The sequence below is a fragment of the Taurulus bubalis genome (assembly GCF_910589615.1).
Source record: "Taurulus bubalis genome assembly, chromosome: 14".
Taxonomy (NCBI): Eukaryota; Metazoa; Chordata; class Actinopteri; order Perciformes; family Cottidae; genus Taurulus; species Taurulus bubalis.
The window spans coordinates 19,172,960-19,245,048 of record NC_136602.1 but is presented as its reverse complement, the minus strand read 5'-3'; the positions used below and the strand labels follow the sequence as shown (position 1 = coordinate 19,245,048).

Below are 72,089 nucleotides of genomic sequence, written 5' to 3'. Positions count from 1 at the left end.
CTGCTCATAAAGCGTGTCAGATCCACACGAAGCCCTTTGAATGCCTCCAGAATGTGTTAACACCTCTCCTCCATATTTCAAACAGTCTCGCATGACAGTTACAGCACTAGATGTCAGAATGAGTTATGATGTCAGACTTTGAGGCGAGAGATCCCCACGAGATGTCCCTGATTTACTTTTATCGTCCAGGCAATTGAACATCTGCCACATGGATATTAAAGCCTGAATGAGTAGTATAGTGAAGGCATTGTGCGTAATTGGCAGCACTGTTTCTGATACTTCTGCTGGCAGGAAATTGATTATAAATTGCTGGCTTGTAACACCAAAGTGAGTCATCATTTTATGCTCAGGCTGCATAATTCCTTCACACTGGGAAAATGATACATAATTGACACTTTCTATGTGTCATGAAGACAGTATACTCTGGAGTGAAACTGAGTTTACATGATATCAACATAAGGGCTATAATACACATCATCACCCTGTGTCCATGGGAGAGGAGGGAATTGATAACCTTATGAAATAATCCCCTCATTGCATGTGCATACTCAACATTCATTTCTCCCTCTCTACGGAGAGACAGGCTTTCGGCTGCCAATATACTATGAATGTATAATGAGCTTCATCATGTCATTAAAGCGCAAAGAGAGGATACTGCCCCTGTATTGCAGGCATATATATATATATATATATATATATATATATATATATATATATATATATATATATATATATATTCAACATTCAGAATTAATCAAAATTACCCAAAGGACAGTGATTTGCATCAATTGAGTGCCAATGAGGACCATGTATTGTAATGTATTTGTACAAAATCTTTGCAGAGCAATAAAAGTGTCGGTGTGCAAAGTTGGAGGTGAAGATGAGATGATGAGCTTGTGGAGGAGAGTGCCAATGGATTAACATCATTGTGGGTTTTTTTGCACAGAAAAAAATATCTTACATACGTTTGAATTACACTTTTGAACGTTGAGTTCAAAAGTTCCACTTGTAGACTAACATGGAGCAGAAGTGTGAGAGTGTTTTGAAACAATGGATATTCAAACAGTTTCATTCCCATCACAACTGAGCAGACGATGCTCCTGAAGATCAAATGATATTATTAAAAGGTCAGATGCTAAATGGAACTTGAGGTCAGATTGTTCTGTTAACAGTTGGATGTTTGTATACAGAAAGGTGACAGATGACAGCAACAACTGAATCAACAAGAGGAGGAAGATTAAACATGCAGATTCTTGCACAGTGGTTTGATATAAACCGTCATGCTGTGGCGGCGGTCTTTGCCATCACCAGACCTCAACCCAATTTGAGAGATTTGGGGGCAAACGTGTTCGACAGCGCTCTTTAAAATAAAAAATACCAAATGAGAGAATATATTTTGAAAGAATGGTTTATCTTCATTAAATAATTCTCCCATGTGCAGTGGCCCAACACCCTATTATAGGTAATTGGTCATTTTCCACCCATCTGTATCTATTACTCTTACATAAGTGTTTGTGAATAAGGCACTGAGGATGATCATTAATAGACATTTGATTTGTCTGTATGCAGAGACATTCTCGTTCCTATTAGTGGAGATGTGAGTGCTAAGTTAAACTATGCATTAGACTGGCCATTACGCCCTTTCAGAACCATAAAGACTCAAACCATTTAAATATTAGAGGGAATGAGTCAATGAACCACTTTAACCTTGCTCATGGTAAATATGCAAATCTCTCGCTTTACTGCATTTTTAAAAACAAAACAAGACTGCAACACACTTATCTAATGTATATAGTGTGTTATCCTATGTTTATATGTCATGTTTTAGTTGTAGTAATTTGGTATGTCTATCTTTCCGTCCATCCATCCATCTGGCCAAGGCACCAAGAAAAACAAACAAATAATGAAAACAATGTTGCACTTATAATTACCTTAAAACAGCATTTTCCAGCCACATTTTGGGTTTGTAGAAGGAATATTTAATGGAGCGGTAACACAGTGTCAAATAAACCTGACCCAGAGAGAACCATAAGTGGTGCTTTCCGTCGCCTCGCTCGACGCCTCATCAACACAAACCTCTTTATGCTGATGTGGGTGTCAGCATAAGGCATTACCATTCTTGCTGTGGCCGCTCTCTGGATGTTTTATTGGGGTCTAATAAATGACAAGGTGACTGAACGGTCAGACATAGAACGCTGCTAAAGAAGACGAGCCTCCCCCAAGAGGAGTATAAACAAAATGAATTAATCTTCGGTCGCGTGATGTGTCAATAAAACTGTACTACATTCAACGTTCAGGGCAGACGAGGCTTCACAGCCGATTAATTACACCGAGGAAGAGCAGAGTGGGGATCGTACATTAAGGCCCTGAGAGCAGTTTTTGATGTATTTCACCGGCTTAATGTGATGATGAAGCCTACAAATCTCCAACAACACGATACGCTTTAGACGTCTCACATTCATGCAAATCATTTTTGTTAACATTTGTTTATGATTCAAATCTTGCATACTTGGTTCCCAAAGGCAGCGAGGACAGCCTTGGGCACACACACACACACACACACACACACACACACACACACACACACACACACACACACACACACACACATTCTCGATTAATGCACTCATACTAATATGAGTTTTTCTGACCTTCTAACAATGTTCATTGGCTCTGTGGTGCAAACTCTAGAGATAGTTTCTCTCTTACGGAGAAAGTGTATAAGTACATCCCTGGCAGCCTGGTTGGTAATGGCAACTAACCCAGTTGCCAAGGATACACTTTAATCGTTAAGATACGGTGACAAGACAAAAAGATCGAAGGGATGTGAGAGAGTCAAAGAAAGATCGAGATGTTTCTCTCGATCTCAGGGACACGGCATTCCGACGCTTTGGCAGCTTTGATCGTGCGGGCTGTGTAAGAATAAAGAATATTGATTCGGTGCCAGATTGAATCACAACTAAATACAATAAAGGGAATAAAAGTGAGATGGAAGGCAAACCGTCAAGGAGAAGCAGACAGAGAATGAAGGAAGCTTACGGTTGATACCTGCAAAGAAATTCCAAGAATCCACAGTAAGCTCAGACGCTCATTATCACACTTCAGCTGCACAGCGACACACTGTTGCCTTCCACTCTCTTTCACCTCCAAAGTAAATGTACCCAACCTATAGACTATAAAGAACAATTACTCACCTGTGGGCCTCTTGATTGTGTGTATATCTGTGGCCATGTGCAAACAGCAGACACACATTACGTGCACGTGTTCACTGGTGCATGTGCAGGCTTGAATTAGAGGCACTCCATCTTGGAGTTATTTACTAACCGTCCCAATTTCAATTAAGCCAGATTACTTTCTAAAAGCAAGCATGCATGACAGCTCAATATTAATTGACTAATCAATACCTGGGTGCACGTGTGATTGTGTGTGTGTCTCTGCCAGTGAGTGAGTGAGAATACATAATATTATGTGTGGCAAGGACAAGCAAAGGCCACCAGAAATAAATGGAGATGCACGGTTTACTCTAACTCGTGTTTGTGTAACTCCCCTGTCTTGGGCTCTCCCCTGCCAAAGAGCAGACCTTTTGTTTTTGCCAGGCTGAATGCATTACAGGATGGAGGATGTTTTTGAAGCAGACTATTGCACTTTTGATCTGCGACCAGACAGCACCTTAATTCTCCTGAGACACAGTGATCTTTTTTCTCTGACTCAAATGTTGATGTTATTGATATGAGACCTCTACTATACTCAACATGACTGGCAGCAACAGATCGATCTTAGCATTTCTGTGAACAATATTGTATATTGTTTTGCTCGATTGAACAATTAAACTTACAACGGTACATATATCTTGACTTTCCTCTACGTGTTTAACCCCCCCCACACACACATACACACACACACACACACACACACACACACACACACACACACACACACACACACACACACACACACACACACACACACTCAATTCAGCTTTTTGTTACCATGTAAATCCTTGACCCAGTGAGCTTGTACAATATAAATCCAAGATGAATGTCAAACATCCTCCCTGTGCCCACTATTGTGTTACACTATCACAACATAATTCTTTGATCCTCCTTAGTTAATAATTCGGTCATCAAACTGCATTCATCCATTTCAATGAGATCTGTATCATATGATAGCTAATGTCTCGCTCCCACACATCATTATCGCATATAAATAGTTACAGCTTCAAGAACTGTAAGCGTTTGTTTTGAAACTCTTAAATCTATCATGATGAAGCACACCACTTGATAGCTATTTTTAAAGAGAGCCAGAAAAGTCAGAACAGAGGTGCAATTTCAATAGCATAAGACAACGTGGTGCAGTCATGACTAAGTGATGACTTCACTGCCTGTCATGAAGGAAGAGAAGTAACTTTTTTCACTGAAGTGGGAAGGTCACTCAGCTCTTTGAGAGACTTAAAGTGACGACCGAGATTAGAGCACTTTTATAATACTGGTATGAAATCAAAGACTTTCAAACTTTAGTTTTTTACTGTGGCGACCTGCTCAGACCAACGGTGGTCCTGAACAATGAGAGTAGACGAGTCTGGGTGCTGATGGGTAATCAATCATCCTCACTGCTGAGATGAGGGCAGGTTCCACTGCAGTGATCGCGAGGCAGTGACGAGGAGGGAGAAGAGGGGAAGAGACACCGGGGTGGCAGGAGAGAGGAGGTTAGTGAGATAAAGTGCAACAGAGTGGAAAAGACAAAGGCCAAGCTTGATCACGCCCCTGCCGGGCAGAGAACCGAGACCCGACCCACGCAGACGGGTCACGCTGAGGGGGCGAGGAGATTAGTAGTGCGGAAGATCCTGGTTTCAACTTCAACCTCAACCTCAAACTTTAAACCTCAACACTGTCTCAAATGTTGTGCAAGGTTTGAGAGTTGTGTAGAACCCGAAAATATGTTGCAGGAGACCCTAGACCATTGTGAAGGGCATGCTTAACAAAGCTGCGTTTTCATCAGATGTGAAGGAAATGCCACTTTGTGTTATTCTCTATTGATAATATAAATCGTTATATTCTGCATTTCATTATTCTTATGTCTATTAGAGTTCAGGTTGTGCGAGGTCAGTTTAACAAATACTTTCTGTGAGAAGTTTCTGTGAGAACAGTGCGGTTGTCTGTTCCTCAAGGTTCCACGCTTTGCACTACAACACTCACACCTGTTTATCAGTATGTTGACATTAGGGAAGCAGACTGGTCGTTGCACGTTCCAGCCTCGTGAGGAAAGATGAGGACACGATTCTCCTCCTCTTAGAATTGTTAGAGCCAATAGAAATGTTAGATGTTCGTGACGGAAAACCATGTATTAAAGAGCCGAACTTCCGGCTGTTCGGGGTGTTTTGGACGGTCAACCTGCGCGCTGACTGGACGACTCCCTGCTATCGCGATTGCAGCGCTTGTTACTTTACTTAAAAAAAAAAAAATAGTTTTAATAATTCAGAGAACGAGAGACGTTGTTTGACTAAGTTCTTCCGAACGCTACACCAGGCATCCAATAATTAGTACGCATTAACACTGTTAACAAGTGATGGATTTATTTTCCTTTGAAAACAGCTTTTAATACAGCTTATCTGTGTTTTGGCCATTCAGGAAGCGATTTGCTATTCATCACCTGTCAGTCACCTGTTCCGGGGCCGAATTACTTTGTGATCGGGTTGGAGTCTCTCCCCCGACCGACATGTTTTTACTCCAAGGTCTTTTCTTTTCAGGAGTGTTGAATAAAACATGACACCCAACTCAAATGCGTTGCTGATGTACTTTCCATTCAGTTGTTGCTGAAGCACATTCAAATGTGATCTGGTGTGCACCTCAAAAGGTCACGATCATCTCTCTTTTCAAAACTTGACTGTGGGGAAAATATTACGAGAGTAAATAATGAGTCCCTCATGGAAAACATGTTGGCTGTGTAGACTGCCAATACATTTAGAACACAGATCAGCCTTAGTGCATGAATTGCTTAGCCATTATATACTGAATTTGTATAGTTTTCTTATTAAGAATCAAAGGTGAAAAGCCTTCCAAAAGATATTGATTGTATGAGAGCACATAAAGACAGGGTGCTGGCTGACACTGTCAGTAGAAATGAACACAAACAAGCCTCTTCTTTCCTCTAAATGCTGTGTTGCTGTAAGTAACCATTACCATGCCCTAAAATATGGCAAAATAGCATTTCAATAATGAATATTTTATTGCACAACCGCTGTCAAATAGCTGTCACGGTGAGATGATTAAATTGAACATTTAGACGGACATACGTAGAGAGAGCTCACTGTGAGCCGGGGTGGAAAAGAAACATGTTTTCCCTTTTGCTGCCTGTACTGTGTACACCAGTAAATACGTGTTTGTCTTGCTTCTCAACAGAGTGCTTATTAAAGCGAACGTGGGAACGTTAAGAGGCAGGTTGCAGCAGCAATAACTGGTGTCGATGGGAGAAGCAGCGCTGACCTTTTAGCCACTCAGTGGGTTAGGTGGGAGTCGTTAAAAGCTCAGACAAGACGACACATTATCAATTGATCATATGGTGAAGAAACAAAGTGCTGCGACAACCAACATTTGTGTGTGTTTTAGCGCCAAGAATGGATGTGAATGTCGTTCAGTCGGTGCATCAGATGGGTTGCCATGATATGTATTTGTACAGACAACTGTGATCCTCAAAGGATGAATCCATTCAGCTCTATTGAATCCCTGACTTTTCCTCTCGGGTCCCCAGCAGGGGAAAGTCCTTATTTCTTTGCTTTATTTGAACCAAATCAAAACCACTGAGCGACTGAGCGATTGTTATATAAAACTGTAAATCATAGGTTGTTTTATGATCTTTTTTTAAATAAAAGCCCCAAACTGCTGTATTTGGATGTATTGAACACCATAAGTAATATACAAGTGAAATATATGGTTTGGTACATGAGAAAATTCAAATAGCATTCAAATAGCCCAAATGGGCCCCTTGGGCACCAATGAGACCTTGCCTGAATTTTTTGTACTTAAACCCTCTCTAACTTTATTCTGCTTCACTTTATCAAAGTCAACCTTTGCAGAGAGAATGTCCACACATTATGCTATGATTCGGGAGAGCTTTAGACTTTACTGCTGCATCATCTCAAAGAAATAATCATCCTGAAAGTGCTTTTTTTCTAGACGAACCTGAAACCTTTTCATTTTTGCTTTGTGTCATCTTCATTTACTCTTAACCAGTAACATATAGAGTTGATATTTAAATATCCGAACAAAATCTCACATGTGTAGGCTTTTATTATAACACCAGATGCATAAAAATAAAAGGCAGAAAACTCTTTTCCGGGCGCGAATCAAGTCACCTCTCTGTATCGCGTCATACATACCTAAGCCACACCCTTAGCTGCCAGTAGCTCCTCACGCCCGCTGAGTGGTCCTTGCACTGGCTTGCCAGACCCACGTAGCGAGGATCCAGCTGCTGGGCTCTAATGGTGAGCTACCAGGCCAAGTTGTAACTTACCCTGTGAAAAATGTCAACATCTACTGAACAGATTGCTACAACATTTGGTCCAGACATTCGGGGTTCCCAGAGGATGGATACAGCTCACTTTTCCTCTAGCCACTGACACAATTGTGTTTTTGAGTGAAATGCCCTATCTTTGCTACATACTTTAGACCCCCTCATGGGGAATTGTAATCACTTTGGTGATCCTCTGACTTTTTATCTAGCTAAAATATCAAGTTGTCCACTCCACTGGTTTAGGACCACATAACTGCAAAAGTAATGACATTACGATCAACCTCACCTGTACTTTTTTAGTGTCAGACCAAAAGCGTTCATCTATGCACACCATCACTTTACAGTAGTCCAATATGCTATGTGTCAATGGGATGTCATAAGGAAAGTTGCCAGCTCAAGTATCAATTGGGAGAAGCACCTCAAATTGAATATCATGCCAGTTCTAATTGCAGCTAAAAAACGAAGTCAGGTTTCTGTCATCACTGCCAAAGTCCTTATTTTTGAGTAGCGGTGCCAGAACCTTGATTGTGATAAAGCTGGTGTCCCTGAGTGGAAAAGAACATGCAATACTGAACCTCTCTCTGCCAGAAAAGTGTGGTGCTATGTAGCTTTTTATGTGTCTCCATTGTACGCTCACTAATGGCGGCTCTTAAAGTTTTTCCTCATCATAGTGGAGTCGTTTCCCATGCATGGGGTGGGGGGGGGGGGGGGGGGGGGGGGGGCAGGATGGACCGAGGACGCTGTGAGTGGACGCTGTATGTGGACGCATCTCTTCTAATGACGAGCAATTTAGCTCTTTCATCAACTGGAGCAGAACAAATGAAATGAACAAAAAAACATTTTCAGGGCTGATGCTGGATGCAGAGGGAGAGAAAAGAAGGATGCCAGCATGTGTTTTTGTGTAAATGGATGCATGCATACTTGAGCAGGGATGCTGATGAAGGGCTGTGTCTTTGCCAGATTCCAACGCACTCTGAGGCCGTTGTCCAATCAGCTTCTCACAACGTTGCTCACCGAGCACACACAAAGACAAGTAATACAGAGCAGCTGTAAGAAGCCATTTGGAATCCTCTATAAAGCTTTTCAATAATCAACACTCCAAGTTTAAAGTCAGCAGAAATATCCCATTCTACATTATGCATGCATGCTTAATCTAAAGAACAAACAATCTAGGAGGTTATCCAACCTCGCTTGATGTCATTGCTATGCATTGTCAGTTTTTGCAGGAATGTGTCATCAACAGTTAAGCAAACAAAGCGCCTCAAGTGTGTGTGGATGATGTCTTCAGAAAGTATTCACAGCGGGTGTGGTATATTGGACACGAGTAGCATAAAGCCACAACAGCGAATTTCTGGATATGCCGCATTTCTGCTGTGCTTCAAGATGCGACTAAATAATTACTGGCTGCATCTTCTGCCCGGACACACTGACAAGATAGAGAGGGCTCGAGGGAGGAAGGAGAGGGAAAACACACAGAGGTTTATTCAACATATCAGCAGTCAAGTAATCCGACTGGCAGTGGAATAAGAAGATTAGCAATGCATGCTGATGAGTGGGAACTGACAAGAAATATGGCTGAGGTGTCTGTGCTGAGTTGAGCTGTGGACCTGGTCAGGCAGAAAAATGTGAGTGGCTGTATCTTGATTATTGCAAAGGCTGGAGAGATAATGAAACTGGGGAGTTGGAGGACCTTTAGTTGGATCTTTAATTGCAAAATGCATGCAGATGAAATATTTATACATCTATCGCTTCAAAGTAAGAATGATGACAGACAAAACAAGACAAGGCTAACCTTAATTTGATATCCGAGCTTGCAGAAATATCTCTAGCACATTCTCAAAAAAAAGAATTGAGGATGCATTTCTGTGTGAGATGATACAAGTATGACAATGAGGCTCCAAGGTGCTAAAAGAAAAAACATGTTTTATATACTGATTAGCAGAAGAGTTGTTTGCCAGATGGAATAGCACAAAGCATTGAAGATTCATAGACAGGAAATCATTTGTAAATCACAGTTATGATTCATGCACATTTAATGAAGCTCCAGTAAAAATCCCGGGCCAATACGTCTGCTGCTCTGTATGATAATATACATATCGGGGCTCTGAGCAGCCAGCGCCGCATCGACCAGCCTGAAGGTATCATCATTCAGTCGCTCCTTCACAAAGCCCCTCAGATGAATGAGAGGCATGCCGGCCTAAGTGGAAATGACTGGATAAACAAGCCTATCTCTTCCTGCTTGCTGGGCAAAAGGAAGGGATGTTCTACAACAAAGCCCCTCCATTAGGATTGCGCCGAGGCAACAGATTCATTTAGCAGGTTGGATGTCTCATAGCCTATTACTCCACAGTAACCTCCTCAAAGGTTAAGCACAGTGGAAACGGTGTAGTGAGGAATACCATTATACCGGAGGCTGATGGAGTGGATCCGCAGCTCATTAACGCTGATACAGTCGTAACCAAGGCAACAAGTAGACATGCTCCCCGAACAATTAAACACAGTTACTCTGTAATAACGCATTTCCTCCATGAGGATATGAGGAATTTAAACTGGGGTGTAAAAAGCTGAGGAAACTCTTTCATTAGAATTAAATCCGGTCTTGGAAAACCCTAGAGCGAGTACAGCTTGTTAAGAGCGCCGGCTTTCATGTCAATCGACCTCGCCGAGTGGGAGAGTTATTGTATTCACTTATTGTGTGATTGATGCTGCGGAAGTCCTGTAACTGGATGGAGAGAATTGTTTTCTAACTTTGTCACCTTTCCCTTCCAGGAGAACATATTGAACAGGAACTGCCAACCTTACTGCAGCGCTTTCTCAGCTTCATAGCTCAAGTCTGAAAGCTGCCAGTATGAGCCCAGTTCCTCCCTTAATGGCACTTATAGGTGATGAATTATCAGCCAAGTGCACACGACGGTCACAGGCTTTGTTTTTATGCTTCATACTCACACTAAGGGATAACTTTGCTGGTTAACACAATTTCTGCCACCGAGAGGAGTCAGTGTTATCGGCTGTGTTCATTTAGCTATAAATAATATTTTCCATATCACAGTAAGAGTGGATTGTTTCACTGCTTGTATGTGTTGTCGCCTGTAGCGATAATCATTACCCAACTCTGCAGTTACTCTCGGGCTCTGTAGAGCGTTTTAGTGCATTTCACCTCATTGTTTGGGTTTTTACAGGCCGCAACTTTACTGTCTGGGTATCACTCAATTGTGAAAAGAAAAAAAAGAAGCTGAGCAGGCATTCTGCTGACTATTGTCATTTTCATGAGCTCTTGGAAGCAGGCAGGCAAGTGAGTCTAAAAAGGGGACGTGCATTGTCTCAGCCGTCTCTATTAGCATCGGTCTGGAAGAGCAACAGCTCTACAAGTACCTCACGTCAGTGACAAACAGGACGGGAATGAGAATCGCTATAGATGCATCGTGGTGTTCATATTGCTTTAACAGAGAGTATGCAGGCAGTACACAGAGTTGGCAAAACGTCCCGGAGTACACGTCCCAAATTAAACATCTGGAATGTTGGGGCAGATGACGTGAGATTCACAATTCTATCTGACTTGAAAAAAAGCAAACACATCAGTCAAAGGAGCCCTGCTAAAGGAGTAAGCAGGGTGACCTTTTATGATATAATAATATTTAAAATAAATCCTCCTGGGTTCTTAAACATTTATATTCTTTAACCATTTGCACAGTATAGCCATAGACATCTGAGTATGACAAAAAGCTGAGACGGATTCAGTCCACTATGAACTGCGAACCACATGAGTTGTTCTGAGATGTTGAATTATCATCACAGTATCCGATTGGCTCAGATGTCTGCAAATGTATTGTTCACAAAGTGAAAGTATTTTTTTCTCAGTGTTTCTCAGAGTAGGAGACAACAGCATCATCAGCATCCTCAAAGTGTCCCTGGGTGGCCCAAGTGTTCCGATTCCCATTGAAGCCAGGTTGCTGTTGGTCTCGATTGGGAATCGTATCCAGGCCAGCTGTAGTCCCTCTCCTCATGCGGGCGCCTCGTGGGTTGCCTAGAGTAGCGGTGCCAATGCCCATCAGCGCTGAACATCAGTCAGTTCATGCCCCAGATTCACACATCATCTCCACTTCAGAGGGCTGGCCGACTGCTTGTGCGTCTGTCTGCGCGCGCGTTTGTGTGTGTGTGTGTGTGTGTGTGTGTGTGTGTGTGTGTGTGTGTGTGTGTGTGTGTGTGTGTGTGTGTGTGTGTGTGTGTCAGAGACAAGGCAATTAGAGATTTCATGAATATCATTTTCCTTATGGGGAAGGCCCAACACAAACAAAGCCGAAACAATTTTCACCTCCTTAATGATGCAGAGGAGACGCAGTTATCTGTGTTGAAGTATGACGGCTATCACACCGTTATTGTGAAAGAACAACATTATTTAAACGTTAATAAGGGGAATCACAGACGGATGTCTACAACAGTTGCTTCCAAAATGACATGAAAAGTTTTTGAACATACTCAGTAACAATTGGAAAGAAGTATTGCTTTCTTCATGGGAGGAAATCCTGTAACTTCTTTTACAAACTCACCTTCACAAGTTCTTCAGGGGAAGAAAAAAAAGGCTCGAGTTCATCTGTGATCCATCAACTGGAACCAGGCAAAATGACAGAAAGCCAATTAAACAGATGAAATGAATAAGGAAAGAAGGTAGACAGTTTAAATATTCATGGGGTCTGTTGAGTCCCTTTGCTCAACACTTCTCTGTTTACAGCTAATGTGGTGCTTTCATCGGTGATCTTAAAATATATTTCCTCAATGTCGTCTTTGCTTTTTTGTCTTTTGCTGCTTTGTTTTGAAAGGTATCACCAGCAACATCGACTGACAAAAACAACACCATCTATCTATAATTCATCATTCAATGCTTTATGAAATGTATAGGTGCAGTCGTGTGTGGTATCTATGTTTACCTGTGAAGTCTGAGAGAAAGCATGAGAGTGAGAGTGAGAGAGAGCTTCGGGGAGCCTCGGGGCAGTGGAGCTGCCAGGCTGAAATGAGGCTCTTTTCTTTGAGGGACAGTTATTTTTTAGACCATTTTTGTGTGTGCCTTGGGCAAGACGAGCCTTTGGAGTTTCCAGAAGATTATTTGGGTTTATTCCAATATAGTACGAATCAAAAGTTATCTAATTCACGGTGTTTTGTATGAGGACCATTAAACACATCATGGCTTTTTTTCATCAGCTCAACTGTTTCCAACTTCGACTCTCTTCTCCAGCTGTTTTTGTTTTGTTTTTGAAGGTGTGACACAACTCAGTTGTATTTGCTTCTGCTGCCTCCCTGAAAATTACCAGCTTAACACACGATTTGCACCCATCAAAGCAGTGTGGTACCAACTGGTGAATGTTGTATTGTGTACTGTGAAATACAGTGTAAAGCCTTCCTACAGGCCCACGACATCTCTTCTCAAACCCATGATCAGCGCACTGATGAGGTCTGACATCATACAGTCATTACCTGTACTGTCTCAACCCCAATTGTGTAGCAGCCAAAGTGAAATAAGAATGCCAACCTGCATTTCCCTGGAGGGGAGCAGTAGTGTCATAACTGTGGGGAGAAAATCTGCTTCCCTATTGCTCCCAGTCTTTATTCTACACTTGGCTAACTGGCTGCTGACGGTTGCTTCATAGACAGAGTTATGAGAGCTGTATCAATCTTCTCATCCAACCCTCTGCAAAACAATATTGGGTAATTCCCCATCTGTTAAATTATTATTTTAAGATGTAGCAGACACCAGTGCAATATGGTACATTGTGTAAACCAACAGTGAGGCAACAGGTAGGTGGAGAAAGGTAAATAAAAATGGCGTTCAACTAGTCAAACGACATGAAACAAACAGCTTGCGTGAATATCAGCCGATACCTATAATCAAAATACATGACTCGTAGTTTTTAGGTCAACTTTCAGTTTAAATTCACAATATTTTATTCAGCAACACGCAGTAGGAGGTCACAGCCAGCAGCGTAACATAATTGTGATTGTCCCCTGTGAAAATAATTGTCTTGCCCCAAACACAAACACATGCTTGTGCGCATACACACATTCAGGCACACACAACCACTCCAGACAATTGCAAAGCAGACAATTACTGCGTCACCATACAACCCCCGTCCAGTAAACCGGCCTTTGATCAGCACCACGGACAGCAGCCAAAATGCCAAATTTATCAACCTTAATTTAACAGCCTGCCCTGTTCAGCAGCCAAATGTCATCACAGACAGAGATTACAGGTGGTTATTGTCCAACATAATAGAAGCAACAATTACATTTATATAGATGTAAATCCCTGATCACACTCCATAATAACAATTAGACATGCCTGCTCACCCATTAGCAGTTCATCCTACAGGCCCACGCTTATAAACAACATTGCTCAAGAACCGTGTGCAAAGAATGGCGGTGAATTTGCAATGAGGAGTTAATCTATGCAATACCGCCTCATTTTAGCATGAAAACCCTGAATAAGGTAGGCATCTGCTTGGGGGGGAGATTGTCAGGGAGCTGAAAGTTTCCGAATTGCTGTTGGCTATTTTGTACCTCAAATAAATATCGCAAAATAAAACGTGTTTGGTGTTACAAACGTAGGAAGAAGAGTGGTTCAATCCTCCATTCCAATCTGGAGCTCACGGCATGAAGGTCGTCCATGTGATTAGTTTACAGTACAGACAGTTTCAGTGCAGACAGAGAAGGTCCGATGTTAAAGGACGCTCACTTGCTGTTAGAACGGAGTGATTTTCGGGGCCCGGCAGCTGGATTCTCTAAACGTTCTGAGATCATTCGAGAACCTCTGGATCACACATCGCAGGAAAATCCATCTTGCCAGGGTTCAAAGTGATGGGTTTGTGGTTGGTAAGCCAGAGCACGGACCTATCAGAGCCCTGTGAGGAGCTCTACTGGCAGCTACTGGCATGACTTAGGTGTGCCAGACAACACAGAGAGGCGTCCAGAACAACAATGCCAATACCCGAAGAGGTTCACGTAGCTGGAACAGCATCAGTAGTATCAGAACTGGAGAATATTTTCTTCACTGAAAGAAAAGAGCTTTTCTCAATGTTTATCATGCGTTCACTCTCCCTCAGCAAGCCTCTGTCAGGGTTTGATTGACAAATGCTTCATCCAATCACCTGCTACCTGCATTTTTCCAAACAGTTTCCAATTACCTTCTTCCTGATCCACCAGATGGTTCTGTGTAACAAATCATCAGGTTAGCTTCTGGGCCCCCTGTGCAGCTGGACCAGTTGCACCGTCGATATTTACGCCGTTGGTGACGGCATCCATCACACAAGCTGCGATCAGGGTTATGATAGAAGAAAAATATCTGCTAGAATTAGTCAAAAGTATCTTTGTCAGATCTTAGAGCTGGATGTTTGTTCCCCTGCAAGCTCAGTGTGATAGTGAAGGACACAGCAGCAGGATGTTGTAGAGCGGAGACATGGCCAGACACACAGGTTTGTAATCCACGATGAACAATTGTACTTGTTGAATTATTGATGTTCTTCTGCTTTTAAGAGGCAGGTGGTGCTAACATGACAAGCTAGATATTCTCTTTTGGTCCGTCTTGCCCACGGGCAGACTGGCATGTGATGGAAAGACACACAGAGATACACAAGGTGGGTGTGGGTGCACACTCTGTGTCTGTGAATAGGTTGACAGATAACCCTGTGGTTTCGAATGTTCTTCCAGTCATTCAGCTGGAAAAGACAGAATGTCAGGGTTTTTGCCATCTAGCTTCATACAGGCAGGTAGCTGCATGTTTTGGGGTTTTGCGCTGTGATTGTTGCAGTATAATTAGTTAAAAGGTGGATTTTAGATGTACCATGATTATATAAGGTGATGTGTGACGGTAGCTAACAATGTGCCAGGGATTTGTCCCCCATCTGTATAGGGTCAATACGAGCAGGAAGAACATTTACAGCAACCAATAACTCTCTCTGTGTACATATGGGAATGTGAGCATATTCTTTTTCTTTTAAATGTGAACTCAACCTTTTACATCAACCCAAATAAGCACAGAAGTCGTACAACGTCAAGTTGTGGCACATGGGAAAATCCAATTCTTTTATGAGCTGATATTGGAAATGTATAGTTTCTGTTCCAATTTCCCCACAGTGCATGCAGCAAATAAGAATGACTGCAGATGTTGTCTCAGCTTGTGTGCTGAATGTTAAAAAGATAAATCTGACATGTTGTGCTACTATGATGATTTCAACTCTGATTTAACGTAGAATGTCTCCACAATAGCTGTAGATGTTTGCGATTGGATTACCTGCATGGGTCTGTATGGACCCATGGATTCCACTCCAGCATTAGCACTCAGGTTTACCAGCTGGCTTCATGTTGGTCCAAAACATTTGGAGATCAAAGAAATATTTATTTATTCCACTCCAGGCGGTTCTCCTGCTCACTTCAGCCCTTTTTATTCTCTGACGCACACAGTAGTACAAACACACGTATTCTGTTGGAGCACGCTGGATATTTCAAAAGTCATTTCATTGTAAAAACCTATATCTAGTGTTTCATATTTCTATGAAAGCATGCAGGAGGCATCATTCATGGTGCTTAGATGGAGAGGTTGTTGAAGCAGAGATAAACCTCTCATCCTCTCCAGGGCACCTTCATCCCACAGGTCTGCAGATGGGAGATAAGTCCATATTTCATGTGTCCAATAAACTTTTACTCTCAGCACAGATTTAAAGAAACTGATCTGGGAGAGATTGCGGCCATAAAAAAATGACTCATCTTACTAAATTATCCATTCTGAAAATAAGTTACCTGATGCCCATCACTATGCCCATAAAAGTGACAAGCATGTGGCTACTGCAGATAGAAATGACTATCATTTTCTCCCCCTAAACTCATAGTTTACGATATTGCCGTCAGCTGGTTTGGTATCACATTGGCAGACATGTCGTTTGGAAATGCAGCTCCTGAGTGCAGCGGTTATGAAAAACGTGAATCATTTTCTCAGCAAAATGTTGTTGAGCAGCAGAGAAAGAGGGAAAATGTGGGCCTGCAGCTCAAAACATACTGTTTGGGTTTTCAGGATCTCAGGGTCAAAAACAGTCTGAAAATAGAAAAGTTGATCTTTCATGACTTTTCCTTAAAAAAAATGCACAACATCTCTAAAAAGTACAAAATGTTTCAGTTGCAGTACCATATTACTGCTGCTGAGAAAAATACAATGTCAAGTCAATATGACCTGAATATGGAGTTTGAGTTTGAGTTCTCGAATCAATACTCATACATCATTAACAAACACGAACAATTGCTGAAGAGCCTCATATTCATTATCTATGACTTATATGGACCTGACCGATATGTTTCCTTATAGAATGATTGGTTCCAAAAATGACCATGGTTATGTTCAACATGGAAATAAGGTTTCTAACTCTAAAGTTGCTATTTGTGTGATTCTATTCATCATTTCTAGATCCAATTTTCTCAGTATAACAAGCTTTTCAGGAGGTTATTTCCATTTGATTTATATACAGTGTGACAGGCAATTAAACATGATAACAACAACATTACGATGACAGAATAGTATACCCTTAATTGCCTAATAGACAAGGAAAGAGAAATATATTTACTATAAATAATACACAAACATTTTAAAACACTATTATTTTCTTTTTTAGACATGTTAACAAATCAGGTGAACGGGTTGATTTGAAAAATGAAGTCCCATTTTTCAACACAAAGTAGCAATTTCTGTACGCAGCCACAGTGTAGAAATTCCACAGTACTTCAAATCTAGTTTTTTTTGTATTTAATTTAAACCCAAGAGGATTAAATGCCGGGCAAAGCCAAAATCTCTCCTGTTCACTTTTGCTCCATTTTAGGAGCAACTTCTCCACATCTCCCTCTCTGTTTAATAAAGATATATTTGCAAATGTTATATATTTAAAAGGAAGACGCAGGGTCATTCATTGTCTATTAGTTCTATAGTATCGTACTTCTTTATGTTCCAGTATATTTACACATCTTTATCCAACATAGCCAAACATGCTTGGGGAATAGTGCGTGGTGTATTGAACATGAGTTGTGCTTTTTCCTCAGAGTCCCGGCACGCTGAATCACTCTCCTGGTCCTCCACTTCTTAAAAGTTCTCACAACTAGGTCAGAAGCTGTTAGCATAATGCAATTCACCTGTGGCTGCTGTACCTGGAGCAGAGCAGAGATATGTTTTCTCATAATCCTTTCGCTCTCCTCCAGGAAAGCTCCCAGTCGCTTGGCTCACTGCAGTAGTGCATCACAGTGATTACCACAGAGATTATGTTTATTGATTCACACTATTTCTAATGGCTGACTGCTCTTCTGGAGGAGCCCGCTGCACAATGACATCTTTGTAGAGGGAGCTTGATGTCTATTGTTTATTCTGTCATGTTGCCTTTCCATGGGTGAAAGAGACAATTTAACACAGCTTACTGTGTGGAGAAGATTTTTCCATTACGTTGAGATGAGTGATCTTTCCATTATATCAGTGGTTACCAACCACATTGAAGCATTTATTGCGAAACGAAAAAAGCTCTAAATGACACCAGTTCCTGCATTCTGCACAAAGCTTTGAGAAAGGTTAGAAGCAGAGACTGGGTCTGTTTCTCTCGGTGTGTCACTTCGCTCTTCTCACACCTCAGCCATCAATAATGGCCCGAAACAGCCAGAGCAGAAGAAGAGGCTATACCAGTGTCTTCCATTGTCATTGTATAACACGGTTGCACAACACAATGCAGATTGCAGTCACATATTGCTACACAACAAAACACAAAAACTGAAACTTCTGAACTCCAGCGGCTCTGCTTTCGCACACGATACGTCTTTTAATGCGGTCTCAGCCAACCGTAACTCGGAGTAGTTATTCATTTTACATGAAAAGTTTATTCAACATTCACTGTTTACGCATTAACACAGAGGTCCGTATTCCCTCTGAAGGAAACGTGTGGGAGTAAAGTCAACAACAGAATGCAGTGGGAGTTCAGCAGACAGAGAGGACGCAATGTGAAATAAATACAATCATAGAATTACGGAATAAAAGTGTGTTTCTTCTGATAATAGTTCAAGCAGATTGGGTAATGAATAGCAACGTCAAAGGGAAAGGCAGAGAAGCAAGGATTGCACATTTTATGGGGGAGTTATACAAGCTTTTATCCAGACCTTACCTTGACTTTGTCTTGGTTAACATATAAAGAACGTGCATGGGCATAGAACATAATGAATACAGAATGAGACCACATGTCTCAACGGGATTGCCTTTAAATAAAAGTTTAAAAGAAAATATCATATAGAATAAACACCACTTACCAGAATGGCAAAACGTCTCCCTAACTTAGACCTTTTCTTATTGATGAGGATGTAACAAAACAGTATTTTAAGACTTGTGGTTGAGGAGATATTCTGTATTTAGTATGGGTATGCAAACCATTCAGAATTTGAGAAAAATGGCTTGGGCTCAACTGAGGTTAAATATGTTTAAAGTGAGGGTAAAGTTGACTGTACACCAAAAACAGAATAGTTCATAAAGTTACTCAAAAATTAAATGACAAGATTCCTTCAGGAAAAAAAGCCTCTTTTCTTCCATTCAAGTATATGTTTTGTGGTTCGTTAACTTTTATGCCACGTTTCTGAATCCAGCTAGCTGCTCTGAGTGTGAGCCAAAACCAGACTTAGCATTAACGAGAGCAAGCCAACCACTCATTTTCCCCACACCCTTCCTTGAGGGTTTTTACTGAATGCTGCACTTTGACAGAACTGTGGTTTGTGTATTAATGAGGCAGACATGACAGAAATCATTGAGTTGCGCGATATAGCACAGTACCCTCAGGAATTTACAGGAGCATGAAAGGTACAACTACAGCTGTCTGTTCATTGCTATTGATCTATTATGAATGTCAGCTTCTACTTCTGCTGCAATTCATGCTGAGTCTATTGTGCGTGCTACCTTACATACATACAGTTTTCATAATAATATGAAATAGTAACCAGGAGGGCTTTGTCAACCCAGATGATATTGAATACATTCATGGTGGTTTCTTAATGCTGTCAGCACAAAACATAAACCTGTGGACTTGTACGGAACCTCATAATATAAATCTCATCTCATATCATTAAAGTGTAATGTTTTTTTTGTATTGTTTTTAATTTATAACTTTTGACTTCTGGGGAGCATAAGCAACACGGGTAAGTTTTTTTTCCCCAATATCATTTATGACTCCACAAAAGACACTTTCGAACAGATGAGTCTCACATTCCTCGGCTGGCCCATTAATTATGAGCCAATCTCTGGTGACTCCTTTATTTGCCACATTCTTCCGAATCCAGGACCATTCATTATTCAGACATATAGCATATCGTCAAAAAAGCAACACCAAATTATAGAGGAGGGGAGAAAAAAAAGTATGAATTATTAAAAAACTTTAGTTGTAATGAAGCACTTACTGCGGGGAAAAAAAAACTCTAACTCCAAATGAGTCTGAGGTTGTTTGTGAAAAACTTTAATTCCCAAAAATGAAATTAGCTCAAATGTATCCTTGTGTATCTCTAAATGTAGCTTTGTGTAGCTGAAACAGAAATACATAGCAGAACAACTTCAAAACCTCAAGTTGCTCTAATTTACCACATTAAGATCCGTTGTGAAGCACAATGCTAAAGTACCTTCCCCAGCTAAACATTTTTAAGCACATAATAATTATTGCAACAAAGCAGCAGCTCTTAATATGTATTATATGTATTTCTAAATGAAGCTCAAGCGTAAGTTCAGTAGGGAGGACACTCTTTACTCTCCGGTTCATTCATAAGCTCAGTCTCTAAGCCTCACAGGGTTTACTCCTTCAGCTGATTGGGGGCGTGTATGTTATATGAACCAATCAGAGTCGGATCAGTTCCGTAAGCCAATCACAGCGTTGCTGTCAAACATTTAAATAGGATCTCCTCTCTGTGGCTTCCAGTCAGCATCAGTCCTGCGCATCATTCATCATCGGGTTACATCAACTCCCTTCTTCACCACCACCACCACCAGTCTGGACTCCAGGGGTGTTCTGCCTTAGCAGATGTCAGCATCACTACCCCTTGCTTATCCTAATTCAGGATGGAGTCCAATCGCCAAAGACTTTGCACTATTCAAATATATGCAATTGTAATAAATTATTGTTAAACTCTAAAACAAGTCTCTCCTGATTGAAATGGTGTCAACTATAGGGTCATGAAATCTCTTTGTAAACACCCCTTTGAGTTTGATGGAGTATATGCAGCGTGAAGGGTACCGCAATGTTAAGTGGTATTAGATGCCGACTGACTATTGATGCGTTAGATCCACGTTTATTTGAGTTACATAATGGCGCTGCTCTTCCAGAGGCGGGGAGCTGTCCTTGAAAGGAAAACAATACGGATGTGTTGAGGGATGACACACTTGCCTTTTATTGAGCACTCTAATCATTCTACCACTGAAAGACCCCCCCCCCCCCCCTTATAGCAGCTGCATCAAAGTATTCCGCCATGCTGAACAAGAACTATATTGTGTACATTATATACCCCAATAGAGCGCATAATCCCACAGCACGTGGGTTCTCGTAAAGTTTCAATTTGAGGGTTGCTCATGAGATACAATGGCTGTATGAGTAATTGCTGCTACGTGGTTGTTTTACTGCTCAATGTGCCTTGAAACTACTATACCAAGCATGGAGCCCAGACTCTCAGGAAATATTGTGTCACTTCTTTGTCAACTCTTAATAAAGTAAGTGGTATTTGCCAGATGCAGAAAGACCTTGAGGCAATTATTTGGAAACACAGTCCAAATTGCCATTTAGTTTCGAGTGTGAGGTGAAGGCAGGATATTTCAAGTTGTGCCAGGCGCTCCAAGCAGAGCAACTTTCTCCACTTGTTAGAGAAGTGGCTGCGGTTGCAGCACCCCTGGGTCTGATTGAATGGATTGTTACCCAACATCACACAGTTTTCTATCAGCCAAAGAGGGCAAATGTCTGCGAGTAACAAAGCTATTGATCTGTGGTGACTTGTTATTCAGCAGGACTCATTTTGTGACAAGTGACAAGGCCACCAGGGTTAAAAGCGTGCACGAAATTTTCAGGGATTCAATTTTCAGCCCTTCAAAATACCTGAATTATTCCCAACTGAAGGCTATAATCTGCAGTTTTGAGAGTAATGCATTGGGGTGATGATAATTTTGGCGTACAATTACCGAACTCAAGTTAAGTGGTTTAGTTTAAAAAAGTTCTTTAAGTGCTGAAGGCCCCTGCTCACTATCAAGAGGCCGTGCTGGCAGCTCAGTGACGCTGAACAAAGACTCTGCAGTGCCTTTTAGGCTAAATGCTAACGTCAACATGCCAACATAATGACAATGCTAACACTGATGTAGCATCATGGTTTTGTTTTAGCGTGCTAATATTTTCTAAATACCACACAAACTACCACAGAGGCTGATAGTTATTGGGAAAAAAATAAACTTTGACAACATGCTGCTGCTAACATTCTTTCAGTGGCTGCTAATATTTACCAGCTTGACCAATTTTCTTTTAATGTTAACATTTTGCTAATTGACAGGAAATAGGCTCGGCTGTCCTCGAGTCGGCGGCCACTCATACGATTTTGTCAACTAATCAAGTGGTGGATTTCATCGAAAGAGCCCTAAAACTGAAGTTCTCCACAATGGATAACACAACAGCAGCACTGGAAATCTTGTGTTTACCAGAGATGTGCCTATTAGTTTTTTGGGGAAATAAGTCATTCAGCATGAAATAAAAGAATTGAAAAAGTGTCTATTAATTAAGACCAAACCACCCCAGTAGTTGACTGATCGACAAAGAGGGGGCAGCCCTAAAATAGGCTGATGGGAATTACATGAATTTGGTAATACACCAAATAATCAGGGGCTCATTATCATCCTTTATTCTCGGCAGTCAGTCGGGACTAAAATAGTGGAGAGCGAGATACATTGCTGTCTTTATAAGAAGCTCAAACGTAAGTTCAGTAAGGAAGACACTCTTTACCCTCCGGTTAATTCATAAGCTCAGCCTCTAAGTCTCACAGCGATTACTCCATCAGCTGATTGTATGTTATAAGAACCCATCGGTTATATAAACAAGTCTCTCCTGATTGAAATGGCAAAATAAACCTAATTGACAAAGTTGTTGACAGCAGCCTGATTGCACACATAAAAAGGCAAAGAAACAGTCTTAAGCATACACACGTTTATTGGAAACTCTCGAAACAAAGTGCAACACAACCTACTCAGTAAAGCACAACACACACTTAGCACAGAGTTACATTCATACACACACACCCACACACACTCTCAACTGCCTCACTAGCACCGTGCAATCTGACAGCAGGCCCCGTTGAAGCATCCTTTCATTGGACTGAACTTGGCTCATTTAAACATCTGTGGACGCATAATGTCATATTGTTCATTTGCATATGATACGAATAACGTAGTAATACCTATGCTTCTGATCACAGGGTGGACATTTTTCACAGAAACGTCCTCAAACCTTGATTTGTTTCCCTGTTAGTGCGTTAAATCCAAGAGAAGAGGGAGGCTCAGAGCTCCCGTCACAGCAAACAAATGTAGGCTCCAACGATCCCGCTTAGACAAGGTACATTAGGCTTCTATGTTTTCTGCATGGACACATTTCACACAGCTGCAGTCCTTTATTGTACATAAAGTATATAAACAGCAAAACACAGCTCAAAGAGTTCTCAAGGCCAGACATGCTTATTCATAGAAAACACTCTTTTCTCACATATGGAACTGGCATGCCATGAACAAAGATTCTTCAGACATCTATTCATTATAATTCATGATAATTTCATTATTCTTGTTTTTTTGTGTGTTACTTTATTCCTCAAGTCCTTGGGAAGGTAAAAGGAAAAGGAGTGAAAAGAAAAAAGATCCACAGGATAACACGCACTGGTTGCCCTTGTGCATCTAAAAAAGAAAAAAAGAAAAAATGAACTGGATTATCGTCTTTTTTTTCGGCCTCTGTAGAAAATTACTGAACTTTCGTCTCAAAATTACACATTCACCATTTGAAAAAAACGGACACCTACTGCTACAAAAATATCCATAGCACCAAATTAAAAACAAATCGTGGAATGATTTGAAGTGGGAAACTCAAAACTTTTGTTGATAAAGTGAAAATACTGTAACAGACATGACCTCTGAACAACAATTTTTTTTTCTTCCAATATACACTGCACCATCTAATAGAACAATACTAAAATGACAAAGTACAAACATCAGGCTGCCAAGTCAGGCGAATGCAGGTCTACGAAACATAAGGAATCTGTGTCACGATCATTTCATCCCCAGATCTGCCGTGAAGATGTCAAACTCTCGCAGTCACAGATCTCCAGGTGCTGAACGACTTGTGGAACCAGCGAGGAGGCTGCAGGCTTCTCTCCAGTCAACTCTCAGAGTCTCGTCAAGTCCCGTCACAGAGTCTGATGAGCAGAGTCAAGCACTTTTTTTCCTCTCCGGTGAAAGGTTCAGTCAGTGTAAAGTTTTTATTTTGTATTGCATCCGTGCGGGATTGGCCTCGTCATAAAAGCTGCACGCACGCTCACACTTTGAAGAAGCTGCCGATGGGCGAATTTGAGTAAATCGTGTTTAAAATAATTTCAATCAGAGGAAAGCTTTCCATGTCTATTAAATCAATAAGCAGCTGAAGGGTGCGGCTGTTTCAGCTGTTACTTTCTACATAAAAATGCTAGTGGACACAAACGTACAAACAGCCTCGACCGACATTCTGCGAGATAATTCATGCAAGAGAATAAAATTACAAATCAACCCTCGACATGTGGCTTGCTGCTCATTTCGCATCGCTCCGTTTCAATGGGGCAATCTCCTGATTTTAACACTTGACTTTTCAGTGCAAATATAAAATCGTTGCCTTCCAGTGGGTGAAGTCTGGTTGGGTTAGAGGTTGAGCTGAAATTGCGCCATCCTATTAATGTCACAGCAATAGGGAAAAGGACACAGATAGGAAATGACCCATCCTCCCTAACAAAACGTGTAAGAGGCTACAAATGGCCTTGTTGATGATAGGAATGTGTCATCTCGTTTAATAACGCGTTACAGGGTGCATACAACCTAAGCAGGAAATAAAGACTTTGGTGTTCGTTTGGACGTGATGTCACTCAATTAAGGCTGGAAATATTAATATGTGGATGAATAAAACATCCCCATCGCTGCCCCGGGTTCAGGCCTGTCGTCTCCTGAATGCTAGATTGTCTATTTGCGGGGCTACAGTCGGGCTGAAAGCCATTTGCAATGCTCTTGGGGCACCTTATATAGTCCTAATGTGCTCATGAGCAGCAGAGGCGGACCCTCCTTAATGGGGATTAATGCAGAATCAGAGAGGAGCGTGTGCCCATCCAGACTGTGTGTTATGGATTGGATTCATTGAGCAACAATTTGGGTTCATGTCCCCGTGCAACCTCTGAGGGAGCAACATGCGTAAAAAGACGGGATAGTGGAGAATAAATTTGGATGGTGACAAGGAGGGGAAGATAATTGAGAATGGAACGATATGCAGGACTGCACCGGAAAACTATACAAACCCCGAGAGAACGGGAAGAAATGGAATGATAAAAAAATGGGGGAATGTAGAAGAGAAAAGTTTTGGGAACATTGGATCCTGTCTTTGACATGGACCAGTGCCCCTCTCTCTCTCTCTCTCTCCCTCTATCTATCTCTCTCCCTCTCTCTCTCTCTCTCTCTCTCTCTGAAACACAAATAATGTCATTGGATTTATGGCGCTATAGTTACTGACAAATATCCCATAATTAGTTTCTTAGTGTGACATATAACATATAGTATTCTAATGGTTACACTGGTTTGATTGCCGTGACATTTTATCGGACTTTATCGGTCCTCGTCCTTTAACAGCCAAACATAGATGAATATATTCAAGCATGAAACAAACTGAACACATTTCTCATTAAGCGGAAAAAAGAAATCCATCAAAAACTGGCCATATTTTCATCTTCCTTCCCAGCCATTAGCAAGACGTGTTTCCTCAGGTTTTCAACATGTTTTTCTCTCTTCTCTCTCTACGGTGATGTCCCATATTCGTGGGTTCCTCTCACACATCGCATCTAAATATAGACTTTCAAGGCTGCTGCGCGAGAGCCAGATATTTAAAAAAATAAAATAAACTAATGTAGGTGTCACCGAGACGGGGTGCAACAGCATGGAGATGGGTGGGTGTATTATTGTCCACTGGAATGTGTACGAGAGCCAGTCACCGGGCGCGGGGAGGCGGGCTCGGTGGCTTGGTGCGGGTGTTGGGGGAAGTCTCGGTGACGGCCACTAGTCATACTGGTCCTTCATTCAAGCCCTCCAGGGGAAGGCTGGTGGCATTGTCCGTGGGCTGCGGGTCGTCCTGGGGATGCGAGGGCGCGTGGGCGGCGGCAGCCAGACTCGCATAAGGCAGGTGGCAGTCCATGTGCAGGAAGGGCGGGTAGTGCTGGCGGTAGCAGATGTACGCAAACAGCAACCCGATCACTCCTCCGACAAAGGCGTCTGCAAAGTCACAAAAAAAACACAGATATTTTTAAGATATGCATGCAGAGTTATATAGAGCCCATGTGGAGGAGGAAAAAACAACACCTGCTCTTTGAATGAGCACGATCGATCCGGCGTAACTGTAGGCTACTGTATGTGCAATTGTGTTCCAGTGAGCATTCATCATGCCTGACTAGTTAAGAGCGTGATGAAAGTAAACTGAAAGGCAAAGCGATGAATCTGTTCTACCGAGGCTCGCCTGCATCTGGACAGGCGGTCTCTGTCATTCTGTCATCTACGCTGAGCACTTGCGTATACCTGCCCCCCTCTAAGCTACGATACATCATATAATATCACGCTGCCACGGGGGGAAATTAAGCCTGTATTGCTGGGTATAGATCAAAATCACATAACCAGCTGGTGGCTGGAACAGCTGAAGTAGAAGATTTCATAATATCAAAATCATATTTATCCACGGGGATCAACATGCTACCTATTATTTTCTCTTACTGTGTGAAACGAAATATAATACCAAATCGATTTTCACCATTCATAAACTATACAATGCATGAGCTTGCTCTGTAAATGTTGCATCGACTCTGAGCCGACTGAACTGAATAGACTGCGACTTGATGCAATGTATTAGTTTGGTTGCCTCATCACCAAAGCGATTGGAAGCCGGAGGACAGTGCGCACCTCCAAGGTGCAAAGGGGTGGCGAGGATATTAGAATCCATGGCGCATGGCTCAGCAGCCCGGCTAATGGGGGCTCCCAGCTCGTGTTTACACTAAGTGCAGATTGGGGCCCCTCCAGTTTAATGGGCTGCACCATGGCTGCTTACTTACAGTCTGCCGGGCAGAGGGAGGAGAATCCGTTTTCAGGGAATACTAAGAGGACTCAGAGTGTTCGGCTTGCCTGTAACTCCTGTGTGTGTTGCATTTTTTATGTGAATAAATCCTGGTTGTTAAAAGCGTTAACTCCTCAGTAGCTGACCCGCTCCCCTGGAACATATGGCTCCCAAAATCTAATTAACACCCCATGACAGAGCTGCCATCATATTACTACATATCCTCCGCCACACCAAATCCACACATGCATCCCCCCTCCACACTACTCCCAGACCGTATGCAAAACTGAAGCTTGTAATTATAATTGTCTTCCCAGGCTACTGAATTAAATGCCACCTCGTTGTCATCTGAGGCATTTTTCAGTTATTATGCTACAGCAGGCAGAAAACAGCCTTATGCGACAACATGTTTAGTGTGTTGGGCAAATAAGCAAGCTGCCCAGTTGGATTTACTGTATGGTTTTGAAACTTTCCTTGATTTGCCAGCCATGGTGATTACGTTAAAAATGTGATTACAGCAGTACAGCTGTTTGAAATGAGCATCCCCCCAGAGGTTGCCTTCTAAATTATCTGTATTATGATTATAGAAGTGCCTTGAGCCAGGTGGGATTGAAACCGACTTCTGCACAGCAATCCTTTATCAGGCTGACACTAGCAGATTTAACACTAAGTGAGTTTAATAAAGACACAGTGTTCCTGTGTCTCGTGTCTGAGCTGGTTTGCGGACCTTGCCAGTGGTGTTTGTAGTCGCAGGTCCGGGACAATGCGATCATCAGGGCGCTGTAGAGAGGTAGCACCATGGCACAGAGACGCCAGCTACGCCCTCGACCTTGATCCGTAAAACACTGCAGCTTCCCCGCCAGGTAAAAGGAGGTGAAGCCGAGGCCAGAGAATGCAACTGTAGCAGGCAGAGAAGTGGAGAGACAAAGAGAAAGAATGGAAAGGTCAAGATTAAGCATTAAACACAGCATCCACTATAAACTCTCCTCTTGTGTATTACCAAAGACATAAACAGTGACCATGTCTCAAGGGACTCTCTCATAAAAGTCAATTACGCTGCATGATAGAAAAATGTGCAACAGTTACAGCGCGAAATGAAAAAATCTGCAATGAAACGGACACCTATAGTGTGATGACGAAGCGTTTTAGGCTGTACAAGGTAATGAAGAAGGCAGATGGGAGACTTGCAGTTTGTCCCCTGCCCCCCACTAGCAGGTAAGCTCACTGAGGGATGAAATTTAGGTCTGTTAGGAAAATACCCCCACACTAAATCACCGTGGGCGACGCGACACGACATCCACATCTACACAGCGACACTATGCACGACCCAAACGCTGATGGAGACTTTCGTAGTGCATCCCTGTAATACATAGAACAAAATGAGATTCATAATGACATGTTTCTATGCAAACACTGCCGTATTGAGATAAGACAGTAGGCCCTGACAGTCCCAAATTACACCACATTTCACATCAGATTAGTATGGGGCTGATTAATACATAGCTGATGCAAAAAACGCTCATTTCGTCCAGCAACTCCTCTGCACAGTCTGAGCTCACAGTGAAAGTTCAAGCTCTGTGTGGGAAACAAATGGTGACTGAGCCGCTGGACCAGCTGTGCTGAGTTGATGGTTGGTTGGTGTAAGAGAAACAGCGAGGCTCTAATTATATGAATTATAAGTTGCGTGGAGCTGTAAAAAGGTAGCGCTGAGGCAGGGTCATTACTTTACTGCTGCAGCGGGCCAAACAGCACATTTGTCGCTTAACCCACGAACTGGCCCTGAATGCTGGCCGCCTTGCAGGACACATGTGAAGGTAGAGAGAGAACGAGGGTGGGCAGAGAGAGCGGAGGCAGAGGTCCAGCTGTCTCAGTGGCTGTCCTGCTGTCAGGGAGTAGGAGTTGGCGACATTAAGAACTCAGCATTTGTACATTAGACAATTTAGCCCGATATGTTGGATGGCTGGTACAGATTTATAATTTTTTGAACAAAGAATGGTTATACAGTATGACAAATCTTGGAAATGATGGCTATAATGTTCATTTGATTGCATTTTTATTTAAAGATGGACTCCTGTATTGAACACTTAAACAGCAATGAATGTAATATGGGTTGGATTCCACAAAGGCATGTATGATGTGCTGTATGCGTTCTTGTTGTTGCTACATGTCACTGGACAAAACCAAATGGGGGCTCTGTGGTTACGCTCAGCGTGTTCTCTACAGTGCGAGCATAAAAATGCAGAGGATGAAAATGAAGAAACTAAACAAAACAAACAACGAAAGAACAGTACTACGATCCCATTAGGGAGCACACTATCAGCAAACCATCCATCCATTTTTAACCGCTTATCCGGGGTCGGGTCGCGGAGGCAGCAGGTTCAGCAGGCCGACCCAGGCTTCTCTCTCACCTGCAACACTTTTCAGCTCATTCTGGGGGACCCCAAGGCGTTCCAAGGCCAGCCGGGAGATATAATCCCTCCAGCGTGTCCTGGGTCTTCCCCGGTTCCTCCTACCAGTTGGACGTGCCTGGAAAACCTCTAATGGGAGGCGTCCAGGAGGCATCCTGACAAGATGCCCGAACCACCTCAGCTGACTCCTTTCGATACGAAGGAGCAGCGACTCGACTCCAAGCTCCCTCCTGATGTCCGAGCTCCTTTACCCTATCTCTAAGGTTGAGTCCGGCCACCCTACGGAGGAAGCTCATTTCGGCCGCCTGTATTCGAGACCTCGTTCTTTCGGTCACAACCCAGAGTTTGTGGCCATAGGTGAGGGTTGGAACGTCGACCGACCAGTAAATGGAGAGCTTCGCCTTCAGGCTCAGCTCCCTCTTCACCAAGACGGACCGGTACAGCGCCTGTTTTATCAGCAAACCCTATACCGCTAACAACAGACTGCAAGACATGTCCAACCAGACACTCGATACCAATGCTGGCCTCCTGTGTCTCTGCTCAATGACTACAGAACTGATTGTCCTTCAACCAAGTTTTCAAGTATAACAGTTTTATTCTGGAACAAAGTAGTGGATCCGTCCGTGCGACTAAGAAAGTATGCCGGTGTCTCTGAAGACACCCGTATTTTGTCACTTAAATGTTTTAATCATTTCAATATATTAACTTTAAACATAAATACAAACATGAGGTTTGTCAGTCAATAATAAAGTACAGAAAACAAGAAGAATATAACACCACAGCAGACAGACAAACAAAACAAAACAGAACAAAATAAAATTAGATTTTTCCATGATTGGTCAGTTTGGCTTGAACTGTTCTTTACCCTGGCAATCATATTTTCAAAGGCAGCTGTCTCTGTCATGAGTTTAAGCCATTCTGTAAGCGTGGGCGTATGTGGGCTCTTCCAGTTTCGCAGGTTTTCAAGTTTTCAAGCATAATAGTTTTATTCTGGACCAAAGTAGTGGATGACTTAAGAAAGTATTTCGGTGCCTCTGAAGACACCCGTATTTTTAACATCTCCTGGAACGGGCCCAACTGCCGTGAATCAAATGGATCCTGTATTGCTGACTGTGCGGGCCCCTTGGTGGCCTATACAATCTCACTTATTAGTAGTGGTTTATTAAGTGGCAAGATTACATTTGGCCCATAGGTTTCTTTTAATAGTTTAAACTTTAAAGTGGACCAGTAGTTTATAGCTTCATAGAGACATAATTCACCCGGGGCTAGATTAACCAAGTTAATACATTTCCCAGTTAAATCAATCTATATGGAGAGCAGGGATATTATGAAAAATGCAAAACAGGAAATGATTCACTGCAGTTTACGGTATAACCCTATCCTGCACACAAAGTGCGCTACATGGGATTAACAGACAACAAAAACGCACATTACTTTCATGCTTTCTGGCTCAGTTCATCAGTCCAGCCCTTCTGTTCGGAGGTCAGGAACAAGCCATCTGAGATCCTGAGCATCCCTCAGCGCCCATACGTCTCGGGTCTGGGCAACCTCTCCACATTTCCAATCATACAGCAGCTCACACCATTCATTTTAATAGCACTCCTACCATAGCTAAGACGATTACATTACTCATTTGGATAGACAGAACACAATTATCCATGAACCAGTGGCTCAGTCTGCTGAACATTTCAACTGTGGGAAACAGCAGTTAGACACGAAAGAAATCACACGTTTCCACAACACCTAGTCGTTCAGTTTTCCCTCTTTAGCCGATATACCGATTATCTGCAATTTTATAATGCTGTGATAAAAACATGTTTATCGCAATGTACAACACCATCTGTATTAGTTAAACATTAATACTATGATTATTGTTGTTTTCCACTTTGTTTTCGGTTAATCTCCATTGTTGGTTTCACGCTCTAGAAAGAAGCTCATGGTCCATTTAAAACTATGTATTTCTGTTTGTTTTCTTCCTTTGTGTGAGGCTTCTATGTTAAGTGGTAAGCAGACGGCAACTTCCGGTTCTGCCGAGTTTTGCCAATGTGAAAGTGTTTTAAAACTTACATTCTCTACTAAGCAGCAGGCAGAAAAATAAATCAGATTGTATGGAAGTCTATGATAAAAATTACCCTATTCTCACTTGATTTATTGCCTCAGTAAACATTGTAAACATATGTTTATGGTCTTAATTGCTGGTTTCAAGTCTTCTTCAATACATCATGATGTTCATTTAGGAAATGATGGTCCCATTCAGACCATAAAGCGGAGTATGCTTGAGGGCGGGCTTACTGTGATTGACAGGTCTCTGCCACGAGCAGATTCGTATGCGGCGTCATTACATCACTCTTCCGCATTCCAAATTTGGTAACTTCTGCTCATTGATTGCGACGACCGTATTCCAAGACGGCTGCGGAAAAGTCGTCAAACTCGAGGCTTCATAGCAGCAGTCCACCAATCAATGGGTGACGTCATGAAGACCACGCCCACGTCTTATACAGTATATGTTATATAAGTACACCATATTGTGTTGGCTTCTCTAACGGTCTGTTGACTAGTTTTAGAATTGTAGCAAGGATATAACGAGATTGAATTAAACTAAGCAAAATTGCATTTTATTATTAAAGGTTTTATAAGGAGAAATGGTTTACTGTAGTAAATGTGCATGCTTCATTTCCACATTGCATACAAACAATATGTTTGTAAACAGTGAGTCAACATCTTGAGGATTAAACTAATAACATTGCTTTGGGGATATGCATAAAGCATGAGGGAGGACATTAAGTGTGTGTCCCTCACTCGCATCTAAAACACAATTCTATGTGTAAAATTAGCATAATTAACATTTGCAGCGGCAGGGTGATACGTTGAATACAAGGTGTGCCCAGTACACTGATGAAGGATGCTTCCCAAGAGGCAGCAGGAGACTCCGAAAGCCCAAAGGACAGTCAGGGGGCCAACAAAGGGGGGAAAACATCTCGGTAATGAATCCGCTCCGTGCGTTTAAAAAGCCTTGACAAAAGTAATTCCCCCGAGACAAAACAAAGATGCCTAATGAAAGTGATGAGTGCAGCGCGATTGCTTTTGTTCCATCTTCAAACGAGCACAAGGTTTGTTCAGAAGTGAAGAAGTCTGATTGGGTGAATTCTTTTAACAATGGTGGAATTGAGGCATACCAGTGTCAGAACTATGTGAAGAATATCCAATCAGTGATTCCATGTGTGTAGGAACATTATGCAGGCATATAAAAAACAACATGAAAACAAGAACAATCCTCCCTGTGACAGTGTGTAGCATTGTGTATGAATCCTACTGAGCATTGTAATAACTACCTTTGAGGGAGCTACACTATTTCCCTGGGTTTTATATTTGAAGATTGGGCAAACAATGATTGTTGGGAACGTACAAAGCTATAAAACATCCTGGCAGTTCTATTTGGGAGATGCATGTGGCGGCTGACGATGGTGGGAGAGCAGCATGATGAATTGAAATGGCCATAACTTCGTCATCAGGAGTCTGACACACATACACAGCTTGCATTTCAATTTGTCCAATAGGTTGTTTTGGTTTTCTTGTTTTTTTTGCAACCAGAGTTTGCAGCCGAATGCTGAATAAGATATTTTTAGGCAACCAAATGTTCAAATGAACTTTCATGAACTGAAAACACACTGTGAAAGGGTTAAACTCTTAAGACGAAAACACAACAAACAACTCCCAGACCAAGGTTACCGCGCCCTAAAGCATACTCTTTAGCTCCTTTAAGTCCAGATTGAAGACTTTTCTGTTCACTGTTGCCTTTAATTGATCCAGATTCAATTGCTGCATCTCACTACTTAAACTGCACTGCAACTTGTATTACATTTTTATTTTTTATTTAGCTTTTTGACTTTTTTTTATGTTTTCTTAAATGTTTTAAATCCTGTTTTCTCTGCATTATGTTTTGATGCTTTTAATGGTTTTATGTGAAGCACTTTGAATCACCTTGTTGTTGAAATGTGCTATACAAATAAACTTGCCTTGCCTTACTCTGCTTTATGTTTACTCTAAATTGGATCATAATTGACTAAATGAACATCATGATGTACTAAAGAAACCATAAACCCATGCTTACAATGTTTACTGAGGTATAAATCAAGTGAGAAGTAGGGTCATTTTCTAATCAACTTATTTTTGCAACCAGAGGAGTCACCCCCTGATGACCATTAGAAGTTTAAAGCACTTCCAAATTGGCTTCACTATTCAGAACGGGCGGTTGCTGCCTGCTGAAACTAATGGCAATCCCATCAGCCTCAGCTCCTTTGTGCTTACTGATATTTAGCAAATGTGAGCATGCTAAAGCACTGAACCAAGGGAGCTAGCATGTTAACCATTACACCAGCTAAACATCAGCGTTTTAGCATTGTCCCCATTAGCACTTCATAAATATTTATTATGTGGGACAATAGTCTTCGTCAACACCACACCACATGAGCATATTCTAAGTAGACATCCTTTTGTAAATTTCCCACTGTTAAAGTATACATCTGAGCACAATATCATTTCATTTAGCCTGTGAGTATGATGGGGGGCAAGGGTCAGTCAATATTGAGGAAGGTCGGTTGAATGCAAAGACCGGGCAGATGCATGAAGGAATGGCTGGTGAGAGGAGAAGTACCACCGACTGTATATCAGGAAAAAAGAGAGCTACAGTGAATTAGAAGGTGTTCTGTGGAACCTGTTATGGTTTTGGTCAAGTGAACACAGATGACACATTTTAAAGCAGATAAGTGCTCCTTAAAGTACAGGGTTTGGCCGTACTCAAAGAGTGGAGTCAAGCTCTGGTTGAAGCCTCTGCAAAGTATTATTGTGCTAATATCAGCCTCTCCACCTTTCTCCCCTGTAATTCTGTTGAAATGTCTATCATTGACCACACACCGATCCAAAGTGTCTCACCAATCTCTGGCAGTAGCGGTTCTGTATTCCATCTCCCTTCTCTCTCATTTTTTGTTTTGACCTTTGACCCGTGCAGGAAACCCATGGGGCACACCTCTGCCTCCCGTCACAAGTGATGCATATCAACCAACCACTCGAGCTCTGAATTAGTCGCACACATTAGCATGCAAAAGCCCAACAGGAACTCATTATTAGCGCTGCATAATTGCTGCACGCCACACAAGCTGTTCCGAGAGCTCTTCGGACACTCAAGGCGACCTGAAGTGTTCCTCAGTGAGTTACAGTGAATGTGCGAGAGCACACTTTGCAGAAGTCTAACTCTCTTTTGTGACTGAACTAATTTGATGGGACATCCCAAGCTGCGGTTCATTTAATGTAGATCGTTGTGTGCAAGTGAAAGAAGCAATGTGGAGATTCAGAGATGTGATTAGGTCCGTCTCGCGGGATTCATTATTTTTTTAAAGGGCATATTAATTGATCATATCTAATGGTTTAATATGCACAGGGAGGGATGGTGAAATGAATATGATTAAGAAGGAGATAACCTACAGCTAATGCTTTTGGGCCGGCTCGACTCACAGCCGTTTATATTGGTGCAGTGGGTTTCGGCTGTTTGTTTTTCTCTTTCCAGGATCTGTCTCCTCCAATTTGTGTTACTCTGTTACTTTGTTATGAGGTGAAGAAAAATAAATCAAATCACGAGAACCTGAGTAGTTTTTTAAAAACTTTGAAATGCAATAATAGTTGTTGTGTTTTAGAGCACAGATGTCAGACGCTGAAGCCTTGTGCATATTTACATTTCTGTCCTGGCTGATTCTGATGGATAATCCAGCCTCGTGTTGCAGGAGGCATGCGTCTCTGAATGCAAATGAGTGACTTTTCTTTGACCTATATTCCGTGTCTATGACTTCGTACCGGTGCATTACGTCCAGCTACATTCACTCTGGCTATCGGTCTGACCCTGTCCCTGTCCCTTCCCACATCCGTCTGGGCAAAAGTTCTGTTTTGTGCATGCGGTCCAACAAGCGAAAGGGGACACAGACAGGAAATTGGATTTCTTCTGCTCTCCGGACGTGCTGGCATGCGGGTGCTCCCTGTGTCCCCGTCGCACAATTCTCTCAATCACTTTCTCACTCACGGCACAACAACATAAGGCCATTAGGGTCGCCGCGCAGGATGGATGTGATCCACACACAGTGCTGCAGTGACGTACAGAGCAAGGTCCCTGTCTGCTTTTACTGGGACACCGCCAGGACTTCAAAGCATTTCTATTTAAAGCAGGTGTCTGAGAAGCTATAACCACGCAACTTTAACATTATGTCAAGGCATTGATTTGTAATCAGACCGGATCATGAAATTACAGCAGCGGTGGGATCTCATCCATCTTGCCGCATCCTTGTAAAAACACCGAGACCGATTCATCCCGCGTTTTGATTTTCCAGCCCGCTCCAGAGTAGTTCAAGGTGGTCACACCCACGGCAGGATTTCAATTAAACACATACCCAAAGCATTTCACAAGTGTTTCTTGCACGCACACGCACACGCACACACACACACACACACACACACACACACACACACACACACACACACGCACACACCACCTCTAAAGCGTGCTTCTTCTTTCAATTGTGACAGTTCAATGCTTCAGTTGGATTCATCCATTGCTGTGTTTCCACATATTCCTGCAGTACCTGTGAATTCTGCATAATTACCTTGTTAAATGTGAATGAGTGGAAATGCAAAAAGGGTTTTGAATAAAAGCAAACAAGGTAGATATAAAGGGTGCAACAATCCGGGCACGGCTCACTGGAGGATATAAAGATTATTTTTTTTGCATTTTGCATAATAGATAGCAGGAGGTTTAGTGTAATTCCAGTGTAAGAATGTAACTCTTAGTTGACTTTTCAGAGTCACCGGAGCAAGAGAGAAACACATTCTCACAAGTGTGTTTTTATCAAAGGCATATCTTTTAAAATGCCTTCTTTACAGACCCGGCGCACCATACAACGCTGAGCAGCTGTCCAACATCTGTGAGGCCGCCCCAGCAAACACTCCATGAACACCACATAGCATTCATCTGCTGGACAACAGAAAAACATGTGAATTATTCAACACGCTGCTGGAGTGAAAACAGCTCGAAAAGTAATACGTTCGGAAAAAAAACATGTCCAGTGTCCCTCGTTGGTCTGCACGGCAGAGCACAGCGGGGAGTCTCATGGCGCGGAAAACAATCACCTCTCACGACATCACCATGTCAGCCAGATGAATGCACTTGACTCAACCAATAAACCCAAAAGCGTCTCAACAAGGTGCCTTGGGATGCGTAAATTGAATGATAACTCGTTGCTACATGTTGTAATTAGCTTTGAAGAGAGGCCCCATCGAGATCGTCGCTTGTGAACTAAGCGCCTTGTGCACCACCAGTCAGCCCTCACTAGACATTATCTACGTGGTGACACGACGCTCGGAGCACTGAGATCAATAGCTGTAATAGTGTGAATAGCTATGGTCGGCATGCAGTTTTAATGAGCCAGTGTTTGATTGCAGATATCTTTTGGCACCGCACGCTACTAGCGCTGGTGGGGATCTGCCTCGACTGAAAGCTGGTACTCACAGGAGGAATGGCTGCTGGGGAAGCTCTTGCGTCCCTCGGAGACCAGATCCGGCTCCCCGGTGCACAGCATCTTCGCATTCACTTGTCCGTCCGGGAAGCAACGCTGGAAATAGTCGGGCCTGGGTCTGAAAATGAGAAACAACCCCTAAAAGATGGTTTTCCGCATCATCGGTACAGATAATTATATATACTTGACAAACAATTCATTGTCCGTCAATCTAGTGAGTCAAAACTGAAGAAAACTATTTGATCTTTAGAAATGTAGCATTACTAACAGAGCTGGAAAAAGTGCTTCAGGATGTTAAGCGTACCTGCCAACAATCAACTTGATAGTGTTTGTGAAGACTCCATTCAGGGCGAGGGCCAGGGACACAGCTGGAGTAGGAAGATTGACACACACACACACACACACACACACACACACACACACAGTCAAATCAGCATCCTACTGTCGGTGATACAGACGAGGTTGACACGGCATTTTCACTCAAAGGGGCATTCACAGAAACAGAGGCGCCGCAGTGATACAATTGATTAAACTACCGTGTTCTGGCAGGTTGCCCACTTTTCTGATGTAATGCAGAAATTAAAGAGCCAATTAGGTTCATGGGAATTCCCCTTGCCGCTGGACAGATGGTTGTCAGGATTTATGTGTTCAGCCTTACAGAATTTCTAAGCAGCAACCGTAGCGAGTTGTTTTCCTTCATATACAGCTTCATATACAGCTGAATCATGTTCTTTGTGCAGCCAAATAAAATGACGCCCTAGAGGCCACTAGGCCCCGCCATAATAGTGTACACTGGGGCCCATGGTAACTACTTTAAGCCGCTGCTGCAGAGAGACAGATATTTCATTGGGAGAAAAAGTATCCTTACTATGGTGGTGGGTGCAAAATGAATGCACCTACTTACAGCCAATCTAACTGTAAAGCAATTAGTAATGGGAAACAGGAGCACTGCTGTTGGATGACAGGTAGGCAATCGGCATTGCACTGTAACCGTACGTTCATTTAATTAGCTGCGAGGCAAACCACTGGGGCCAGTCATTAGCCGGAGTCGCTGCCCTCTCAGGTTAATCCCAGCAGTCTGCAGGTCAATTGAATGCACCCCGCGTCGCCAGAGCTCAAGCCGTATGATCTTCCCGAGCTGCTGAGACGAGCGCAGCGTCAACGTTATTTAACAGCTCGTTAGTTTGGGCAAACTTCTGTGCAGAGCAGATGAAAGCCCAAAATGAGACATGTTCCGCCCGACCAGTTGAAAAACGGGGCATTAAATTGCAATGTGTTCCCTTCGTCGGGTAGCTCATGGTATGAGGTCTAGTCTGGGGAAGTATGCTGATTGTCATTAAAGTATTCACTTTTTTGCAGACCCAAAGCCAACAGTAGCTCTGACGCAGTTTTGGTAGTCCTTTTTTTTCTTTTTGTATTGACGACTATTGGTAAAACTCCCAAGCTAAAGGAGAAGTCCTTGGAGCTTGTATCAAATCAGCTTTGCTGGATACTAAAGCGGTATTATGTGCCGTATATTCCTGCCTTGTGCCTCCACTTCAGCCGTGCATCGTTTATTTTTAGGGGTATGAAAGGAACTGATGTGATTGGTCTTTCTTGAAGCTCGCAACAAGTGCACCTGCTGATACTGCACTCCTCCTCAAAATAATGAAGTCCCCCAGCCAAAGTCTTTTGCCAAATTGGTCTGTGCAGGACTGTGTCACTTACCCCAGAGTTTGCTCTGGTGATTGCACTAGATACAGGAGGTAGGGTCTCGGGAAACTAGAGAACTATTCAGTAAAGACTGCATTCCTGCCATCACTTTACAAAAGTCCCTCGCATTCTGCTCATGTAGACGGACAATCTGATTTTCTTTTGAGGCTGATTGGGATAAAATCTCTGTTAGTCAAAAATATGACATTCTAAAGCCTGTCTAAATCTTCTTGATTATTAATATTCATTCTCAAAGCCTTTTGACACATTATGCAGACGACTCCTGCCATTGATGACGCTCTCATGGTCTCACTAACTGGAAGATGAGTCCCTCTACACACATCAAACAATAATGCCTGTGCCTGCTACGAGATCTCACAGTCAGATGATGAACAACATCATTCATGCTTCGTAACCAAAATAAATACTAAATAATCGTAAAAATAATCACTGCACAATCATCTCCATGCCGTTCACAGAGTGTAGTCTTTTGGAAAATACTTCCAAAAGGGCTGCATTGTATCTTGACTGGTGGATAATTACACAATAAAGCTGCAGGGGTTTGTGAATGATGAAGGGGTGTTAAACGACTCCAACAAAGGGAACGTTGTGTTCTGTTTACTCCAAAGAAAAAGAGAGGCGGATGCGAGCGCACGATCTTAAATGCACCATATTGGAAAAGTCCCATTGGTATTACAGGGGTGAAAATCTAACTCTCAAAAAAACCTGAATTTATGCCAGCCCAAATACATCCGTTTGAAACTTGAATTTGTGATTTCAGAATTAGAGAACCCTCAGGGGCAACTTTGAACTCAATAACTTTGCAGGAATAAAGGGAGCGCTACTTTTCTATTTAAACTTGAGATGAAAAAAAAAAGTGGGTCTGTGTCGCTACTTCTCGACTGTACACCCAGACCAAAAACCTCTTCTGTGATCCGTCTTCCTCATTAAGTCGAGAGGTAGGTAGCCTTGACTCGATGTTCCAAACTGTGACCGTGTCAGAATACCAGGCTCCCTTCAATTCTTTGTTCTTCCGCGGGATGTTGATTTGTACGACTATAAAGCCGTGTAGAAGCGCTTCTCTGTCGGCGGTAATGGGCCTGTAAAACTCGACAGAGCACCGTAATCTCTACACTGATGCCGCCCTCCTCTCCGCCAGATTCATCTCTGTGTGTCTCTTTAATTGGATTTGTGCTAAACTTCCTTAATGCTTTCTGATGTCCTCTGCCGCCGCCTCGACCCAAGAGGGAAAATACCAAACGATGGGCAGAAATCAGCGAGAGAGAAATGCCCCGATGCTGGGAGAAAAAGCGTGGAATTTTAAATGTGTGTAAATATTCGTGGCTGAAGTGACTAAGATTACTTTGTGTGGTGCCATATTGACTGTAACAATAGGTCACGTAATGTAAAGATCTGCACCATTAAGCACTATAAAGTGGTTTGTTGTGACCATTTAGCCCGTACTTTCAGGTAGAACAGAGGGAAAATGGATAATCAGTATGAAAAAACACCAATAATATGTGCAGCAACTATAAATATACAAGCTTTCACTTTCAAACTTCTCTTAAGATTGTGACAGAGAACAACACATTGGTGACATTTGAAGTAATTGGCTTTACGTACCTAAACACGCCTCTTTGAGCTCGGTCTTGTCCGTCCGCTGAATTATCTTCACCACAAATATCACAGCCAGTGGGGTAAGGAAGGAAATTGCCTGAGAGGACATAAAGACGAGAAATGGAGAATGATTGTGACATTAGAGACGCGCTGCAGCGTTCCAGGGGATATGCTTTGCAGGTTAATTGTTAAATTACTTTTGCCTCGGGAATGACATGAACCTGTCCATTATTCTGAGTTTATTTTAACAAGGCACACCGGGACTTCTTAGTTGTCCAGTGGGGTCTTCTTGTCTGCACAGGAAGAGAGTTTTGCCCCTCACTTGATAAGAGATTTGGGACTCCCCGGCACGTCGGTAATTATTCATGCCTCCCAATGAATTCATTAAGTTTTGGCAAATTTTTATATAGTTTCTTTGCCTTTAGCAACAGAGGTAGTAAAAACAGAGGCAGAGCTCCAGTTACATTATCATAACACACATACAGAATTTCCATTGAGCGTTCGAGTTCATCAGTTCAGAGAAGTGTACTGTACATCAGTGGATCTTTGCCAATATTAAACTTATTTTGTACCTTACTTTCCTCTTTGGAGGATGTGTTATCACACTTGGATTAAAGTGCACCAACCGTTTTTATCCGAGTTAGAAATTAAATCAGCTGTTATATTACTGTTTCTCCTCTTTCCTTCAACAACGGCTATTTTATCTGTGTATTGTTTTATTGTAATTATGAAGCGCCTTGTGACCCTGTTCTGCGAAAGGCGTTGTACAAATAGATTTTACTTACTTACTTACTTACTTACTTAACAGAAATGAAAATAGTACAGATCAGACACAACTATGGCATTGTTCGCATTTTAAATAGTTTTGGCCCCAAAAAAGATTAAAGATTAAAAGAAGATTAAAACTTCCTTTTGAATCGATGTCCCCATAGTGCTGCATGACAGGGGAGACCGCTGTTGGAACTTACATTTTTTTATTTGCTTTTCAGTACAGAAGAGCACAAGAGACCCGAGAGGCTCGAGGATTAGCAGGAAGGAAAGAAGGAAGGAAGATGATCAGCAGACGTGATAACCATCTAGCGACGAGAAGAGCCGGTGATGACGGCAGTAGGCATTAGGGGCTGATTGAAGGCAGGTGAGCAGGTAGAGCCGGGGCACGGCCACAGTAAGTTCAGCTGGTATTCCTATTTATTTAAGAATCGCTTTGCCTCTGCCCATATCTATTAATTCTACTTTGTTCGAGGCATAATCGTGCACTTGACACTGGAACGGGACCCTTTTCCTGTTTATGTCTGCCCTGATTTTTTTTTTCATTTCAATTCTCAGTCTGGTTGAACGATTGTACAGCATTTTGTTCGCCATGAATAAAACATTACTTCTTCTTTTTTTTCCCACACCCCCTAATAGAAAGTAACATTTGTAAAGAGGACCTTATACAACCGAAAAGCATGAAAGACCGCTCAACAAAAATAGATAAGTCCTCTCAGCAAGCTGACTGCAACAAATAAAGCTTTTGTGGCAGAAGATTCCAAGCTTTTGAACATCAGTGTGTAAGTAGAGATAAAATGTTACTTTACTCATATTGTAGCATTGAACTGGGCCTCATTCTGTACAAAACGGCCATGCAAGCCATACTGCATCATGGACAATGTTACATTATATCCAGTGTTACATAGTGGGGTTGCACCTGCAGATGGAAACACATTAAACAGTGTCTCGCTCCGATGAGGCATTCGCTGCACACCACACAGTGAGTACAATGAGTAGCTATTTTAAGTCACGGTTGCTAGACTTAGATGCTACCTGGCAAAACTGGATCAAAGCAACAACACTGTGGCAACTCAGCAGTTAGTAACATCCGTCATGTTTGCCAAAATAAATGCAGTGTCAGTGCCCTTTCAGTCACAGCAGCTCCCATCACTGTATCACTGTGAGGGAATCCAGGGAATCTTATACATGCAGGGTGTCGCAGCTATTTTTGGACAGTATTTCAGTCCTGCCAGTATTTTACTTTTAAGACGCTCTTTATAACCTAAAATTATACTCCTGGGAGTGTATAACAGTTAATACAAATTGGGAAGAGCCATATGTAGATGAGGAAAGCAGCAGTAGGCGACTTATGAGGGTTTGAGTTGCCAAACACATTAAAGCATCCATAAACACCATGTGGAAATGTAAAGATACTTATAAATGTGCATTCACGTCTTTTCCATAACAAAGAGATGCATTTTGGCACATGGCATTAATTAAATGTTCATTATCTTTTTCACATTCCTCGATGCTCTTGAAGGGGACATGTCATTCGGAGTGTGCTCATACATTTGGTGCCTGTAAACTGTACCAACACACAAACTGTGACATGAGACAAGCCAGTCAGTTTTCCGTGGGCTGCCGAGCTCAGAAAACATGTGACTCAACAAGCCATTCAGATTTGGCTCCACTTCCTATGTCACTTGAAGGTTCTTTAGATTATACCGACCCCCCATCTGAGTATCTCCACCCACGGCTTGAGAACTATACCTTTGCTCAGGTGCACCATATTTTTCTCACTTAAAGAGACAGGTGCAAAAACGGAGTGTTTCATACAGAAGGGAGCACGGGTATATGCAGACAGTCTGAGACAAATAATGTTTTTGTTTTTTTATATTTAAGCTTGTAAACATGTTCTAGAAACAAGAAATACAAATATGAATATGAAAGTGAGCAGGATATGTCCCTTTCAACACTCCCTTGCGTGGGCTGTATGTGCATGTGGTTAACCGTGAAATCCTTGTTGTAAGTGTAACTGGAAACATTTGTTTTAAAGGTCATTCTTCCCTTGGTCTGTGAATAACTGTAACCTAGTTAACTCTGCCTGAAGGAAGGACTCCCATACAGCATGTTGCTCTCAGCGAGTCCCACTGTCAATAATGTTAAGTTAAGTGCAACATAATTATCAACCAGGTTTCTGTTGTTTTATTACTCTGAACATATTTTCTATGAATGCACATTATTATAATTGTTCACCTTCCTACAGTATTAACATGTTTACATAAACTACAGGCAGAAATGCAGCCTTTGGCTACACTAATCAGAGGATATGGACTCTCAGATCACTGTGTCCAGCAAATAAAAACCACTGGAGAATATTCCTGCCTCTTCCATAACAAGAGAAGTCTTTTTAAAGCCCCAAGGCATTTTTTAGGATTTAGCTCGAAATAGCATACCCAAACTAAAAAGGGTGTATCTCTGCAACCACAAGGGCTATTTGAATAATTTTGGTGTTATAATAAAGGCAACCCTTGTGAGCTTGTGGTCAGATGTGTAAATATTAGTATATATGTTGCTGGCTAAGAGTAAATAAAGATTGAAACACAGAACAAATAGAAGTTCCAGGTCCGCCTAGAGAAAAAAAGCACTTTCAGGATGATTATCTCCTTGAAATAACTCACTAAGCCCTGAAGCTCTCCCAAATCATAGCACAATATTATAATATTATAATAATATTAATATATTATTATATAACGGTCTCTGTGCACTGTTTTCACTTGAAAAAGTTAAGCAGAACAAAGTCAGATTGGGTAAAGTACAGAGAGAATTCAGGCGAGGTTTCCAAAATTTGCATTTCGGCACATATACGCATATTTTCGCGCATCTGTGACATTTGAATTTTTTCATGTAGCAAACCTTATATTTCAATTTCATATGACTTATGGTGTTAAATAAACTTGTATCAGTGTGGATTTACTGGGGGAAAAGCATTTTTTCAACAAAAAAAAATAAAGTTTCAAAATGTGCTGACTCAGCAATTTATGTTGCTGTGTTCTTTGGTTCGTATCTCGGTGATGCTTTGCAGCAGAGGGATTTGGAATCTGTGTGGAATTGTCTTGCTTTTTGCTATTTGTCTTTTTCTGATAGCACCAAGCTACGGGCTGCTAGTTCCGGAAACATGCAGAGTGGGCTGACTCGTGACAAAATTATAACTATTTTATTTTAATAATTATTTTAGTTGGTGTTTGAGGTGTGTTGAAATGGCTGTCTAATTATTGTAGCCCAGGTTCTCTTGTTTAATTTGATGTGTAGCATCAATATATTTGGTCATGATTATTGTAATGTTTTACACAGTTTAATTAAAATATTAAAAATGACCTATATAGGTCCATGCGGGGTTTAAAAGGTTAAGGCTGCACGCATGCAAACAGCATATACCTTCATGATGCTTGCAGTGAATCATAATGTATATGTATATAAATATTTCTAATGGCCAGATACATTCTCCTCGCCTTCAGGGCTCCTGTCAGCACAATGACATTGAAGCAGCCTGACTGTTGGGTGTCGGCACCGGGAGCATTTTCCCTATTACGGGCATGGGGGTTTGGAGGGGAGGGGCTTTCTCTCCCGCTCATTATTTATGGGCCTGCCACCAGCAAAGATCTATGGACACTGAAGCAAATATAAACTGTCAACATCTTTGAAAAAACATCCTGAAAAAGGACACGATAGAGCTCAGATGGGCTGGAGAAACGTTCATGGGTTTATCCATTGCTGGACGGAGCTTGAAGAGCTGGAAGAGGCTGTCTATAATGAATGCATTTCAGAGTTTGTCATAACAAATGATTTGTTGATGAGAATATTTCATGCTCAGTGTTTAATTTATGAGCAAATCCATTTCTCTCGATGTTTAAACTCCTTTATAATTGGTCAAACGACCTCCTAAACGGCATTAAATAGAGCCTCAACATACATTATGCCTACTGTTGAGCCAAAGTTTACAGGAGCTGCTCTGCAGCTGTTTCTGCACATAATGAGATGATGGATGTGTGTGGGGGGCTGTCAGAAAGCAAAGAGGTGAGTAAGCAAGCAATGGGCAGGCAAGTCTTCACCTGTTAAGTTGATTTACTATTTTATTCAAACAGTGAGTGCTGACCATGAGTTAGTATGCAGAAATGGGTGTCCAGCTGTACAGAATTAAACAGCCTGTCAGAAGTGATGTAACTATAACTAACTATTCAGTGAAGAGTCATAACCCCATTTAAACAGGGCGGCGTCCTTGAGAGGCCTGGGAAAGAAGGCTTGATCACTGTTTGATCTGGCGGAAAGAAGAGTGAATGAAATCAGAGAACTGGGTACATTAATGCAGTCATCATCAGGACGGAGCAGCAATATGGACAATACATTTAGAAGGTATTCATCAGAGCAGCTTTAAAAAAGCACTTCTGGTTCATACGAGGCACATTCTGCCAAGAGCGCCATGGGAGTTTCTGTTTAGATGGTCATTATTTGCGTCTGCATTTCTGCAGTACCTTTGCAACTCTTCTTTATAAAATGTTTTTTTGCTGGGACTTCCTGGAGTCTCTGCTGGTTGCTTGACAACAAGACAGCCGAAAGTGCTGTTGGCTGAGATATGATGGCGCCTAACTCGCCACCAGAGAAATCGATTTCAGGCCTCTGAACTCTGGGGGCACGATGAAATAAATGACAAAAAGTGTAAAACACTCGCCTGTGAATATTTTGCATCAAAACTATTCATGCCAGGAGCGATGCAAATTTGGGACCACTTTTTGGTGTAAATTGCATTGCCTGTGACTGTAAGATTTTTTTTATTGAGTTTCCTTTTAGCGAAATGCTCATTGAGTTCCATCTGGCAAACAGTTACGCAGTGTAGCTAGACATTTACATAGTGTATGTGTCTTGGGGCTTTTATTGTGAAAGGTAAGAACAGAATGAGTGGGTGTGGTCTGTGCTTCCTGTCAAGGTTGAAAGTAGAAATTAAATGTGCTCTTTGTTCAGACCACAGAGCCCCCCGTGTTGTTGTACAATACAAGCACATTTCCTCAATTGTTGATTTTGTTTTCCTTTTGAACTCAGAAATAATTGTATTAAAATGGCCTCTCAAGCATTTCATGTCATTAGATGGGTCTATGTTGGAGATGGAAATAGGAAATAGTGCAGCATTCTCAGGTCTAACAACAGCTTGTTTCTTTTGGCATAGTGGGCCTTGTCATATTTCACCATAATCACACTTTGAAAATTGGTCCATCTAGTGTTCGCCATCCGAGTCTGACAACAATGTATGACTCACAACAATATTGGAATGAGCTCTGAAATGCCCAGTATGCTGTATTTCAAGTGTATCGAAGCCAAAATGTGTTTTCCATGAGATTATTTAGGTTATTATGCTCCGTATTTACAGCATGAGCCAAAGTAAAAAGAGCACGAATGAATCACGGAGCCTTTCTTGTACCTATCAACACGATTCAGGCCTCGACTGAAGAGAGTCCAAAATGAAGGATTTCTGGGGTTATGATTCCTAAGAATTAAGCAGAGGATGCACTTCATGTGGATCGCAATAATGAGCATCTATTTAGTGGCAATCAAATGTGTAAGAAGAGCAATGCATGAATAGAAATCAGGTACTTACGAACATGACCCTCTTGGGAATGTGGTCTGACTCAACCAAAGGATTCTTGTAGAGCCAAAGCTCCTCTGGTTGAATCACTCTCTCAAAGGGCTCCAGAAACTCTGTAAATCTGCAGCAAGGAACAAATGAACACGGATCAGTCACTATTTTTTTTAGGCGTTAAGTGGATGCTTTGACACAGAGCAGCATGCATTCAAGACGCAATTTGGCTTAAACGTCTGCGTTTGCAGAGGACAGGAGGAGAGGAGGCTGGTTTCGTTCACAGGGATAAACATGTCTGAGGCCATGTAAACTGGGCGACTTCTTCCAAGATCACCTACACGCTGCTGCTTGCGAGCGGGAACACATTAGCATGCGCCTGCTTCCTCCAGCCCTCGCTACCCTCCCCGTGATCTGTCAGACGTGACCTTGTTCTCCGTCGTCTCAACAAAGTCTTCCTGTCACTGCTTTCTAAAACAATTCAATAGGCCGCTCTGTTGCACGGTTGGGGTTGTGAGATATTCTACTGTACCTCCAAGGGCCTTAGAAGATTCAAAACACCAAACAAACAGCAGCTGCAGTGTATTGTCCCATGCAACAAATTGTACAAAAAAAAAGAAAAAACGTTGCTGCCTTTGGGAAAATGTGGAATTAGAATAAGGTAATGATGAAGGCATTGCCAGTGATTAAAAAAAATGGAACAACAGGCCTGTGTAAGTTTCCCAAGTAGTGCTGAAGTTTCCTAAAGTTTCTTAGGTTTTTGAGTCTTGGGTCCAGCAGTTTGTTCCCCAGACAGGCTGCTTCACTCGAGTTGGAAACAGAGATCGAGTGATGCTCACCCAAACAACTACATGCCCTTCAGCAAGGCATTCATCACGCGTCGGCTCCAGCAGAGCCGAAGAGGGGGGATATCCTGGATCCTGTGCGGCTCCTCAGTGTGAAACTGTGGCAGCGCGCGGCAGGCCATCGGCTCCAAGGCTTATTATGCATCGTCGGCAAACCTCTCCTGGATTAAAATGGATTCACGTGGAAACCCCTCTCTCTTCAAGGGGCCAGGAAAACCAATTATCTGTTTTTTAATCCCCTTGAAAGACGTACGCCGTATTACACACCGTGGAAAGTCTATTTGTTGGTCCGCTGATAACCGCGTCATGGCGTTTTTGCCAGAGAGCAGCCTAATCAGTGTACTTGCTCATTTTACACCTTGCTGAGTCCGCATGCATGATTCACTTCAGCCACGTTACATTAACCGCACAAAAAAATGGCCTCGCTAATGGCACACAAAATGCTCCATGAACTACTTCCAGCTCTCTCCTCAGTTCTCTTGCCCAGACACCAGTGACAGGGAATGTTATTGGAGTCCGCAGGGATAGAAAAGTAGAGATAGACACACACTACCTCGCCTTTATGAGCGCACACACACACACACACATACACAAACACACACACACACATACACACACACAGGTCATTAAATACAGCAGTGGTCTATCTGTCACTCTGCAAGGCTTATCACACTATTGTGCATCCTACCCCTGACGTCTTAATGAGTTTGAGGCACATGCTCCCCCAAGGTAACCACACAGATAAAATTCATCTTTGCAATATTTGCTTTCACATTGGAATGCACATAGCATGCACTAAACCTGCTGCAGAGGGAAAAGAAACGTTATTATTGCCATTCTGTGTATATGTGCACGGTGTAATCACCTCTCTATAGTAGTTGTAATTGTGCTGAATTCAGATCATGCATGAGAGATTACCAACTTAAATGTTCAACATCCACTCACACAGCAAAAGACTTATGACTGCTCATCATGGTAAAAGTGTATTTTAAAAACCGCATGGGACAACATTTTGGACTGAAGTGAGATATTTGATAAGACGATGCAGCTACAGATGGCAATGAACTCTGTAAATTTCACCATTTTGAGATTTTTTTTCACCACCTCCGTGTTTGCTGGGGATGATCGCTTTCATAAGGTCAGAATTTGAAATGCCTGACAGACGTAATAATATTCCTCCTACTTTTGGAGAATTTGTATCCAATCTCCTGCAACAAATCAATAACACCCTCAAAGGATTTGCCTTGGCTGGAGTTTCTTTTTGCCTCATCTCCTCTTTTCCAGCCGTGGACTTTATTAAAAGAAAGACTCCAACGGGGTTTTCGGTGCACTTTGAGGGCTCCAGGCTCCGAACGTAGTCAGAATTAATCAAGGCTTTCATCCCTGATTCCGTGGATAGAAGGGCCCGGCCTTTGTGGAAACAAATTTTACTTCCATTGTAATTTACAGGCCGAGATGAAAGCGGTGGGGGAGTGCAGCGTTTACAGGCTGGTGACAGGGGATGCATTTATCTGAGTGGGGAAGGAAGGACAATGTGGATTACAGTCGCATTAGTCCAGCTAATGTCGGTGCTCGGAGAAGTAATGGCATACACGGCGTGTAACCCCAATTTATCTGGCTAGGATGTAACTGTAATCACATTGATTGACGGAAGGGGGTGGAAGGTGATGGTGGGCTGCATTACAGCAGAAGCAAACTCGGAACTGGCAAAATTAAAACCAAAGAAATTCTGCATAACAGCTGAGTGATATTTAGTTGGTTTTGTGTGGCTTTTGTTCGTGGCTTATTTGCACCTCCTTTCCTTCTGCTTATTTCCACGCTTCAAAACCTTTCAACACTTTCTGCAGATGACCATGAGAGCGGGAGCTACAGAGAAGAGACAGAGACGAGAGAATAAAGCGTTCGACACCCACCATCGTCCTTCCAAAGCAAGAAGTGTATGAAAAAAGACAAACTCTAATCAGTACTCCACTTGAGACCCAAGGCCCTTTCACACGATCTCTGGCCAGAATAGATGAGCCCTCTAAGTGCTCGTAAAAAAACGAAGGCTCACAAAAAAAGCCCTGAACTCAGCACCGCCTGCTGGCTGCCTGGGGAGCACCTCATTCTGTTTTATCTGCTTCTGTTTGCTCTGTGTCGATGCATTATTGAGCGAAGGCATAATGGCTTCTATAGGGGCCCAAACTTTCTGGATTAACTGGCATCCTCGCGGCTCTACGGGCAAGTATGTGAAAATGTTAGGATAACCGCTGATAGCCGACAATACATCCACAGCCATTCCCATAACTGCGCTTTAGTCTCAGCTTTAAAGCTTTACATCTGACCCTTTTTCTCGGGAACGTTTTAGCTTTTTGCCTCTTCCCTGTTCCTCTTCATCAAAGCTCTGCAAATGGGCCGATTTGTCATCACCGATTCCAATCCATCTCAGCTCAAGTTGCCTGTTCTAAATCTGTTGGTAACAGCCAAGGAAATGAAACTGAATCGAAAAACTTTGGAGGTTCAGCGGACACAACAGCGTCGACACCAGTGCGAGCGGCTGATTCGGGAATTCTTGATTTTCAATGCACTGTGGGCAGAATCTGTGGCTATGCCCTTGGGAATACATTTCTTCTGCTGTGCCAGCGTGACAAAAGAAGAAGAAGAAAAAAAAAAGTAAATAAATTCCTCCTTAATTAGTTAGATATGCTGTGGAGCAATGGAGCATACAGAAGAGTGGAATAGTTTAAGCTGGATTAACTCCAGGCAAGCTCCCGATTTCACAAATCACAAAGTTTGAAAGAAATCTTTTGGCTTACGGGCTGTTTGTGTGTGTGTGTGTGTGTGTGTGTGTGTGTGTGTGTGTGTGTGTGTTTGTTTTCAGCCTATTGCAGATATATATCCAAACAGAGGCTGAGCATTCATCAATATTGATCGTATTATATCTGCTGGCGGCTGAGCCAAACACACAGAGAATTCCCTTATTAAACCGCAGTCACGGAGCATTTATCTACAGGTGCAAGAGGACCACAGAGCAGCTCTAACAACGCATATTTCACTTAGCAGACAAGAGTGTGTGACCTTCACCTCTCAAAGAGAGATGAGAAACACCGGGGAGCTTTGCCATGTCCAGCGACGCGGAGGCGCAGAGAGCCCCACGCAGAGCGAGAGGTCTGTTCGGATGTCTTAAGAGTCGGCCCGGGGCGACTCCTTCCTAAGTGGTGAGGTCAAGCTGTTTTCCTCAACCTTTTGCATTTCCCATTAGCGCCGTCCACAGGTACGCCTGATGCAACCCCGAGACACATTCAGAAGGGATGCAGGCCGGACGCATTGTGCGTGTTCACATTAGTGGTTGGGGAAAAAATCGATAGAGCATAGTATCGCGATATTTTGCGTGCCGATATTGTATAGATACACGGAAGCCAAGTATCGATCTTTTATTATATCAATTATAAACTTTTTGGTTGTATAAATTCAATTGCTTTTTTCAGTCTTGACAGTACTGTTTGCTCGGAGATAAGCCACGGAGATAAACCACGCACCATGCATGCAACATTAATGATAATAGTGTTGGGCAGTTTGTCTGCTTGACAATCCCATTTGTCAAGCGTGCGATGAACAGACTGAAACCTTTATCTTATTAGATAAAATATGTTGACAAAGTTTTCCTTTGGGGTCAATTGCGGTTTAAAAAAGGTAACATCTCTCTCTCTCTCTCGCTCTCTCGCTCTCTCTCTCTCTCTCTCTCTCTCCATTTGGCAAACTAGGAGCGAGCTGCATGTGTTCAGCTCAGGGACTGAGGGGAGAAGAATTGGAGCCGACCATCTGCCAGATTGTGGGGCAGAATTTGAAATGACTTTTTTCCCCTTTCCGTCCAGATCAGAGGTGGGCAGTCATCACTGCCATGTCACTCCCCTACTTATTACTCCAGTCATTAAATCATAGAGCAGGGAGCTATTGAGATTTACAAACGATTAGGATGAGAGGATGTCTGGAGACCTGAGGGAAATTCCCATCCTTCTCTGTTCATTGCATCTTCTGGTTCATTTACCACTGGTAAATTCCCCTTCCTCCTCTTACACACCATCAAATCCAGCTGGAGAATTGGGCTGGTCAATACAGCTAAAAGGTCAGCGGTGGATGTTGAGAGCTTGGGCCTCGATACATCTAAAAACTAAACAAAAACGCATTGGTAGAGATGTGAGGAGGAGAAATTCAAGCAGAAGAAATTAAGTGATGAAGAGAGCGAATGGTGGAGCAGACTGTTGGTTGGCTCGGTGGCGGGTGGCCAAATCAGCAACACCCATGTTTATTGTCAACGGTGCTATGTTATGAAGGTGATGACATAGCGCGTATATTAATGTTTGCATGGAGAACCAGAGAGGCAACGACCTGAGGAGTACTAACATATGAGTGGACATTAGTTGCATGTTACAAGTGGAACAGCGTTCAAATGGAATATGAGGAAAAGGTACAAATTAAAAGGAGCAGTTTGACATTTTGGGAAATGAGCGTGTTCTCTTTCAAGAGGAAAGCTCACCAGTTGTCCGTTAGCTTAGCATAAAGAGTGAAAACTGTCCAAAAGTAACAAAATCTGCACCTTATATCTAGTGGGAGAGCGGTATTGATCTTCTTAACTAACAAGAAAGCAAATAAGCATATTCCCGAGTACACTTTCTGGAATCCACTTTGCTCTGTGCCGAACTAACCTGGTAAAGTGAATCAGAAACACTTTTTACCCGAGTCCATTAGGCATGTATGAATAGGTACATTTTCAGAGAGCGCATCAGCTCACGTCAGCTTTTACTCAGTTCTGCGCCTGAGAAATGTGCTGTCACAATGTTTCAACCTCAAAAAGAAACATATTCATAATGATTGGTGGATGGGAGTCACAGCAGGTGAACCAAGGTTTCTCACAAATCCAAGACTTACACAGTCAACACTGCTGGAAGGGGAAAAGTAGCACAGCACAGGTTTTTGCTTAAGTTTCCTTTTCCACACAGAAAAAAAAGAAAAATCCTGTTCCTGCAAAATCAAATTTAACTCCTCTGGCACTGCTGGATTAAAATACAGACAACTGGGTATCTGTGATTGAATAAAGCACTGAGGCAACTCGATTAGAGGAGGGTCACAGTGGAGAAAGAGGGGAGCCGACTGACTGAGGATGCGTTCTTGATTAAATTAGGTCACTTTATTTCATTCACATTGGACCCGCAGACCAGAGCACAGCGCTGCTGCCTTGACAACTGATGCGTGTGCTTATGTGTGCTGTTGATTGTAAGAGGCCTGGGGATAACTGCGCTTTTTAGGAACGGAGGTTTCAATCAGGCTACAATCTACTTGGAGGGTTCCCATCGGATTACAGAGACCGAAAATCATGACGTTTGAGGCTGCGTTTTTTTTCTTCTCTTTTTCTGACGGAATTGGAGCACCCTGCAGGGGAATTTGCGGAAACAGAAGTTATTGAGCCTGCAGGTCCGGTTGAGTGACTTGGTTGTGGCGATGGGTTTAAAGTTTGGAGTTGGGCGACGGAACTGAGACCAGAGGACTGAGGTGCTGTGCCTCGGAGGAGAAGCTGTTAGTAAAAAAAATGAGTTGTTAACCAACAAACAAAGTCAAACACCTACACTAGTTATATTAATATCCTCTTCTGAATTCCCCATACAACCATCTGCATAGCTAATATAATCATATTCGATCAACATAATTACCGGGGAGGTATTCACAAGGACGTTATGTATCTTTTCCTCGAGGCGTCTCACACTGTACTCTGCTCTGCAAGTCAGAATTGTGCGAGTGCAATAAATATCACGTCGGCCTTCTCTCTGTCTCGGTTTGTGTTAGTGGGTTACAGTCACGGCCTCTGCCTCTGCCGAACGTGTGAGGAATGCACAGCACCGGTCTTGTCATAGAGCCTGAGTGACACTCAGCTAGCGTCGACCCCCCCGGAGAGATACCCCTTCTCAATTTGGCAAAAAGGGAGAGAGAGAGAGGAAAGGAAACGCTATCTGCTTTTCACGTGACACTCCGGTGGAAAAATGCGGCGTCATTTCAATTTAAATCGCTTTTTTACACTGGACGATTAAAAAATGTTTGCTAAAGAAGCCAGTATATATAATGTGAATGCAACGAGGGGCCCAGCTTGGTCAGCCCGCAGGTGTCCGTCTGCGATAAAGGTCCCAGAGACACGATGGGAAAGGTCAGAGGCACATTTGAGACACATTTGAGACAGGCATTGAGGAACGCAGTGGTCTGAAGCTGGCGGGACACGGCCGAAGGGACACAAGGGATTGGGGGAATCAAGGAAGCATGGTGGTGGTGGTGGTCTGTGTATGTGTGTGTGTGTGTGTGTGTGTGTGGGAGGGGGTGTCGTGGCGAGATAGGTTTCCAGCCCACAGCAGGAGAGCATCGAGCCAGGCTGATGATCTGCCAACAGGTTCTCCAAATGCTCCGCAGGTCCAGGGCTCATATTCATTGAGCTTGCTGAGCACATGCATCGACTTTTTACCGGCCCATTGGAGTCGGCTCGTCAGAACGAGGGACCCCGTCACCCTCGGATGCTGCACATAAAGCCGCGCGGTGCACAGGAGTTGCTCTGTAATTATCCTGCGACCTTTAGATAAATCACACTCACCAGAGGGTGAATACACAAGGGAATTATGTATTTATCAGTTAACCTTAAAATGTTTAAATCTACAGGAAATATCTTTTTGTTCCACTTCAGTTGCTTTGCTTTGAAATTGATGATAATGAAAACATGAAAAAAAATGTTGTTAATAAACAGACCTGCTCTGGCTCACATATTGAATTGCTGCTAAATAATTGACATCTGTGGTTTCCTCAGAGGTTAAGGTGTCTGTGTCCCGCTCAGAGCGAGCACCTCAAGGTCCACTGATCACTGTGAACAACATACCATGACAGTAAAAGAGTGTAAGCTCTAAATAGGTAGAACACTATTATTTTAAGTTTTATTTTACTATCGTAAACCTTTTTTTTTCCTTTTACAGAGTTTTTCAAATCTCAGCATGTGGGTGCTTCTGCTTGCGTGTGGCGTTCATGAAGTCAGGCATAAGTTAACTGTGCTTGGAGTGTCGATAAGAGGACTCGAGGGAGGCGAGATTTACACAGGGACACCCTGATCACTCACTGGCCGGGATGTCGGACACAAGAATGGGCCCGGGACACAAGGCCAGCATTCATCAGTGCTGTCGTGCTCATTGTTCATCCTGGCGAAATGTCGAAGTTACCAGCAACAGGAGGAAGAGATTCCAGCTTCGTGGTCTCGGTCCGTTCAAAGCGAGGGCGGACATGCACAGCCCTCAACAGCATCTGCACAGTGCTATCAGACGCATCAGCAGCCAGGGTGCACTAATAGATGCACACACGCACACACACACACACACACACACACACACACACACACACACACACACACACACACACACACACACACACACACACACACACACAGAAAATCCGAGACACAAATACCGGCTTTTCCTTAGGAACATGAACAGACACAAAACACACAGAGTGACGATGTACTTTCATGGAGCTATACTCACTTACAATACATCTGCCGATCTGGAACGTGTATATATTGAACGTTCTCTCACTTTGCCAGGCTGTTTAAGTTGCTCGGCTGAGTTTCATTGGCCACGGCTTTATTTTTTTGTTTTCCCCCCGTCCTGTTATTTGTTTTGTTTTCTGCCAAGCACTCTTCTCTCTGGGACGAGTTTGGCTGCCATTTGGATTCTCTGGAAAGAAAATCACCACGTCATATTTGATTTTTTTTCTTCTTTTTTTTTCTTATTATCTTGAGGACGGTGATGTCGTTTTAGAAGCTTTCTCAATTTGCATGAGCAAATAAACAAAGCCCGCTGATGTAGAAATATCCCCACTGCACATACAAGTAAAGTGATGTGAGGAGGAATCCTTGCCCTGCCACTGTTTCCTTTTATTCCTTTAGGGGAACAGCTTGGTGGAGCCATGTGGGGCTTGTAGCTGCAGAATGTTGCAGAATATTCTTGGCTAAAAAGACAAAAAGAGTATTGACCTTTGACCTTGGTTTTAAACCAGGTGTTTTGAAACTGTGAAGGGGTTGCATGGGGGGACGTGGAGGGAAGAAGTTAGTTTTCAAGGTGAAGGGGACAGGTGCATGCTGGCGTTCTAAATACAGCAGGACGTTAGTTATTACTGTAGGTTGGCCGCATTTTGAATCATGACTCTGTTGAATGCGAACACAGACACATATTTTAGGATTCAGCACGACTTGCACTTTTTACGAGGATACAATCATCACCACAAACAAATGCTTGGAAGCTAGAAAGAGAAAACGTCTCATCACCCCAGAACTTGCTTTAGAATCATCATATTTTAACGTTTCTCTTCAGTATCAAAGGAACGCAGTGATAGCTGTCTGTACATCCAAGGCTACATTGCAGAAAGGAACTGCTCATACATAATTCAACAGATATTTTTTTAATGGTACCAATTTGATCAAAATGGAAGCTAAAAACCCTGGCTCATGTATAGTAGAGCTTATATACGGTGTAGCCTAAAGCCTATTCTATCCGACTGGACCTTTGGTTGAAGGTGGGCGGATAGGCAACAGAGCTAATAAAGAAAGAGGGAGAGAGATGTCAGCCAAGTCCAGCAATAATCAGCAATGGTGCAATCATTGAGAAGTCACCAGGAGAATTTGGAGATTGCCTTTGTTACACAACTATAATCATAGTCAAGTTGTCGTCCGCCGTGCAAGCTTCCCCCGACAGCCTAAAAATCTGTGTGTCAAAATATAATGAGATGGTGCATGTGAATTTCAATTTGTCAATAACGCCCACGTCTGTTCCCAGCAGTCAGCAAGCATCTAAAGCTGATATAAATTTAATGAACATGAAACACAATGGCTGGTGACCTTATAAGTTATAAAAGTTGCCAGGGACGTGTCTCTACCTCATCGCCGGCTGTAACATAAAGTGTTGTTCACCTTTTCTGTGGCAAAAATGAGCTATGGCGACATTGTATGAACTTCATCAAGGAAAAAGTCTGGTCTGACAGCAAAACCCAGGGGCCTGAGAGGGACACACACACACACACACACACACACACACACACACACACACACACACACACAACACACAACACAAACAAAATGAAGGCATCTAAAGAAGGAGAGGGGCATACTTGTTATATATTTGAGATTTGGGCCAGGATACATGTGTGGACAAAGGCGCTTTCATCTCCTCAGCCCCTCGTCTGTCTTTTTACAGATAAGAGGATGAAGCTGGAAATGACAGTAATGGGGCATATCTAAAGGAAATACCTCAGAAAAGGGGCAGTGGAGGGAGGAAGTGACAGACAGAGGAGAGAGAGAGAGAAAGAGAGAGTGAGAGAGAGAGACAGCAAGCGGACCAGAATAGAAATATCATGACAGGAGGAAGTGTAAAGCAGTGCCGGAACTGTCACTTTCACACTCCGTCCTCACCTCCGAGGTCTACGACGTTCCCCCCTCAGCCCAGCCGCCACCCGCTGAGCGCCAGCTGAAGTCCAACTATTTCATCATGACGGGGACATTTTTGCAGAACATTTCTCGACAAATGGATCGGCCGCAGCACATGATACCGTACAGTCGGTCGATGTAATGTTATTGCCAATAATAGTTCATTATTCTTGACAGAATACCATGCTGCAGTAAGAACTTCCACCAAAAGTTTCAGCATTGTAAACATGTAATTGTGTGATAGTAACAGTTCAATTCCATCATATCATTTTACAGCTAAAAAAAATGCCAATTAAGAAATGCCCACCAGCATAAGCACAACCCTGACTGTGACCGTATGCTAATGATGGGAGTCTTGATGAATGCCCCCTGTAAGCATCTGATTCATTATATTCATTCCACTTCGGAATGAGAGCTATGTGGGCCAGGAATTCAGAGAGATTTGGGTGAAGGTGCAATAATTCTTTGTGTCACTAATGACTACACCATACAATTTAATTGGTTATGATTTTCTTCCACAACTCTTTGCGATACAAGCGCAGACTGGATGTAACAGAAGAGAAACAACCTCAAATCTTCTTCAGATGAGATGTTATGAACTCACAGCAAAGTTATGCAAGAATGTTTGCTTCGATTAATTTCATATTGACCCAAATCTGTCTATTGACCAAAAGTGTTATTTTCTATGAGTCTACACTCTCAATTGCCAGATTATTAGGTACACCCAGGTACAACTAATGCAGTCTGCAACAGATGCACCATCATGTAGGTTATAAACTGGCAACTGAGACATGTACTGTACTCAAGTACTGTGCTTTTAAAATGTTGAGGTACAATTCATTATCACCTTTATTGTATTTGACAGCTGTAGTTATAGTTACTTTGCAAATTCAGATGTATAATATAATATATTATTTTTACTGCCAGGGCCATGCAATCAGTTTGTGTGTGTGTGTGTGTGTGTGTGTGTGTGTGTGTGTGTGTGTGTGTGTGTGTGTGTGTGTGTGTGTGTGTGTGTGTGTGTGTGTGTGCAGCTCATTGTCTGTCCGTGGTCAATCGTGCATCCTGCTGCAGCAAACTCATATTTTAGGTGGCCAATTGTGTATGCTATTATGCATAATACAGTTAATAATATAGTTAGATACCTTTTTCTCATGAGCACCCAACACAAAGCATAGCCGAGCCTGAGGGGAATGTCACTATGTGTTACTATTCATAAGTATTGATGATCAAATCCGGCACATGAACATCTGAACATAATCTCAAGGCTATGCATCCAATACCAGTGGAGGCATTGTCTGTCTAATTGTGTTTCTGCCTACGATATATATTATCACCGTCTAATGGATACGTTGACCTCCAGGGGCAACCACAGTAAACACAGTCTTCCTTGAAGAAGAAACGGTGAAAAGAACACACGTAGAGAAACTGAGCGATCGGTTACCCATGGAGGGATAAAGAGATGGGGTTGGATGGATGACAGCAGGGACAGAGAGACATAATGAGCTGATCAAACGATTGCGGGGAATGAAATGCCAGAGTAGCTTAGAGCAGTGACAGACTGGGCTGTTAGGGAATCCCTGGTCTTGCTGTGATAGTCGGCTGCCTCTGCTCTCATTGGAATAATGGCTATTTCTTTCGAGGCACCTGCTGAGTTTGCTGAGCAACACTATCCGTCTGCTAAACACAAACAGCTCTGTCCATCCTTTCTTTACATGAATAGTCTTCTTTCTCCGACGTGGCCTTTTTTTGTTTCTGCATTTTTCCACAGACGTCTCAGATTCTTGATTCATCACGGTCATTCAGCAAATCCTCTACCACTGTTTGTACTGTCCCCTCATGCTTTCACCTGCACCTGTCGAATTATCTTTCTTTTGTTTGGTTTAATTGGAGGTACCTGAACAGACTGACGCTTTTCAAAAGGCTACTCAGTAATTAATCAGGTTGATTTTACAAGCCCAGCAATGGGTGTTGGCTCTGTGCTGATTCAGATAAGGATCAACGAATGGACATTCCTGGAGGCCGCATCCTTTACCGTCTTTGTTATCCCTCCGTCTCTGGTCAATTTGTTTCAACGGCATCCAATCAGAAAAGTGTTTCCACGATGCTCCATCCACAGTTAAGACTGCAATCTCAATTTTTACTTCATCTCCTGAGATAATGAGGGTTACAGATTGGATGACCTGTGATTCAGTGTTCAGATGTTGGCTGGCAAAATTATTGAAGTCAGAGAATGCGCTTTAATAGTCAGACAGACAAGCGGCCAGCAAGGCCGAGCTCCTCCTTGTGGCACTGGCAAGTCTGTGGCAAACGTATGGCAGGTGTCAATCAGGTGCCAGGACTGTGGCCCCTCTCTGACTACTGGCCCCCTAGTGGTGGCACTCTGACTACTTGCTGATTTATTTTCATTATATTAGCCGATTGTTGTAAATTACTATAAAAGTAATTATAAGAGTATATTTTGTTCCTTTTTGTTTCAAAACCAGCAAAATCATACATAAATAAATTGAATGATAAACAAAAAAGTACCGGAAAGTTGCTCGAAGGATGTATACAGAGAACAGAGGCTCAGCTGACTCAACTAAAATCATAAATATGATTTACGGCAACTGACATGTCATAACAACAATGGGTGTTCCCAGGAAATGTACATTTTTCTTTTCTTCTTTATTCAACAATTGAACCTGTACAATTTCATTACGTGTCAATAAGAGACGGCAAAATACATTTAAACTAACATGCCAGGAGTGCCAAATGAGTGACGTTCGCTTGCCGCTGTCCTGGCACTTGACTGATGCCTGACACAGACTCGCCGCCGTCCTGACACCTAGCTGACGCCTGCCACAGACTTGCCACACGCTTGCCACTGCCAGTAATCACACTCTCTCCAAGCGGCAGATTACTCCAGTCGTTTCTAACCGCAGTAGGACAGCAGAATCAAAGCAACAAAAGGTGTGAGAGCAACACAAGCATACATCGGAGTCTTTTTTGCCACCGCCTGCTGCTGGATGTTGCACTTTCTTCCTCGGTTGCTAATTTTCAGCTCTTTCTATTAACGTGATCTTTTCATTTGCTTGGATATTTTGCCCATGGGTATGGGAGCTATTTGGAACATAACCATATAGACCTGTGAGATCTAACAAAGAGCTGAAAGCTCCACAGCTGCAGAGTGGAGGGCCTATTTTGGGAGATGGGGATTGTCAGTATTAGCGACCATTTCAGATTGCAGGGATTAATATTAAACACCGTTTAAAGGAGCTTTAAAGTAGCACTCACACCTGTGGCCTGCGGCTGAACATTTTCTCTAAGGAAATATCTTTACCACATATCCATATTTAAATATATATCCATATATTAAAAAAAAAATCACTGGACTAAGTTTGGGGAAATGTATAAGAATACTTTGGTGTCAGTACATTACATATTTTTTTTAAGTTAGAATCCTTCGAAATCCAACAGGTCGCTTGTGTCCTACATTAGTTATTTCATGTATTTATAATATTCTGTAATTATTTCTCGACATATTAGAGTGTTCATTGGTGGTGGTGGAGTTTGCTATTCCCGCACTAAATTCAGATTGCCCACCTAAACCCGAGGGATTTAATTGAACAGAAAAAATACATGCGCGTAATCCAGTGCAACTTTATCTCATCGATAACAACCTCACTATTTACTTTTCGCTTTCTTTACAGGCGAACAAAGATGTACTGTGCTACTGCAAACACAACATTATGCTGCTGCTTTATATCAAACATCTGAGCTGGCAAAACACAGGGTGGCTTTGTGAAGCAGTCACAGAAAACACAATGTATTTGTCACTGTGGTTCGCACTGAACATGATTCGTTTTTAACATTATTTTGTCAGCCGATCCTTTTAACATTACTTTTTTTTTAAAGGTGTTAGCTAATGGAACAAGATAGAGCAGCCATAGTGAACTGTTTGTTGAAGGAGAAGCAGAGGCCCTCGTGACACTGTAACCAATCCTCTACAAAGAGATTTTCTCCTCAAAAACAGAATGCCCCATCCTCAACATGCATGCTGAACAATCCTCTTATTCTTCATCAGTCCGAGGCCTTGACATTCTACTCTTCCCCCAACATCTCGCAAGGCTTTCTGAGACTTGCCAAGGCTCTGGGCCGTATCCCAGGGATGCTCCTAAGCCTTCCTCTGAGAGGAGGGGATAATTCGCAGTGAGCCGAAAAATCGTTTTTGAGGGATGGCCAGTGACGTCTCAGACCGCACGACTCATAAAATACCAAGATCACGTCAATGTCAGTGGGTGTTTTCACATTCTGGCAGGCTTCAATGCAAATACATCTAATACACAAAATAATCCTCTTTGATCGCCATAATTCTCTGCAATAAGAGAGTCCAAACTGCAACCCTGTAACCTTTGGCACAAATGAATCTACTCTATCTAGTTGAACATAAACAAGCTGCCCTCTTCTCTGGCCATTCGCTCCATCACCGTGCTTTTAGATGGCACTGATTAAGAGTTCTCGGAGGAGTTTTAATCTAGCGAATCTTAAAACAATCCAGATCCTGCTAACTCCATGTCCTCCATCTTATCTATCACCTCTGTCTCTTTCTTTTGGTCCTTCTGTCCTTTTGTTTGGTCTGCTGTTGTTCTTTGAGCCAGCATTCTAATATGTACGGGCTTATTCAAGTGTCCACAGACACTTGTGTTGATTGATTTAGGACACGAGCTCAGCCACACAACCACTCAAGGGAGAAATGACTTCTCGGGTATTTGTCGACGCTCTGTTTTGCTCCGGCTTACAAGTAAAGGGAAATAGCACCCATCTCATTATCCTCTCATTCTGTGATGAGAAGAAAAATTACTTTTCCTCATGCAGTTTTCAGCTTCTGTTGGTTTAATGTCAAAGATCTATTTCCATTTAGATTAAACTTTTTGCTTCGCTTTGGTGAGATGGGTGACTCCTGGAGTGTCCAGCGAGCTACGATGACTGCATGGCATTCGCTGTTTGATGGCACAGGGTCGACCTCACGTCACACACTTGGCCCGCTGCTTAAGGTCAGCGCACCTCCTGAGGCCTGGGACAGGCAGGCAGGCAGCTTGGCAAGTGCGGGCAAATAAAAAGCAATATTCCCTCAAAGGCAAGTCATCTTTGACAAAATGTGTCTGTGAATAATGCAGAGAATCCAGGGCACTTTGGTTTATGCAGAAAGAGCAGTGCAGAGACAGGGTTAACTGTGGTGGAGAGAAAGAACATGCCTTTCTGATGCATCCATATCTGTTTATGAGCCCAAACTAACGCATTAAGGAACTCAATTTCAACACCTCTTGGTACATGTACACAACTATGAAGGAATATGAACAGCGACTGAAAAATTGGGTTCTTTCTTTTCCTCCAAATGTAATACTGAGCTGCAGAGGTAGAAAGCAATAAGATTGAAAAACGGCAGAAAAAAGATTCTAAATGAGCAATGACGTGAGGAAAGACGAGGGGACACACAGATAAGGGGTATTACATCGGCACCAAGCAGTAGACATGAAACCGTCCTTTGCACCTTCGGGGAAGAAAAAAATAATAAAAAAATCAGATTCTAGTTGACCCCAATTATCCCGCCTTCACCTCGGGCTTCGAGGTGTGACCAGAACAGGGAACTGCTGCCCCGCGGGACCAGAGAGCAGCCCTCGCTCTGATCCGTTAGGCAGAAAGCTGGTCCCAAAGAAATCTATTAGACCAAATTCTCCCTCTGTCAAAACACATAGTTCTATTGCTAACCCAAAATATAATTACCCACGAAAACAAATTTGGGAATTCGTGGCTCCGTGCTTCACCAGCACATCTGTGTCACGCAGATGAAGTTTAAAGTGGATGTGGAACCAAAATCATGCCGTGTAATGAGGGCACTACTGTACTACTGTGAAGCAGGTCAGGTTTACTGAAGATGCCCCTTCGCCTATACGGCTTACTCGCCTTCAGCGGGCTTTCTGTGTAAACCTCCATTCATTACGAGGATCAAGGACTTTGTGACAGGGTGGGGGCTTCGGTGGCAGCATAATACAGCAAGCAAGTTGATGATGATGATGATGATATTGGGTGAAATTTCTTTATTTCTTTTTTATGTGTGGCTTGGAGCACTCCATAACGCAATAGCAGATCAGCCACAGATGTGGGTCTCACAGAGGGGCTGCATCATGCTCAATGGTCTGGTCCCTCCAGGTGAGTTCTTGGCTCTGTAATCCTTTTAAAAGGGTGACAGCAGCGCGCGCGCACACACACACACACACACACACACACACACACACACACACACACACACACACACACACACACTGCTGGACCACTTAGCCCAGGGACAGATGGTAACGACAGTGTGCACACAGACTATGCAGACTGCGTTGCTGATTTTTGGACTTCTTTCGTTCTTTCTTCTTCTCCTCTGTGTTTTTCTCTCTCAGATATAATGAGAGAGAGAGAGAGAGAGAGAGAGAGAGAGAGAGAGAGAGAGAGAGAGAGAGAGAGAGAGAGAGAGCATGCGATGTGTGAGTCATGTCAGATAACATGGACCAGGAGGCGTTGTATCACATGAAGCAAAGTAAATAAATATGAAACCATTGTGATGCAAAACACAATGCTCAACGCCCCCAGGGGCTATATACAAACAAGTAATAATGTGTATTTATGATAGTTTTTAAGGCTGCGTCTGAGAGGCACAACCTTATGGTAAGGGTTAATACATCATACAAATAACAACATAAAAAGTACTGTGCATAGGTGTGTCAGGGTGTTTGGGCTGCTTTCATTAGATATATTTCTTGTGGAGTGAAGTGGTCAAAGAAGCGATAATCTAGGCTACAACATGAGTCACACTGATTCGTGACGTGAAGTAAAATGCTCAACTTGTTTTTTTGTTGTTGTTTTTTTTGCAACCTGTTACCGCAGCGGGGATCTCTCCTTGTTAACTGCGGCTCAACGCACAGCAGGGACCGCGACCAGCGCCAACAGATGACCCTGAACGCAGCAGCTCAGTGTCTCAGGCATGTTAAAACACACTCACACTCACACACACACTCACACATCATGTCATCGGGGCCGGGTGCCAGGGCACACACGATGCCAGATGTACGAGACTTTGCAATACTTACACAAAAACTCCAAAGAGCAGAACTCGGATGCCGATCTCCAACGCCAGCTGCCGCACGTTTTTTCTGCGGTCCGGGGGCGACACGTTCATGGTGCTCGAGGTAATCCAGCCAAGTGAAGTAGACTGCAGAGACAAAGGCGGCCCCGGTCAGTCGCGAGGTGTCTTTTCTTTTCTTTTTTCTTCTTCTTTTCACTTTGTAATCCACCTTAAGAAAGCGAGCGCCTCCCGGTTGCGGTGCTCCCTCTAATCACGCACGCCGCGCGCCTCCATCGCGACTCGTACGACACCTGAAGCGGTCTTTTCTCCTCCCCTCCCTCCTCCCCTCCTCTCCTCTCCTCCTCTCCTTCCCCACGCCTTCGCCTGTCTCCGATGCTCTCCGTCTGCTTCAGTCCCCTCGGGCGGTGTTTTTTTATTTATTATTGCAACCCTGTTGGCCGACAGCTGCTGCTCTACCGAGTGGAAGTATCGTTCCTCCACTCCATCAAGTACTTCACCCGGGTTGGAGTTTGGAGTAGCCTAGATGTGGGAAAACATGAGAGGTGTGGGTGAGTGGTGAGGGTAGGGAGAGTGATGGGAGAAATCTCTCTCTCTCTCTCTCTCTCTCTCTCTCTCTCGCTCTCTCTCTCCATGCTTCACTTTGGAGAATCAGATGACTAGAAGTTTCTGTAACTGGTAAAAATACCAAAAAGTTCACCGTCCCTGTCCAGTTAATGCCACACGATGAACTGAATGTCCTCTTGTCCGGTCTGAAGCCACAAGAGAGACTCATAAACACAAGTTGCGTCTCATAAACTCACGGCAAATTGTGACACGGACAAAGGTGAAGGTGTAGTAGGCGTTCATTGTCACGACGGGACGATGAGTCTGAACCCTCAGTCTGACACATGATATTACATGGCCTTGCCCAAAAGACGACCAGCTCAGGGGGAGCCTCGCTCACTGTTGGCGCGCCCCCCCCCCCCCCCCCCCCCCCACACACACACATATCCAATCATACCACTAGAATCTGGCCCCCTTGGGGGTCCGTGCAGCCAAACAGTGATAAAGGAGCACAGGCAGCAACGTACCTGCGGGCCACGAATCCTGGCCAGCACTTTATCGTCGACTCGCATGAATATTTGATGCCGTCTAATACGGGCCTTCCTGCATCACCTGCCAGTCCAAGATTGGCCTCTGCGTGTTGACGTGAGCGGGGGAGAGGCCATCGTGGAGAAAAAAGAAGAAAAAAAAGCCCCTGACCCAAAAAAAAACTTGTTTTTTTGCCGCCTGTGTAGGTCACAAGCTTAACAAGCTGACTATGTATGTGCAATTTAGAAATTGTGCATTCGTGCTGGTTAACAAGGCAGCATGTTCGCAATACGCGTAACAAGGATAAATGAATGCACGCGCTCAGGTACACAGCGGATAGTTTTGATGTATTCCTGTACTTAGTTCTGCCCAAAGTTCTGCCCAAAGTCTTTGTCAGCTCCTTAATAAGAACACAACAAAACAAGAGGAGATGTGAAATGGTGGTAGGGTTAAAAGATCTTACTTCAAAGCTCTCCAGCAGCCATCAGACATTTCAGCTCTTTTTTCAGAGCGCGGCGTGTTTATCGCGAGCCATCAACACGGTTTTACCTCGCAGCATCAGTGGTACTCGTGATTAGGATGAGTCACTCTGGTCAAGGAGGCTTTTCCAGACCCTTTTTTTTAAATAAAAATAGCACGTTGCTCTCTTCTGTTAATGCTGATGTATTCTTTGTTGTTGAAAAAAGCAAACATGGAAATGCTATCTGAAAAGATACATCTTCCTTTTTTTATGAATTGAACATTTTGAGGTTTCTGTTTCCATCTTGAGTTATTTTTCCTTCTCTACTGTGTCGCCAAATGAGTCACATTTCCTGAGGTTGCGGTTGCGCTGTAAGGTTAGACATATAGCGAACTCTAAAATAAGCTGTGCTTTAATAAATCAAAGGTTCTCTTCATGGTTACAAAGTGATCCTCATCACCTACATGGGTATATGGGCACATGCACTCTCCAGATAGTGACTCATCATGCTACATTGGGAATGGTCCATTGCTCACCGAGATCTTGGCTTTATTGGACATCTCTCCTTATTACACGTTGGACTTTTTATTACACTTATGTTTTATTGTAGAACATCTCTCATTCTTGGTTTATGTACAGAGTTATATCAGTAGGCAGAATATATAAAATGAAGTTGTAGAACCCTTTTTTTTACCCAATAAACGATGGCATGGAGGGGAAAGCAACTCATTTCATGTTTTATTCTTGGGATATCTGCAATTAGTCCATTCAAATTTGAATCGGCTCTCAAGCAAGAATTGGCAACCGGGTCGGTCGATTCAACTCCTCCCCAAAGTGGAAAGAGACATATTGCACCACTCAGAATGGCTGGCGTCCGCTGTCGACGACTACATGGCATTCCCCCAGTAAAGGAATTAGCCCTTCTTCAATGTTCATGAACTTGGTGTTCTGTGTTCTTGGCAACTGCAGATTGCAGCGAGTACAGACCGTGAACATTGCTTCAGTGAGGGGCACAATTCAAAGTGTTTTAAAGCCAAGCAAATGCTGCTGAGTTCAGCAGTCATACCCATATTTGCTTCATTATTTAACTAAACAGTCCCTGCCCATGTGGCATAGTTGGCGCATGTTCATTCTCTGCCCCAAATTATGTTTTGTACATGTACATGTACTCAGTTATGTTCATTTTACAGCAATACCCGCGTAAAATGTGCTAACCTTTACGTTAGCCAACGTTTGCTATCATTCGCTATGGGGCACACCAGAACAAGTATGGCTTTGCCAGTACAATATGTGAGAGTACTGAATTCTGCAATGGGGCAGAAAAAGTAAAGGGAAAGTTTTGTTTCTTATTCTGTTGAAAGTTACAAAGTCTCACTTTCGCTCACAGTAAGGAGGGGGTGAGGGTCATTTGGAAAGGTTCCTTATGTTTGTGACTCAAAGTAACACATACACACATACACATAGTAGTAAGTACTAGCATCCTAAATACGGGTTTGAAGGGCAACGGTTTGGCTTCAGAAAATCCACGTTTAAGCTCCACAAGCTATAGGACCAAGTGAGAGGAAACTACTTTTTTTTTTTTCAATTTGGGAACCTTTCTTTTATCCCCAAGAGGCCTCTGAAACTAGTCATAAGAAACCAGAAGTCAGGAGAAATCCCTCCTCAGTTGAACTGCTCACAACTCACGTCATTCGGTCTGTGATGGGAAGTCGAAAGTAGACAGCTCTGTGTATGAGGAGATCCACATTTTAAATGTCATTTATAAATGACACTGCTCTAAAGGAATAATTCCAAGCAAAGCTGTTTTGAAGTAGGCTGACACTGAGCTGCACCGGTTGGTAACATCCATGGTAGTGTTAAATACCATTTATTTGGGGATCTAATAACAACACTTTATGTGTATGGCTGTTTATGGATGATATATTGGATCAATAGCATACAATATTAAAATATATCTATAATTAATACATGGAGATAGTGTGGTTTTAAACAGGTTTGAAACGTATTACATCTGTAAATAAAATATAATTTTCCTCCTTTTTTGTCTGACCAGAACTATGATATCCTGTAATAACATGAGGTGGTTTCGTTTAGGGTGAGAAACAGCTTCAGTGGACCCGACCGTTTTGAGATAAAAATGTCAGCTGTCAAAATTTTAGCAGAGCTCTCATAAATTGTGCAGCCGGCCGTGGCCAGATTTCTCTCTGGGTCAGACCCTCAAGTTTATTGATTGGCATCAGTAAACAAAAAAAAAACTAAACTGTCGAGGCGTCTTGACGTTTAAGTCGTCCGGGCCCTGATTGGTTCCTGCTCAGTGCACAATGAACCATTGTTGTTGGTTGTCAGCTGAAAAATTATATCATGGAGGTGTTTTCCGGATACTACTGCCAATCAAGGATGTATTTGACCTACTGTACCATTTCCTTGTACCAAGTTTCTGGATAACCTGCCAAAACGTAGTGTGAGGTAACAGTAAATAGTATATCTTTTGATGTTTTGATGGGTTTTTTTACACTACAGTCAAAGTGATCATTTGGGCTATTTTGCTTTCATAATATTCTTTCAAGCATCCAGAATACAAACGTAGTGGCTTATTTTAATACTTTGTCTAATTGGGTCTATAGATTTCTTTGAGATTTTTTTTAGGATTGGCTTACTGTAAGTAATCAACTTGGGAGGTTTCATTGTGTTATCTGTCAGTTCATATTTTTTAAGTTAAATACATTTTTATTTTTAAACTGGGTCAAAATTTGGAGATTCATGATGCAAACATTTTTTTATTTTTGAGGTGATGAAATCATAATGTTTTCTATTCCTTCAGTTAAACACTATCCCACTATATTCAGTTACCAGTTAAACTTTCAACTTCTTAGGCCTGGGCTACTGATCGGTTTCAGTTCGGATCCTAGCGGGCGGTGCATGTACCACGTTGTCGGACCAGCAGCATTAGCCCGTTCATGCCTCGCTTTACAAAAATGTTGTATTGATTCAAACAAAACGGTGTGTGCTTAAACAACAACCTACCATAAGAGTCTAGTTTCAGTCGAGGAGAGTGAGAGTGAGACTCACGATGAGTCACACAAGGACACAAGGTCACATTGAAAATACATTTTCTTGGTTCTCATTGGGTTGTGTTTTTTTCAGAGAAATGCCTGGATCCTTGTTGTTGATTCTGCGTGGCAGTGTAATCTGAATAAAAGGACTACGGCTATTTCCACATTTGTCACAGAATCTGTGTAGACAGTAATAAATCTTCTGAATAATTTATAATATTTCAGGGGATAAAATATCTAAGACCCACTCTGAAGTAAGACGTCCTTATTATTGCCTTTCAGGTTGAATGTTATATTTTGAAAAGATCCATTAGCTTTCCAGCTGTTTATTAAATGAGTGGTTCACATTAGCAGCACTTTTACCAGCTGAAACATTAAAGTGATGAACAAGTTGATGCTTCAATGATTATAACCCCATAATCTCATATACATCATACCGCATAATGAGTGCTTTTACTTCTGGTGCTTTAAAGTACATGTTGTTTTTAAAGTACATGTTGATGCTTAAGTAAACTTACCTTTACTTAAGTACAACTTTGAGAGCATGGGTTTTACTTGTAACAGAGTATGTATACAGTGTGATGTTACTTTTGCGAAACTGCCTATCTCCCCCCTCCCATTTCTTTGTAAACTCACAATCTTGCTCTGGGCCTTTAAGCATAATACAGCTTGACTAATCCGATCATCATCGCACTTATCAGGAGTTAATGCCATCAGTGAAATTAGTAATTAATGTCAGCAATTAGTTCTGCCTTTGAAAATGAGACGCAGTGATGAAATATTAAACTGCGACAAGAATAGGAATTACCATGCGGCTCTTTTTGTCTGTTGGGGAGGCATGCTGTGATTTGTAGCTCCTTCACAGTGTCATCCGTTTGCTTTATTGGAATGCAAGTTCTTGGATAGCTACTGTAGAGAGGGCTTTACTTCTGGGGGGACGAATTACTTGTCTGAGAGGGAATCAGAGGAACTTAATCAGAGGTGAAGTGACTACTTTTCAGATTGCCCGTTTCTGGGTGTGCATGTGTACGCATGCAAGCCTGTAATGTATATATTTTCACGGCGGTCCATGCACTTATTTACGTGCTGCATTAATACACCGCATATCCTCGCTGCTTGTCATTCGATCAGACATTGCAGCTTCACTGATAAGTCCAGAATTGCTTGGAATGAGATTCATTGATCAATCTCTTCAATACCTGAAGCGAAAAGAGAAAGGGATTTTCAGAGCGGATCCACAATACTTTCTTTTAATAAATAAAGGCAAGAGAAAATATATCGATCTACCCCTGAGATGTACTCTCTTGTTTGGTAAGACAATCTATTGATTTATCCAGGGCTGCACTTTTGTCTGGAGTACACAACTCCATGGCAGTTTCAGTCAGCTGCTGCTCTCTATAGGACATGGTGGTGTACAGAATGTCGTAAACAACCACGTTCACTTAACATCCACACCACATAATTTGCCCCACAATGCACCTTGTCATAGCTAACCGGTGCCAGCTCGCTGGTAACGTCCAATCATAATAGAGGTGTACAGCGTGGCCTTTAATACCGGACACATGAGTGCCTCTGACGGAACGATTGCACTTCTTAGAAGACTCCACACAGTCACTGTCCACCCACACCGGCGTTTTTACTAAACCTGCGTTGTGATTGTCATCTACCCTCCCCACCCCTCCTCCGTCTCTATAGCAACTGAAATAGTTTTCCCGATTCCATTGTGTTGACAAATGTAAAAGATTTTCTTCTGTTTCCTAAGAGCCACATTTGTGTTCTATAACATAGTGTATAGGAGACAGGATGCTGCTACACTACCGTTATACGCTAAGGTTCTTGCAATGCAATATATGGTTCTGTTCAGCCACAGACAAGTTAGTTTAGTTGCTAAAAGTAATTTAAAGCATTAAACACAACATGTTTATTTCATCAACTTTGAACCGGAACCACCATCATCACTACCTGAATTGAACCACACGGGGCTCCGGAGGTGAATCCAAGTCTCTAACACCACCGTGTCCTTTGCTTTGTTCATCCATCACCTTACAATACAAGCACTTCCTACACCACAATGAAGCGTCGCCAGGGAACAATAATACAGGCAGCGATTAAGTTTGCATTAAATGTGTCGAGGAAAACAACGCTGTATCGTATTTGAACGTAAGTTCTGGGAGATGGGGTTGTTTGCTCCCTTTGCTTCTTCTGCAAGGGCGAGACAACTAACACCATTATCATTGTAGCCTCATTAGTGTGTAAATCCACCTAATCAGATCTGATTAGACAGAATAATGAAAACATGATCATTTAATTTGCAGACAGCATATGCAAAGCTGCACTCACTATAAGACACGTCCATAACTTGTTTGGTTTTAATGACACTTATTTTTTCTGTCTGAATGCATCATTTTGCCTAATCCTACAGCAGAATAAAGTCCAAGTTCCCTTAAATAAGAAGAGATTGTTATATAAGAGCTTGGAGAAAAGAAAAGAAAAAGATTTGTGCAATAGGAAAGAGAAGAGCATAAATTAAGAACACGGTCGTGAAGTGCTTTGAGAAATGAGTGAGCCATTGTCTCCCGTTCTCACATTCGGTTATTCATTGAGAAATGATAGCCAGAGCCGTTGGTGGAGAAGAAAAGATATGGTTCTTTAATTAAAAAAACGAGTACCAAATCCTCAGTTCAATGATACATCTCTTTGTAAAAAGGTCACTGATGATTGTCACCTTTTAGCCGCTCACCAGAGCCTGTTGAGAACTTTACACTGACACATTTCCACCTGGTGTTATAGGAAGAGGGGCAGTTCTAGGGAGGAAGGTGAGTGTAAGGGGGCCAATTCCTCCGTAATATCAAGCCCTAACTTTGGCAAAGGTTTTCATTCATATCTCCTCCCACGTTCTTCCTCAGAGAGGTGCAATTGTTATAGCAGTGATAAACATGTCTTTTGGAGAACAAACCCCAAAGAGAGCTGGTACATGGATTACATTTATACAGCATTTTTGTAGTTTTTTTGCACAGCATTCATTCATTCACACACATTCAAACACTGTTGTCAGAGGCTGCCATATATAGTGAGATGCCAACTCTGCAGCAGTAAACATTCACATGCACACTTTAGTTGTGATTCATATTTGTGGTCCCTGTTAGATGGCATGGGACCCCGGCCTGCAGTATTGTGTTTGCAGAGAGTTCGAGTTAAAGTTGTTACAGAAGTGTTTTTCTAATATGAACTCCATAAAGAGGGGGGGGGGACTTCAATAAAAAAGGGATCCCTGAGCCTGGGTAATTAAGTAAAAGAGAAAGAGAAGCGGGATGTGTATCAAACACAGACAGATATCCCGGCTGTGCATCTTCTCTCCTCTGAGTAAATTACACTCTCTCCTTTCATGCCAACTGCTCCCAGTAATTTCATTTGAATACGACTAAGAGAGACAAGCCAGGGTCTGCTGTGCTCCTGTTATTCATGAGAACCCGAGCTGCCGCCTGTTATCACAACGAAGTCTGTCAAAAAAAGGCGCTTTTGTTCTAATGACGC

General features: G+C 42.6%; 1 protein-coding gene across 1 annotated transcript; it reads right to left on the bottom strand.

The window, feature by feature from the left end:
* Positions 1–25,844: 25,844 nt before the first annotated feature.
* On the bottom strand, positions 25,845–64,064 carry plpp4 (phospholipid phosphatase 4; the record flags this gene model as incomplete). Its single annotated transcript, XM_079229783.1, has 7 exons — positions 25,845–26,053; positions 27,610–27,780; positions 36,840–36,964; positions 37,151–37,214; positions 40,162–40,252; positions 46,556–46,664; positions 63,976–64,064. 7 exons carry the CDS (start codon positions 64,062–64,064, stop codon positions 25,845–25,847), a joined length of 858 nt encoding a protein of 285 aa, XP_079085909.1.
* Between the last annotated feature and the right edge of the window lie 8,025 nt (positions 64,065–72,089).